At 36.1% G+C, this 72089-nt stretch overlaps 1 protein-coding gene across 1 annotated transcript; it reads right to left on the bottom strand.

Annotated features, from left to right (window-relative positions):
* Positions 1 to 32638: 32638 nt before the first annotated feature.
* LOC131164105 (sugar carrier protein C-like) lies at positions 32639 to 35237 on the bottom strand. The gene is made up of 4 exons (XM_058121072.1): positions 34784 to 35237; positions 34360 to 34685; positions 33653 to 34282; positions 32639 to 33568 (listed from the first exon to the last, which is right to left on the bottom strand). Exons 1-4 carry the CDS (start codon positions 34920 to 34922, stop codon positions 33083 to 33085), a joined length of 1581 nt encoding a protein of 526 aa, XP_057977055.1. The 5' UTR covers positions 34923 to 35237; the 3' UTR covers positions 32639 to 33082.
* Positions 35238 to 72089: the final 36852 nt, after the last annotated feature.

Below are 72089 nucleotides of genomic sequence, written 5' to 3'. Positions count from 1 at the left end.
GTAAACTACTTCAGGATGGAAGTTAGGGGTTTGTGGCTTTTGTAAAGGAAGCATCAGAGAATGAAGTGAAGCTTGATAGTACCCCAGTCATACGAGAATTTCCAGATGTTTTTCCAGAGGAGCTACCAGGGTTGCCTCCCGAACGCGAGGTGGATTTTCCCATAGATTTACCTCCAAGGATGGCACCGATTTCTAAGGTTGCTTACCATATGGCTCCAGCTGAGTTGGGATAATTGACGAATCAGTTGCAAGACTTACTAAATAAGGGATTTATATGACCTAGTGTATCGTCATGGGGGGCTCCAGTATTGTTTGTAAAGAAAAAAGATGGGTCTATAAGGATATGTATTGATTATAGAGAAATAAACAAGGTTACTATTAAGAATAAATATCCTCTACCTCGTATTGATGATTTTTTTTATCAGCTCCAAGGTACACGGGTATATTCCAAGATTGACCTCAGATCAGGTTATCATCATGTGAGCGTAAAAGCAGAGGATGTTGCAAAGACAGCTTTCAGGACTAGGTATGGGCATTACAAATTCCTTATTATGCCGTTTGGTTTGACGAATGCTCCAGTTGTGTTTATGGATTTGATGAATAGAGTCTTTCACCAATATCTGGACCAATTATGGTGGTTTTTATTGATGATATACTGGTCTACTCAAGGAGTTTTGAGGATAATGAGATGCATTTGAGATGGGTACTGCAGACTCTCAAGGAAGAGAAGCTGGGAAGTTTAGCAAGTATGTGTTCTGGCTTGAGAAGGTTGCATTTTTAGGCCACATGATCTCAGGAGACAGTATATCAGTGGATCTTAGCAAGATCGACGCGGTAGTGAATTGGGTTAGGCTAAAGAACGTGCAGAAAGTTAGAAGTTTCTTGGCACTGGTAGGTTATCACCATCGATTTGTTGAGGGATTTTCAGCTTTGTCAGGACCACTCACGCGGTTGACTAGGAAAATTTTCAAATTTTTGTGGGATGAAGAATGCGAGCAAAGTTTTTAGGAACTAAAGCAGCTGCTCGTCAATGCACCAGTACTGAAGATTCCATCATGAGGTGATGGGTATGTGATTTACAATTACGCATCTTTGAAAGGGCTTGGTTGTGTACTGATGCAACATGGTAGGGTGGTGGCATATGCATCTAGGCAGTTGAAAGAATATGAAAAGAACTACCCTACTCACGATCTGGAATTTGCTGCGTTGTACATGTACCAAAGATCTAGAGACATTACTTATATGGTGAGAGATGTGAAATATTCTCTAACCATAAGAGCCTAAAGTATTTCTTTACACAGAAAGAGTTGAATATGCGGCAAAGGAGATGGTTAGAACTCATCAAGGATTACGACTGTACCATTAGTTACCACGCAGGTAAAGCAAAAGTGGTGGCTGATGCTTTGAGTCATAAATTAGAAAATACGGCACAGCTAGCCGCAGTAGTTCAGCACCCAATTCAGATGGACTTGGAAAGACTCGATGTGGAGTTAGTGGAAGATGATCCTCAGATGCTTATTGCTAGTTTGGTTGTATAGCCTACACTTCATGAGAGAATTAAAGCTGCTCAGAGGGATGATCCGAAATTAACAGAAGTGATAGCCAGAATACAGGATGGTCAGGGGGAAGAATTCAGCATTTTTGATGATGAGACTTTGAGATTTCGCACCAGATTGTGTGTGCCTACAAATGACAGTATCAAGAGGACAATTCTAGAAGAGGCACACAGATCTCTATACACAGTCCATCCTAACAGTACGAAAAATGTATAGGGATCTGTGGGAGTATTTCTGGTGGAGTGGCATGAAAAGGGAAATAGTAGAGTTTGTGCAGCATTGTTTGACGTGCCAGCAGGTTAAGGCTAAGCACCAGAGGCCGGCGGGTCAGTTGCAACCACTTTTCATTCCTGAATGGAAGTGGGACCACGTATCCATGGATTTTGTTAGTGGGTTACCACTAGCGCCACATGGTCAGAATGTCATTTGGATAATTGTTGATACGTTGACGAAGACAACGCACTTTCTTCCCATTAAGGTTAGCTACCCTATGAACAGGTTAGTATAGATTTACATAAAAGAAATTGTTCGACCCCATGGAGTGCCGGTATGCATAGTATAGGACCGTGTTCCACTTTTTACATTGCAGCTCTAGTGGAGTTTGTAGGAGGCATTGGGGACTCAACTAGCATTTAGCACCGCTTTCCATCCTCAGGCAGACGGTCAGATAGAAAGAACGATTCAGGTACTTGAGAATATGTTGCGAGTGTGTGTATTGGATTTTGGGGGTAGCTGGACTTAGTATATTCCATTGGTGGAATTTGCTTACAATAATAGTTACCAGGCCAGCATTGGTATGGCTCCTTATGAGGCACTTTGTGGTAGGAAGTGTCGTTCCCCTTTATACTGGAGTGAGCTAGGTAAGAGGCGAGTTTTGGGGTTAGAGATGGTTCATTAGGTGTACAATAAAGTCTAACTCATTTGAGATCAAATCAGTGCAGTACAAAGTCGGCAGAAAAGCTACGCAAATACTCGCCACCGGGAACTAAAATTTGGAGTAGGTGATCATGTATTTCTGAAAATAGCACCGCTATAAGGAATCATGAGGTTTGGGAAGAAGGGTAAGTTGAGCTTTAGGTTCATTGGCCCATTTGAGATACTCGAGAAGATTGGGTCAGTTTCCTATCGGCTGGCTTTACCACCATCTCTATTTAGGATTCACGACGTGTTTCATGTTTCTATGTTAAGGAAATACGTCCCAGATCCTTCCCATATCATCAGTTATGCAGAATTGGAACTCAAGGGTGATCTACCATATGAGGAAGCTCTAGTACAGATCTTAGATAGAAAGGAACAAGAATTACATAATAAGAAGATACCGCTGGTAAAAGTCCTGTGGAGGAATCACGCGATAAAAAAAAAAGCTTCGTGGGATAATTTAAGTAGTGATAATTTTGTTTTGTACAATGTAATTATAATGTAGAATATAGGATAGGTAGTATTTGGTTTTGGGAGAATTTTCTTTTATACTTGTAATCTCCCAAAACTACCCATGTAACCACGGTATTCCTCCACCATAAGTGAGAGCGAGTAATAAAATAAGTAGACCACTTTGCCTTTAAGGGATGATGAGCTATATGAATATAGTAAATTTCGAGGATAAAATTTTATAAGGGGAGAATGTAACGACTTGAACAATAATGATATTTAAATAATAAAGAGGAAGGAAAATGGAAACAACAACAGAAGGAAGCAGCTGACTTCGTCAATGACATTGCATTTTGGAGGTGATAATTCCAAGAAATTTCCCAAGCCTCGTCGACAAACATATGGGTTTCGTCGATAAGGGTTCTTTAGGATCTCATTGACGAGGTCTCGTCTCGTCGATGAGAAGATACCAAGAAAGGATTTTTGGGATGTCTAAAATTCATCGACGAGGGTGCAGATTCATCAATGAACTTTCTATAGGACTCGTCGACGAGGTTGTCGCGGCGTCCCGGTAGTGCGTGTGCCCCGGACGGCGAAATCAAAAATCATTTTAATATTTTCATGGAAAAACATGGATATCGGAGTCGCCACTAGCCTTTAGTGTGGTTAGAACACATGATTACTACCCCGTTAGGGGTAGAATCGGTCTACATTACCAGAGTTAGGGCCGGGAGTTCGGTTACGGGAGGGGAAGGTACGAGCACCCCCTACGCGCCCGTTCTTACGAACAGTACCTAATTAATTTAAAATTATCCCTAAGTTAATCTAATAATTCTTTAAATTACTCCTTTTTATGAATTTATAAATACATGTAAAAAATAAATAAATAAATAAATACATATATATATATTCCCTTAGAGCTTAGGGTACGTGTTGCCCAAAAGCTCATACCCCCGCAATAAAATCATAGGGATTAAAAATCAAAAATATTTAATAACAAAAATATAATAAAAATAATAATAATAATAATAATAATAGTAAAAATAATAATAATAGTACCAATAATAATAATAATACTAATATTAATATTAATAGTAGTAATTCCATAATGATAATAATAAATAATATTAATAGTAACAATATGCACACAATTACAATAACTACATCTTCTGAATATCATAATCGTAACGTAATAATTTCACACATGATAATAAAAATAATAATACCCAACATACACTATAATAGTAATAAAAGGTAATAATAATAATCTTCCTAATGATACACTCCCCTACTATCCTATAAATACCTTTACACCCATATGGAAATAATTAATAAAGGAAATAAACCAAATTTAGAATTAAAACATAGAAACCAATGCAAAGGTAAAGAAATAATAAAATTATGGAAACAAGTTATTGCTAAAAATAATATATACCGATGCAGCATGGTCGCCAAAATTAATATACACCCCTAACTATACAAATATTAAACATAAAATGAGTGCGATGATAACCGAAAATCCTACATACACACAATAATGAATATGACCTATTTAAATAAACGCAACTAAAATCCTAAATATTAACCCCATCATATGAACCTTACATATTCAAACGCAATCAACCAAACCCTGCATATTAAACATATCACATGAGCACTACACATTTAATAATAGGAATAATTGTAATATACCAATATAATAATAATAATAATAATAATAATAATAATAATAATAATAATAACATGCTAATAACGGCAACAATATTACTAATAATGTACAAATAGTATACTTGTGCTTATAATAATAATACACAAACAATGTACTAATACTACCAATAATAATGTACAAGTAATATAATAGTAATATTAACACAATTCATATAATAGTAATACTAATAAATTAATTATAATATAACCAATAATAGTATACGAACAATATAATAATATTATTAATAATAATATACCAATAATAATAGTAGTATGATCAATATATAAATGAAAATAATAAAACCAACAATAAGATACATATAAGTTTACATAATATTAAGCATTCAATCATACAGAAGTGAACTTTAAACAAAAAAAATAAATAAATAAATCTATATAAAATATTCAGCAAATACAGTGCATGTACTGGGGGGTGTGTGTGCGCAAGTGAATGTGTGTATGTTTACTGGGTGTGTGAGTGTGTACAGGGGAGCTTACAGAAGGTTCACCGCCGAGGACGAAGGTGGCTTCGGGTGGTTGGGTCAGAGGAGGATGCCGGAGACAACAACAACGGCGGCGACGGAGGCGGGAGCGAGTGACGAGAGGCGAAGATGACGGAGTCTGAGGAGCGACAGCCTCGGGGGATGACGACGGTGGTGGCACAACGGGTTGGCAGCAGGTTGCTGGAGAACCTCCGGCGATTGCAGAAGAGTTGCAGAGTGGAATGGTGAGTCTCGGGTGTTCTGGTCCTCCACGGCGGCTACAGGAAACGACAATGATGCAAAGTTGCAGTAGAGGTTAGGAGATGGAATCTGCTGGTCTGTCGTGAAAGAATGGTCGCTCGGTGGTGACGCCGGAGCTGTGCGACTAGTGGATGGTTTCCCAATTGCCGGAACTGGGCGAGGTCAGAAGCGGGAGAGGTATTGGAGGAAGGCGGTGTTCAGGGTTTTTTTCTGAATGGCTGTGCGCAGCGCCTTGGCCTCTCCGGCTATTTTTCTTTTTGTGCAACGCCCCTCTTTGGCTGTGTGAATAAAGCCTTTATATAGGCATTCCCCAAAACCCTAGACCCACTAATAAAATAATAATAATAATAATATATGAAAATAACAATAATAATAATAATAACAGAGTAATAATAAAAATATATGAAAATAATTTGTAATAATAAAAAATTAATAAAAATAGTAATAAAGTAATTACAATAATATATGAAAATAATAATAATAATAGAAATAATAATGATAACAAAATAATAATAATAATAATAATAATAATAATAATAAAATAAATATTAATGACAATAATAATAATAATAATAATAATAATAATAGTGGTAATAACAATAATAATAATAATAGCAAAATAATAATAATAATAATAATAAAGATAATAAAAATACTAATAATAATAAATAATAATAATAATAATAATAATAATAATGATAATAATGAATAATAATAATAATAGCAAAATAATAATAATAATAATAAAGATAATAAAAATACTAATAATAATAATAATAATAATAATAATAATAATAATAGTAAAAAAGTAATAAATAGTGATAATAATAATAAAAATAATGGTAATATTAATAATAATAAAAAGTTTATTATATTGGGTCTGGGAAAAAATGGGGTGTCTACAGCTGCCCCTCTTTGTAGGCTTAGTTGCTTCAATGTAACGGTAGGAACTCTCGTACGTTTTTTGTAGCAACAAACCTGCAAAGATAAAAGACGCTGATTTTGGACCGGGCCCAATTCAAAAGTGACCAAAGTGTGGCTTCTCAAAACTGACCAGTGAAGGATCAACATGAGTGAGACCGCAAAAGGGTTAATAAGAGTGGACCGTGATGGGTCAATAAGAGTGGGACCGTGAAGGGCCAATAAGAGTGGACCGCGATAGGTCAATAAAAATAGACCGCGATGGCTCAATAAAAGTGGACCGCGATGGGTCAATAAGAAAGAGCCGCAAAGGGTCAATAAAAGTGGATCGCGATGGGTCAATAAAAGTGGACCGCGATGGGTCAATAAGGTGGGACCGCGAATGGTCAAGAAGAGTAAGACCGTGAAGGGGCAATAAGATGAGACCGTGATGGGTCAATGAGATGGGACCATGACGGGTCAATAAAAGTGAGACCATAAAGGGTCAATAAGGTGGGACCGCGATGAGTCAATAAGGTGCGACCGCGATGGATCAATAAGAGTGGGACCGTGAAAGGTCAATACGAATGGAACCACGATGGATCAATAAGGTGGGACCGCGAAGGGTCAATAAGAGTGGACCGCAAAGAGTCAATAAGAATGGGACCGCGATGGGTCAATAAGAATGGACCGCAATGGGTCAATAAGAGTGGGACCGTGAAGAGCCAATAAGAGTGGGCCGCGATGGGTCAATAAGAATGGACCACGATTGGTCAATAAGAGTGGGACCCTGAAAGGTCAATACGAATGGGACCGCGATGGGTCAATAAAAGTGGGACCGTGAAAGGTCAATACGAATGGGACCACGATGGATCAATAAGGTGGGACTGCGAAGGGTCAATAAGAGTGGACCGCAATGGGTCAATAAGAGTGGACCGCGATGGGTCAATAAGAGTGGACCGCGATGGGTCAATAAGAATGGGACTGCGATGAGTCAATAAGAATGGACCGCAATGGGTTAATAAAAGTGGAACCGCGAAGGGTCAATAAGGTGGGACCGCAAAGGGTCAATAAGGTGGGACCGCGATGGGTCAAGATGGGACCGCGATGGGTCAATAAGAGTGAATAAGATGATCAAAACAATTTGGATGAAACTACTCACATGAACGAGATAATCAAGAAAGCTTTGAGGTGATCCAACACCTCGATTTTGTCGTGAACAACATTTTTGGATGTGAGGGCTGATGCCCTAATTTCAAGGCAGATGACTCAATTTGGACTAAGGAGATGGTTACTCTATATGGGGGATGATGAATCGGGTACGAAACCTTGAGATCTTTTTGGAATATGTCCTCAGGTGTAGGGTCCAGAATTATTCCACTGGGGATTATCAATCGGGAATGAAAACCCGAGTTTCTTTGGAGAATAAGCTCATATGGGTTTTAAGTCCTAAAAAATTGCTTCACTAGGGATGACCAATCAGGTGCCAGGTCCCGAAATCTTTTGGACGGTCAGTATTTTGGAAAATGGTTACCCTAGTGAGGGTGATCAATCGGGTGCGAGACCACAAGATTCTTCTAAAAAATGTCCTCAAGTGTAGGGTTCAGAATTATTCTACCCGGGATTATCGATCGGGAACAAAAACCCGAGCTTCTTTGGCTATCCATAGATCACCCTCTTTGAGACTCAACAACCAATGCATCAATTGCCTCCTGGGGTCACCTGCCACAGTTTCAAAGTATGTCAATCTGTGCATGGGGGCCAGCTGCCCCGGTTTCAAAATATGTCTAGATAAGAATGGCTCAGTCAATGATGCAAAAGAATTATTCAGAAGTTTATTCAACCAAGCAAGTATGAGCGAATGGTGCTTTATTGCTATATATATGCATGTTGCTACCTAAGATGCAAAAATGTAGTGATATGTTGTTATGTGTGCATAATGATGCATAAATGCAAAGATGTATGCATGTTGCATGAGATGCCCTTCATATTTCCTTTATTATGCAATGCATGAGATGTATGGTAATACATGAATCTTTTCTCCTTCCAACGTGCTTGTAATGAACAACCCAATCTCTGATCTCGAGTGTGCTTCAAATTCCAAATTGCCGCTGATTCTGGCCATGTTTCAAATTCCAAAAGGCGCTCAAAATCTGTCTTAGTGTTTACATGCCACTGGTCATGACCCTGCTTTTGACATTGATTCTGTCTTGAAAGCTCTTGAATTTGCTCTAAAGAACTCAAAAACTGCCCCAGTTTCGATCCTCGTCCACTGATCTTGGTTATGTTTTCATCGTGCACTCTAATATGACGGCATCGGAATTAGTCCAAACAAAACTCAACCCAGAATCTGCCCCAGTTACCATCGTTTGTTATTGATATTGGCTTCAAATTTGGCTTCGACACTAAGGCACCCAAATCAGCGTCACTGGAACTCAACATGGAGTTTGCATCATTTTGGTACATCTGTAACTATTCTTGACCATTTTACCTGTCTTTCACAAGGATCATCTTTTGGCGAATGTGACCGTGATTAAGCCCTTTTGACCATTCGTCCTCCTTTTGGAGCTTTTGAAGAATGGAATTTTTTCTTTTTCTTTTTTTTTTTTTCTTTTTTTTTTTTTTTTTTTTTTTTTTTTTTATAGAGGAATGAATGATGAATGATCATGCATTTAGGACATCAACTTGCTAAATCAAAAAGGCCATATGCACAAAATAGATGTTTTACTGTGTTTACATGCTATTTCAACGGAAAATTTCATACCAGTATTCGAGAACCCTACGATGATGGTGCTACCTTTTCGAACTGAATAGCTGATTTTCTTCCTTCACCGATTGCCCCTGTTTTATTGGGGAACTATTCTTCTACCTTGTTCTGCCGTGAAACCATTAGGAACCTCTTGTTTAATGGTTACCCCTAGTTCTGCCAAGTCCAACCCATGTTTTGATCTCAAGATGGTCTTTAAGACTCAGGACGAAACGTAGGCTTAGGAATATGGGTTTTCAAAATAAAGGGGAAACCAAGGCTCAAAAATCCCATCCCCTCATAACGTTTGCCCCAGTTTGGGGTTTCTGCAAGGTATTGACCGAACTCGTCATTTGGACAAGTTGCCTACGTACTCTTTTAGGATCAGGTCATTACGTAGTTCGGACACAATATTGTGTCTGACAAATCATTTGATACAACAATGTATACCAATCTGGTCAGGACTTTCATTTGGACTGTAATGCAGGCTAGGGTTAGGGTTAAAGAAGAAAAGAGTTAAATAAGGCTCAAAATCGTCGAGTTTATTAAGGGTAATTTGGTCAAAGATCACATGTGTAAAAAATACTAATAATAATAATAATAATAATAATAATAATAATAATAATAATAATAATAATAATAATAATAATAGTAAAAAAGTAATAAATAGTGATGATAATAATAAAAATAATGGTAATATTAATAATAATAAAAAGTTTATTATATTAGGTCTAGGAAAAAATGGGGTGTCTATAGAGGTGACGTGGCTCTTTGACGAATCCCACAGTATAAATAGTGCTAAACTTAGTTTTCTTACGCAGAAAACTCACCGAACCCTCTCTTCTCTCTCCTCTACAGCCCTTCCTCCTTCTCTCTTTGATTTCAGCCCCGTCAGTAACCGGATCGACGATCTAAGGCCACCACGACGCCCTTGGCAAAGTTCTTTTCAAGTCTTCTAGGGCGGATCGTCGGTGGGATCAAGTCGAATTTTTCCCCAGAATCAAGGTAAGGCATTTTAGCCAATTTTTGGCCTTCCGGTAGTTGTAGAAAATGATGTAGGTAAAGAAATATTGATATTCTGTTCTGACAAATGTTGTTTTCAAGGTGTCGTGTACGAAGCCCTGTGGGGGTAGGACCGATAGACGATAAGCGCTTTTTAATAGTCAAGTAAGGGAAATATGCTATGTTAGGAAAATTTAGTATGATTTTCAGTATAGTATATATAGTTACCTATACCAGATTATTATTCACAGCAGGAATTAATAAAGTTTATCCATTATGTATAGTATGTTTTAAATTAATGTGTGGCTTGAGAATATAGATATAGTACAGAGACATGTTTTACAGTATTTTTCAGAGTTATGTTTTACAGATTGTATAGACAGTGAATATGTTTTATAGTAATTACAGAATACCATGATTATATAGTTGATACAGATACAGTTTACAGTATCATGACATACAGTATTATAGTTTATTTTAGAAAATACAATTGATACAGATACAATTTATCACAACATTATTGTTTATACAGTTATTACAGAATCATGGTAAAACAGATAGTTGTATATAGAAATTTATTATATAGTATCAGACCCTGTTGGACCATTATAGATTATAGAGCATGATACCATAGCTACATACAGTACAGAATGCAACCACCTATTCAGATAATATATGGTATAACAGTCGATCGTATAGAGGCCATGAGTGGACAGACTCTCCATCAGATATGGGTTGAAGAAGGCTGATCAGACTGATGGAGTATAATGGTTCATCCTGGTCGGCCAGCCAGGGTAGATCCCACCTACGGGCCGCACAACCCTGTCATGAGAGGTTAAATCATGACACACAGTTATCTACAGGGAAGTTTTCAATTATTCCTATGTTTATACAGATTTACAGAGACAATATATATATATATATATATATATATATATATATATTAGATGTATTTTTAATAGAAACCTAAAGTACAGAAATGTTAAGCAACAGGAAAAAAGTGATGGTTTATATTATTGGTATTGTATTTACAGATTTAATGATACATGATTATATAGTAATAGATTTTCATAGTATTGTAACTCATCTGCCACACACTAGCAATAGCATATTTCGTCTTACTGAGCGTTGGCTCATCTCATTACTTTAACATTTTTCAGGTGATCTAGCTAGGCGAGCAGATCAAGCTCGCAGATAAAAAGGCCTCAGTATTGCCCTGACAATAGAGTGAGTATTTTTGGGAGTATTTTTGTATAGCCTTAGCCAGTTGAGGGTATTTTGGGAAATAGTCATATATGTATATTTTGGGAAATATTTTAGCACTCTGGTATTGTATATAATTATATATGGTTATGTTTATTTGATTTTCACTTCTCGCTGCTTAGGTTGATGGTTGGATTTAATCCAGTTTGATATCAGAGCATTATAAATGTTATATTATATATATATATATATATATATATAATAAAAGAAAAAAAAAACTCAGTTGAATAGCAGGTCGTTACACGTAGAGTCTAAGTCTGACATTGGAGAGCTTGGGATGCAAAAACTTCACCAGAGAGATCTTCTGAATGGGGTAAAATCATGCAAGCTGGAATTTTGTAAGTACTGTGTACTTAGGAAGCATAATGTTAGAAAAGGTGTATTCCCAATAAAGGGGCTGAATTGGAATTTTAAACTTTCTTCATAGGTTCAACTAATCCTTTAATCAGTATTACACAAGCCTAGGGTCTTTCTATGCAATTCCAAATGCGTAGATAAAAATGATGTGGAAATTAAGTCAAACGCATCATTCACATCATAACATACATGTGCATTAAATATAAAGTATAGAAATATAAACAAGGCACACGATATGTTATCAGGGTTCGGCCAACTGTGCCTACGTCCCCGCCTCTAGCTCGCAAATCAGAGGATTCCACTAATAGCTCACTTAAGGGTGGAGCAGCATCGATTACAACCAGGTCAAATTAACACAGGGCTAACCTCAACCTACACGCCTTAACAGGACGACGCACCTAGCTTTCCTAATCGGGTCTAAGCCAATCCAGGACTATTCTAAGGCTAGTCTCCCTCTTCAGGCCCGTGCCTGGAAATACAACAAATGTGTATATACTCAAATGGTATAGTGATTGTGCTTTCGTGTAAAGCAGATATGTACCCAAATGCGCGCAATAACATACACCACAATATGATTCAATATGCAAGCTCAATGTGGTCTAGATGGTTCAACTCTCAAAGTATTTTCTATCAGTGTAATGCGTACGTGAGAGTGTCAAACAAACAATCTTTGTATCACAAGATATGTTCAATATAATAGTTCACACAAAGATACTAGCCAGACAATATGTATATTTCAATGAGCAGGTTTCCTCAATCATATGATGCTCTAGTAATATATATATTCAGTTTGCAAAAGATATTCAATCTTTGTATTCAACAAAGGATATGTGAGTTGATGAATATTGCAACAAAGATCACTATCACAAACACAAATATCTTTTCACAAATATATCAATATAAATCACACAAGATATTTGAGTATGTTTTGAAAATGATTTTGCAACCCAAAGACAAATACAAGCTTCCTAAGAAATTGCAACACAAATGCAATACTTAGAAGCTTAAGCAAGTCTTCTTAGGATAGGCTTATTAGCAAAAGCCCCCTAAGAATCCTTAGGTTTGGCTCTCAACAAAATCGTGTCAAACAAATACAACCAAGAGAGCAAACCTTCCCAAACACACACTCAATCCACTTACAAGTGATGTACGCACTATTAAACGATAAGCATGAGTGAATGGGGCTAAAAAATGAGTAGTATAGGCTTTGGAAATTTCAAAGAATTTGTCCTAATCAAAGTGGTTAATCCATTACTAATTTTCTCAAATGATCTCATATATATAGACATGAGAGAAAATATGATCGTTGGGGACCTATTAGGAATTATTGGAAAAGTTTAATGACATTTAAACCATTTTAACCTTGTTTAAAAAATGTTTAACTATGGTAAAAATTAGGGCAACCCGAGAGATTCGGTTGACCAGATCAGTTTTGGTTGACCAGATCAGTTTCGGTCAACCAGGACTTATATGGTTCGGTTGACCAGGGGACTTTTGAACCAAGGTCTTGGTCGACCAGGAGAAGGAGATTTTCTAATTTTTCGAGGTTCGGTCGACTAGGCCATTTTGAACTGGCTGGTTCGGTCGACCAAACCACTGGGAATTCTCCCGAGGACCCTCCGGTCGACCAGGTAGTTAGAGAACAAAAGTTCTCGGTCGACTAGATGGTCAAATGTTGACCAAGGAGGGTTTCGCTCGACCAGGTCTCTTTGAACAACCTAGTTCGGTCGACCAGGTGGTCAAACTTTTGACCTAGGGAGGTTTCGGTCGACCAGGGCTTTTTGAACTACTTGGTTCTGTCGACCAGATGGTCAAACTTTTGACCCAGGAAGGTTTCGGTCGACTAGGGCTTTTTGAACTACCTGGTTCGGTCGACCAGATGGTCAAACTTTTGACCCAGGAAGGTTTCGGTCGACCAGGCCACAATGAACTACCTTGGCTGGTCAACCGAAAGTGCATCATGTGTGCATTTCGGTCCCGTTTAGAAACATACAAGCCCTATTCAAGTGCCTTACAAACATATGTGTAAATGTGCGTGTCCTAGGGTCACTTGGGGTCCAATTTGTAGATACCAAAAAAGTCCGATGTCAGTCGACCAAAGGAATACCCTAAGGTCTTTCTGTGGTCTTTGTATCTGGTTTGAGCTTACATAATAAATCAAGCATGTGATGTGTGTGCTTATTACAAACCGAATACCCTAATTACTATTACAGAAAAATTTCATTACAAAAATATTACAATCAAGAGCATGAATTTGTCTTCAAGCTTTGAGCTTTCACATGCCATTAATGATCTGCTAAAATGGACCTGCACATGAACTAGATATTTATTAAATACAAGAGTATTTGTCATTATCAAAACCGGGCGTGACCTATAAGGTCAACACATAACCGGATTCAGTTCATGACGACCACGCACAAGACTGAGGGAGTTCTGGACTACATTCATTCTGATGTTTGGGGACTGTTGAGAGTGCATCACGATGGGGGCATGTGTGTTTCATGAGTTTTATCAATGACTATTCACGAAAAGTCAGGATTTACTTCATGCGTTACAAGTCAGAAATGTTTGTTAGGTTCAAAGTGTGGAAAGCTTAAGTGGAGAACCAGATCGAAAGAAAGATCAAATTCCTTAGGACAAACAATGCGATTGAGTACAAAATTTTGAAATTCAGAGAGTTCTGCGAGCAAAAATACATAAGGAGGCATTTTACTGTGCGCCGAACACCGCAACGAAATGGTGTGCCATAAAGGATGAACCAAACACTTGCTAAAAAAGCTCAGTGCCTTAAGTTGAAGGTTGGGATCGCCATAAATTTTTGGGCCAAGGCGATTAATATGGCATATTTCTTGGTTAATCAATCGCCAAAGGAATCACTATATGGGAGAGTTATAGGAAAGGATTGAGTTGGTTATACGGTAGACTTTGGAGGTCCAAACATGCTTGTTTCTAGTGAGGTGGGATCACGGCTTGGTGTGATGTCTAGATGGTGCATCTTTCTGGTATATAAGAAAGATGAGTTCAAGATGGGTGATCCAACGAAAATCAGGGTGGCGATTGGTGGAGCATGGTTTTAGGTGTTAGAACCATGGGCCAACATACTCCGGAAGAAACAGAGAAATAGATGCTAGAAAAATTACAGCAACAGTGAGCATGCAATTCATGTGGAGTTAGAGACTCAGAGCAGACATGTAGGGAGTCCTAGTCTAAGAGATCAGATAGTGAAACAGATGGCAGAAACTCGGGGTGGAGATAACACAGGGAGTTCTAGCTTGGATGACTAGCATTAGCATCAGAGCATAATTGTAAACAGACCCACATATGTCGTCAGGCGACCCCCAAGATACGATTTTGACGATATAGTGTCTTATGTGTTTATCACTAGCAGTGAGGATCCTACTACTTCTCAAAAGGCGATGCATAGCCAAGAGAAAGGTAGCTGGATAGGCGCTATGGTGGAAGAGATAGAGTCATTGCAAAAGAACCAGACATGGGACTTGGTAAAGCTTCCATCTAGGAAGTGAGCAATTGGATGCAAGTGGGTATATAAGAAAAAGGAAGAAGTTTTAGAAAAGGAAAGAGAGAAGTACAAGACTCGCTTGGTAGTAAAGATTTACCTATGAAGGAAAGGAGTAGATTATGAAGAAATCTTCTCCCTTGTGGTCAGGCACACTTCCATCAGAGTAGTGTTGGGGCTGGTGGCACAACATGATTTGCATCTAGAGTAGATGGATATAAAGATGGCGCTTCTCCATGGTGACCTGGAGGAGCTGATTTACATGACACATTCGGAAGGGTTCAGCCAACCTGGATAGGAGCATTTAGTCTACAAAATAAATAAGTAACTGTACGAGCTAAAGTAGTCTCCGAGGCAATGGTACAAGAGGTTCGATTCCAATATGACCCAAATTGGCTACAAGAGGTGTGGGTACGATTGTTGTGTCTGTGTGAGGGAACTTGTGGACGGGTCTCTTATTTTTGTGCTACTATATGTAGATGATATGTTGATTGCTGCTAAATACATGACGGAGGTAAATCGGTTGAAGACTCTGTTGAGGAAAGAGTTCGATATAAAATACATTGGTGCAGCCAATAGAATACTTGGCATGGAGATTCGTAGTGGCTGAGCTACCGGGAGACTATGGTTTTCTTAGGGCAGCTATGTGGAGAAGGTGTCGGAGAGGATTAGCATGGCCAATGTTAAACCGGTAAGTATGCCTTTGGCGAGTCATTTTAGGTTGTCTATTGCCGAATGCCCAAATACAAATTGTGAGGTTCAGGATATGTCGAGGGTCCCCTATGCTAGCATAGTGGGGTGTCCGATGTATGCCATGGTGTGTACGAGGCTGGACCTGCCATATGTTGTCAGTGTGGTGAGCAAGTTCTTCCCGAATCCGGGTCGATAGCGCTGGGATGCTATGAAGTGGATTCTCAGGTACTTGAGGGGTATAACGGAGTATGGCATAAAGTTAAGAGCACAATAGAGTGATCCGAAAATGGTGGGTACGTGGATGCTAACTATGCAGGAGACTTAGATGACAAGAGGTCAACCACGGGGTACATATTTACCCTTGTGGGGGGGCCATTTTTTGGAGGTCTATGGTATAGTCATTCATGGTGTTATTTACTATCGAGTCAGAGTATATGGCAGTGGCTGAGGCTACCAAGGAAGTGTTGTGGCTTACGGGGCTAGTCAGAGAGTTGGGTGTCTAGCAAGGTTGAGTTTGGCTATAGTGTGATAGTCAGAGTACCATTTATTTGGCGAAGAATTAGGTGTACCATGCGAGGAAGAAGCACATTGATGAGTGGTATCACAGGGTCAGGAAACTGATTTCTTCAAGGGAACTTCTCCTTGATAAGGTCTATACATTTGATAATGCAATGGATCTGTTGATGAAGCTGGTCACGACATACAAGTTCAAGCATTGCTTGGACTTGATCAACGTTTCCAAGTGCTATAGGGGATACAAACCAAATCTATAGGCCTGGGAGGAGCAGCAGTTTTGCTTTCAGATTTCCAAGGTGGTGCATATTTTCCAAAGAGGATATTGTTGGAGATGTTGCTCATATTTTAAGCACATCACAAGTACAAGAGAAAGCGATGTGAAGCGAGGGACAATTGTATGAGAGGATTATGCACCACTGGGGCTAACCATCGACTGATTGTGCCAAATTGTCGATCGTTTCAAGCAGCACGTAGGGGTATTTTCTCAACACCAATTATTCTACTGTTTGGCCTAAATAGTCAAATGATTCAGTCAGCGCAGATCATGTATTTTAAATTCGAGGGCTTGTAAATTAGGCTTATTTGGAGAATTTTCCTCTAGGAGAACACTATAAATGTAGTTTAGATTTACTAGAACTTTCTATCGGCATTGGGTTCGTACTTAAACACTATTGTAATCCAAAGATGTAAGCTTTGACATTGTTCATAGTGAAAACTGAAGTGTTGCTCATGTGGACGTAGGCTACTGCCGAACCATGTATGTCTTTTGTGTTCTAGTTTTCTTTTTCTTTTTTTGGAATACGCACCAGGTATCCACGCGTCCATTTTACGGTTCACGTGACTAATCCTGCGCCCCTTGAAGTTGACCCCACAACTCCAAAGGGAGGGTAAATTCAGGAGTCCAGGGGCGGAAACAAGCCCAGGAGGGTTTGAATACCTAACCTCGTGAAAGGTACTCCTGCAACCCGCACCACCACCTGAACCACACCCTAGGGGTCTAGTTTTCTTTTTCTTGTTTTTATTATTGTTTGATTGCTTCTTTAGTATATTTCATCATTGAGTGTTTGGATTAGTGAGTGTTAAGTGATTCGTGATTAGTTGTATGCTTTCGCTGTGCGTGTTCTGATTGGACAAAATACACGAACATCATTTCTACTCTAGTTTTCTAGCACCTATTTCTCTTCTTCTTCCTCCTAAGTATGCTGCAAGTTGACTTTCTTATACAAAATCACGTCAGTAAGGCCCTAAACCCGCAACGTGGGGCCCAGAGTGTTATGAAACCAACCATAAGTCTCTGATACCATTCTCGCAGCAGAATTAATTATATAACCTCAAACAAAATACCAGAGTTCTATATTTACATATGCAGATGCATAAAATACAATCTTATACTTCATATTACAAAACCAGAATAAAATATATAAAACATAAAACTAAATACATATCCATTCTGATATCCAACTCACAAAAACTAACCTCGCCCTGGAGCTATCTAAGCTCGATCACCTAGAAGACCTGAAAAGATTGATAAATCGAAGGGGTGAGACACCTCTCAGTGAGGAAGAAATAAGTTACAGCAGTGTGTGGCTGAAGTGTTTAATATAATTACAAAATACACATACAATCGTATTTCACCATCAAAAGCAGTTGAGAGAAAATGCACCCTTAAATCACATCATTGTCGATTTCTCTATCACCCAATCACATACACACATACATCATTATTTTTACTAATAATTCCCAAGAATAGGGAAGTCTACCCGCCCATACAAGTAGATTCCCTCTGCTCTAGTGCTAACACCAGAGCACTCACCTTTCTCAGTGAACCCTTGGGTTATGTCTCCAAGTAAAGTTTCTGAGAATAGGGAAGGTCACCCACTCATACAAGTGGCTTCCCTTTACTACGATATCCACAAATAATTACCAGAGTACTCGCCTTCCTTTGCAAGCCCTCGGGTGGAGTATTCTAGGTTACCATAAATACTTAAGTAATTAAAGTCACACATAACCAATAATAACCTTTTCACAAAGTTCCACATGTAAACACATATCACAATCAATCCACACAGGATTTACACATTCCACTTTCTCACCCACACAGGATCCATATTCACACATAATACAATGCCCACATAGGACTCTAATCCATAACAAGTACACTTCCACACAGGACTAGTCCACATAGGACTATCATACATACAACATACATGTCCACACAGGATTGGTCCACATAAGACTATCAACCACACAGGTTACACGGTCCATACAGGACTAATCCTCACATAGATTACAACACAAACCACTCTGTTCATGGTAAATAGGTAAAACAAACTCCTCATACCACTCCCAATGTTTACCCCCCTCCCCAATACAAACGTTCATATAATGACCTTCTCATACCACTGCCAACGTTATATGATGGTTATATCAGGTACGATATAATAACCTCCTCATACCACTACCAACGCTATATCACAATTTACATGAACCACAGCACAAACCAATATCAAACAAACCACTCAAACACATCCACACATCTACCACAATATACACAATCAAAAAGTATCCACAGCCAACCAATATTTTCAACCAAACAGAATTCACAGCCTGAACAGTATTCACAATCACACAATAAAGCATAATTTCGTAGTATTCACAACCATTTGATTGTCAAAGTTGTTTTCATGCTACATGATTTTTCCTAATATAATTTATATCAAAAAAAGTATTTTCAATACTTGCATTGTTCATAAAATTTATACCTGAATATATAGAATTTTATACCCAAAAATTAACCAGTTCAAAATTAATAAAAAAATCTGTTATAAAGTATTTCCCCTTACTTGCTCCTCGGGATTCCTACCGAAACCAAACAAAACAAGGCCCTGTATTCCAAAAATCCCAACTTACTTAAATCTAAAAAAAAACAAACGCTCATTTAATACTTCCTAGGTTCAATATATCTCAAAATAATAATAAAATCTTAAAATACCTCACTTACCTTGGTTTTGGGATGTTTCTCAAACTTCTCAAATCGAAATTCTACTCCGCTTTTGTTGTAGAGAATCTTCCTAGGAGTCTCGTAGTAGCTTCTAATCGTCGAATCAGGCTAAAATCGGGCCATATATGAAGAGAGAAGGCAGAGGGGCCGTTTTTAGAGAGAGAAACTGAAGGAAAAATCAAATCCTCCGCTGAAATTTTGATTTTTGCCTATTTATAAGCAACTTGTCACATGGCCTCGTCGACGAGACATCTGGACTCGTCGACGAGCCCAAGAACGCTGTTCGTGGACAAAATCAGGAGCTTGTCAATGAGACTTGGATAAATGAGAACCTCCCTCGCTAAACTCTCATCGACGAGACATGCATACTCAGTGACGAGGCTCAAAAGATTGCTCGTCGATGAGAAAATCTAGTTCGTTGACGAGTGCTAGCTTGTTACCCTTTTAAAATTTCTTTGCCTTTTCTTCTTTTCCCCCTTTTCCTTTTTATTATCTTTCTTATTATTTTAAATAGTTAAAATTTTCCTGGTCGTTACATTCTCCCCTCCTTAAAAGAATTTCGTCCTCAAAATTTGTTACCCATTTTCATAACCAATACCTGAACATATTCATACATTTCAACCAAATCAAACATTTATAGCACCAAAAACATGCAAAATCAAACAGAATCAATACTCATGCTAACGTAAACATATTACCTGGGCCTTTAGTGTTGTCCTCCTCAAGTGTACCCAACATATAGACACGTGTCGGGCCATCGCCGCCGCGAGGCACCAAGTTGTTCCTCTGATTCTAATTCAAAGTAGGTGCATTATTTAGCGGTTCTCGACATTCCCGAACTATATGACCATATTTACTGCATTTATAGCACACAACACCCCTACATCGGCATTCTCTCCAATGCCTCTGGTTACATCTAGGGCAGTGGGGGTGTGACGAATCGCCCTGTCTGACATTGGCTTGGGAATGAGGAGACGCAGCCCTTTTCCTTCGTTCTGATGCCTCTGCACCTCTTTACAGACTTGACTCTACAATAGTAGCTTTCTCCACCAATTCTGCGAAATCCTGATTCTACTAACACGTCATATGCTCATGAATCCTCTTATTCAGGACCCTTTCAAACCACCTCACCTTTTGGTATTCATCTGGAACCATAGAAGGTGCAAAGCGAGATAGTTTGAGGAACCTAGCAGTATACTGCTGAACAGTGAGGCACCCTTGAGTTAGGTTGAAAAATTCTTCCACCTTTGCATTCCTGGTGGTGGAGGGAAAATATCAAACATAGAAGACCTACTTGAAATGACCACAGGTCATCGCTATAGGTACCGCTCGATGTTCTTCCAACAGCTTCACTGCGTGCCACCACAGTCCAGCTTCTCCAGCCAGCTTAAAGGTGGTGAAAAGAACCTTCTACTCCTTGGTGCATTTCAACACTGTGAGTATCTTTTCCATCTCTTCCATCCACATCTCAACCTTAATCAGGTCAATGCCACCCTCAAAAGATGAGGGTTTTAGGTGGGTGAATTGATCAATCGTGCAACCTTGGTGCACTGGTGGGTAGCTTGATGCCTTGAAATCTCATCTCATCTCTTCCTTAACCTGACGAGCTACTCCTCGCAATGGTCAAGAGGTGTCAATATCATCCCCACTGGAAGCTCCCAACTTACTTCCTCCTCCTCCATCCATGCTTTTGCCTCTAGGATCCATCCCTAAATATAAATATACAACAGAGGTAATTTAGAATCTCCACATCTTAATATATTTGACATAATCATAAAACATGAAACCAATTTACTATCCAAATCCTCAATTAAATATCCATCATCCATTTATCCGCAATCATATTAACCTTCAAATTCAAATTCCACATTTCAGTTTCTCCGCTCAAAAACATCACCATTGATGAATTTATCGTGGTTTTCTGAAACCGTCGACTGATTCAAAAAATCACAGAAGTCTGTCAAGGGATTTCTGCCTCTAAGCTACGAAACAAACTCAAACTCCAATCAGTATCTTAATCTACCCATTCCTACCCTTATCCAACTCAAACCTATACTCAAGTATTAATCCTCCTTAAGTGTGCAAGACCGTTATGCTTTGATACAAACTGTAACACCACGGACCTGCCACGTGGGGCCCGCAGTGTTACGAGACCAACCATACATCTCTGATACCATTCACGCAGTAGAATTAATTATATAACCTCAAACAAAATACCATAGTTCTGTATTTACATATGCAGACACATAAAATACAATCTCATTCTTCATATTACAAAACAAGAATAAAATATATAAAACATAAAACTAATTGCATATCCGTTCTGATATCCAACTGACAAAAAACTAACCCCTGCCCAGGAGCTATCTAAGTTTGATCACCTAGAAGACCTAAAAAGATTGATAAATCGAAAGGGTGAGACACCTCTCAGTAAAAAAGAAATAAGTTACAACAGTGTGTGGCTGAAGTGTTTAATATAATTAAAAAAATACACATACAATCATATTTCACCATCAAAAGCAACTGAGAGAAAATGCACCCTTAAATCACATCATTGTCGATTTCTCTGTCACCCAATCATATATACACATACATCATTATTTTTACTGATAATTCTCGATAATAGAGAAGTCTACCCACCCATACAAGAATATTCCCTCTGCTCTAGTGCTAACACCAAGGCACTCACCTTTCTCAGTGAACCCTCGGGTTATGTCTCCAAGTAAAGTCTCTGAGAATAGGGAAGGTCACCCCCCCATACAAGTGGCTTCCCTCTACTCTAGTAGCCACAAATAATTACCAGAGTACTCGCCTTCCTCTGCAAGCCCTCGGGTGGAGTATTCCACTTTACCATAAGTACTTAAGTAATTAAATTCACATGCAACCAATAATAACCATCTCACAAAGTTCCACATGTACACACATATCACAATCAATCCACACAAGATTTACACATTCCACTTTCTCACCCACATAGGGTCCATTTTCACATAAAATACAACGTCCACACAGGACTCTAATCCATATAAAGTACACGTCAACACAGGACTATCATACACACAACATACATGTCCACATAGGACTGGTCCATACAGGACTATCAACCACACAGGTTACACGGTCCACACAGGACTAATCATCACACATATTACAACACAGACCACCATGTTCATGGTAAATAGGTAAAACAAACTCCTCATACCATTGTCAATGTTTTACCCCCAAATATAAACGCCCATATAATGACCTCCTCATACCACTGCCAATGCTATATCGCAATTTACATGAACCATAGCACAAATCAATATCAAACCAACCACTCAAACACATCCACACATCTACTACAGTATACACAATCAAACAATATCCACAATCAACCAATATTTTCAACCAAACAGAAGTCGCAACCCAAACAGTATTCACAATTACACAATAAAGCATAATTCCCAATATTTGCAACCACTTGATTGTCAAAGTTGATTTCAAGCCACATGATTTTTCCCAATATAATATATATCAAAAATAGTATTTTCAATACCTGCATTGTTTAGAAAATTTATACCTGAATATATAGAATTTTATACCCAAAAATTAACCAGTTTAAAATTAATAAAAAATATGTTATAAAGTATTTCCCCTTACCTGCTCCTCGGGATTCCTGCCTAAATCGAGTAAAATGAGACCCTATATTTGAAAAATCCCAACTTACTCAAATCTTAGAAAAATGCTCATTTAACACTTCCTAGGTTCCATATATCTCAAAATAATAATAAAACCTTAAAATACTTCACTTACCCTGGTTTTGAGATGTTTCCCAAACTTTTCAAATTGAAATTCTACTCCACCTATGTTGTAGAAAATTTTTTCACGAGTCTCGTGGTAGCTTCTGATTGTCGAATCGAACTAAAACCGGGCCAGATTCGAAGAAAGAAGGCAGAGGGGCTGTTTTTAGAGAGAGAAACTGAAGCTAAAATGAAATCCTCTACTGAAATTTTGATTTTTGCCTATTTATAAGCAACTTGCCATGTGGCCTCATCGACAAGACATCTGGACTCATAGACGAGCCCAAGAACACCACTCGTGGATGAAACCGGGAGTTCGTCGATAAGAAAATCTAGTTCGTTGATGAGTGCTTGCTTGTTACCCTTTTAAAATTTCTTTTCCCTTTCTTCTTTTTCCCCTTTTCCTTTTTATTATATTTCTTATTATTTTAAATAGTAAAATTTTTCTAGGTCATTACAACATCTCTAATAATGATCACTACCTTGTTTGTCATTGGATACCATAGTTTGAACCCTTTCACTAGAAAAATGCAATGTCTAGACTTAGCATCAAGCTTTGATCTCTCCTCACTAGAAATGTGCACATAGGTTGGACAACCAATTACTCTCAAACTGGAGTAGTCTACTGCATTACCTGTCAATACCTCCTCTACAATTTCCCTTTAATGAAGCCCTTAGAGATCGGTTAACCAAGAAATGTGTCATACACACTGCCTAGGCCCAAAAGTTCTTTGCAAGCCCTGCATTCAACCTGAGACACCAACCTATTTCAGCTAGAGTTCGATTCATCCTTTCTGCCACACCATTTTTTTATGGTGTCTAGCGTACTGTGAAATATCTCCTCCTTATGCCATGTTGCTCGCAAAACTTCATGAACCTCAAATCAGCGTACTTGGTTCCATTGTCCAACTTGAGGCATTTAATTTACCTCCCAATCTGGTTTTCCACCTCAGCTTTCAACAATTTAAACATGCCAAATATCTCTAACTTGTGCCACATGAAGTACATCCAGACTTTTTATGAAAAATCATCAATAAAACTCACGAAGTACATATGTCCACCCCATGATGCTACCCTCAACAGCCCTCAAACATTCGAATGAATGTAGTTAAGAATCCCCTTTTTCTTATCAATGGCTGTTTTAAACTGCACCCTATCTGTTTCCCAAGAACATAATATTTGCATAAATTTGGCCTGTATTGGAATTGGTGTATTCTCATGAGGGGGGTGAATTGGAAATTTAAACTTTCTCCTAAGTCAATTCAGATTCCTCAAACAATATTGCACAAACCTAGGGTCTTTCTATACAATCATAAACCCAATCAAATATTTAAACAATTAAACGCAAACATTCAAGTGTTGAAATTTAAAGTGCAGAAATTAAGAGTAGCACAAGAAATGCTATCGGGGTTCGGCCAATACTGCCTACATCCCCGCCTCAAGCTCATGAGCAAGAGGATTCCACTATGACTCACTTAATAAGTGGATTGGCACCTAATACAACACCTTACAAGATGGTGCACCTAGTTCTCCTAATTGGGTCTAAACTAGTCCAGGACTATTTACAGGGCTAGGCTCCCTATTTCGACAACCCGTCTGTTGACCTTATAGGTCACGTCCGGTTTTAATAATGACAAATATTCATGTATTTAATGAATATCTAGTTCATGTGCAGGTCTATATTAGCAGATACATTGACGACATGTGAAAGCTTGAAGTGGTTCATGTTTTCAATTGTAATATTCCGTAGTGAAATTTTTCTGTAATAGTAAATAGGTCTTTGGTTTGTAATAAGCTCACACACATCACATGCATGGTTTATTATGTAAGCTCAAACCAAATACGAACTAAAAGTTGTAGAAAGACCTTATGATTTACCCTTCGGTCGACCTTTGGTCAACCGACACCGAACTTTCTCGGTATCTTCAAAATTGGACCCTAGGTGACCTTAGGACACTCACATTTGCACTTGCATGTTTTAGACACTTGAATAGAGTTTGTATGTTTCGAGACTAGACTGAAATGCACACTTTGTGCACTTTCGATCGACCGGCCAAGGCAATTCATTTTGCCCTGGTCGACCGAAACAGGCCTAGGTCAACAGTTGACCAAGGCCCTGGTCAACCGAACCAATGTAGTTCAAAACCTCCCAATCTATCGAAACCCCCAAAGGTCAACAATTCGACCATCTGGTTGATCGAACCATTTTTGTTCTCCAACTACCTAGTTGACGGAGGGTCCTCGGGAAAAATCCCAACGGTCTGGTTGACCAAACTAGCCAGTTCAAAATGACCTGGTCGACCGAACCTTAGAGAAATGGGAAATCGCCCACTTTTGGTCGACCAAGCCCTCAGTTCAAAAACCTCTTGGTCGACCAAACCATATGAGATCTGGTCGACCGAAATTCTTCCGGTCGATTGGACCTCTCGGGTTGCCCTAATTTTTTTACCGCAGTTAATATTTTTAAACATGGTTAAAATGTTTAAATATCATTAAACTTTTCTAACAATTCCTAATAGGTCCCCAACGGTCAAAAATCATGGAATGTCTATATTCACCCCTTCATTTGGGAAAATTAGGAAGTTGATTAGAAAAACAAAAATCAAAATTTCTCTCTCAAGCAAAATATTTCCTACTGCTCATACCCTTTCCAAATCCACTCAAACTTACCTTCTTCACTTCTTTGAATCATTTGTCAGTGTATTGAATGTTTTTATTTAGAGGTTCGCTCTCTTATTTAATGAGTATTTGAATCGATTTTTACGAGAGCATAACCTAAGTATTCTTAGGAGGCTTTTCTGATAAGCCTATCCTAAGAAGACTTGTGTTGAACTTCCAAGTATTGCATTCTCATTGCAATATCTTAAGAAGTTTGTATTTATTTTTGGCTTACAAAAATATTTTCAAATCTGCTCAAATATCTTGTAGAATCTTTATTGAACTATTTGTGAAAAGATATTTGTGTTCGTTACATTAATCTTTGTGGCAATATTTATTCAAGTATATATCATTTGCTGAATACAAAGATTATCAATTTTGCAATCCAAGCATATACGCATTCACATGATTGAGATATTCTATTGATTGATATTCTTGAGGCTTGCTTGATATTTTGTGTGAACATGTTTGATTGAATAGTTTGAAATACACAGATTGCTTGTTGACACTCTCACATACGCATTACACTGATAGAAAATACCTTTGAAAGTTGAACTATCTAAACCACATTGAACTTACATTTTTAAATCATCTGTGGTGTTTGTGATTGTGCACATTTGGGCACAAATCTGCTATACGTGAAAGCACTTTTATATTGTACCATTTGATTGTATATTTGAGTGATTCCAGGCGTGGCCTGAGAGGGCAGTAATCCATTCTGGTAAAGATTGGTGTAAAGGTTGAGGTCAGCCCTGTGCTAATTGACCTAGTTTGTATGGGTGCCGCTCTACCCGTTTAAGTGAGCAAGTTATTGTGATAATCCTTGTGCTAGTTAGCCAAGGTGGGGACGTAGGCAGTTGGCCGAACCTTGATAATATATCTGCATGTCACCCTCTCTTTACTGCTTTCTGGTGCATGTGTGAATTGATTAAACTGCTTTATTTAATTTCTTATATATTTATATCGCTTGCACTAGATTGACCATAGGGTTGTGAATGTTAGGAGGAATACCTAGGGGTTAAATTTTAAAAATACCAATTCACCTCCCCCCCCCCCCTCTTGGGATCACAGTAAAGCTAACACCGGCAGGAATACAAAAGATGATCAATAATTTTTGTAAAAACAAATGCTTCTAATACAAGCTTATGTGTACAATATAAAGTTCAATTACACTCACACAAGATATGAAATACAAGCTCGAGTGTGTATGTGATTTTCTCAAAATACCTTATACAATCTTTGAGTTAGATGTATATAATACAACACTTCAAAGATTCAAACCCTAATAAAAATGATTTTCTCCCAAAAATAGTTTTCAAATAAAGTACAGGAGAATCTAGGGTTTTGGCTCAAAAATATTTTTACAAGCACAAGCATGTGAGCCTTTGAATCTTGCAATGGATGTGCAATATTCATAAGCAATGAAAATATTTCTCCACCAAAAATATTTATCAAAGAATAATGTGGGAGGAATTTGAATAACACTCTTAAAATATGATATGAAAATAAATAAGATATGAAAATTAAAAGATATTTGATTTGTAAAATAAATGCCCAAAAGAATGCTTAAAATAAATCTCTCTTGAAAGATTCCCAATGGAATAAGTATAGGAGAGTATAAAGGAATGAAAAAATTAAAAATATTTTCAGAAGATTTCAATCTAATGTCATGTTTAAATTTGAGTAATGAGGGGTAACATATAGAGTTGGGAGGATTTTTTACTGTTAGGGACATATTAGGGATTTTAGAAAATGTTTAATTAAATTTTAACCCTAATTACCATTAATTATCTGTGGTAAAAATGTGGCAACTTGAGAGTTTCGGTCGCCAAAACCATAGGGTCGATCGCCCGAACAATCACAGAAAGAAAAGTGCATTTTACGCATTCAGGTACTCGGTGAAGAGTTCGAGTGGCTGAACCAAGATGATTTTCAAAGTGTTCGAGGTTCGATCACCTAGTTCTAAGTTCAGTCTACCAATCTTGCCATTTCGATCCCCCGAGGTAAAAATGAACGTGAAGTTCAGGCGTCCAGGAAGGTGAAACATTAAACATTCGGTCGATCAAGAACGTTTAGTTCATTTTGGTTTGGTCTCCTGAGCTCGGTCAACAATTTTGACTTTTCGCAAATTTAGTCAACTGAGGCATTTTTAATGCACAAGTTCGGTTGCCTAAAGCCCATTAAATTTTAACACTTGAGTCCTGTTTTTACGCTTGATTGCATAGATGATAGTGGGGATTTTTCTAAGTGTCTGTGCAAGGACCTATGGTCTATCTAAAGTCTTTGAGTTTTATAATTAGTTCCAAAAATCTGGTGTCGGTCGACCGAAGGGTGATCCCTAAGGTCCTGTGGTTCCCTATGGTCAAACTATGGTAATTTGCGCTCACTCATATCATACACGCAAATGCAAATATTATAGACCATAATATTACAGACCCAAATATAAAAAATACATTTACAAATGAAGCACAAACAAGTCTTTTTATTTTTCTTTTCATTTTCCCATTGAATATGCTAGGAGTATGATCTTTAAGTTCTTTAGGCTTCCATAAATCCACTCTCATGTGTGTGCTATATTGTAAACCTACTCACAAACTAGATGCACACATAAGATCCTTATGTTTTGTCAGCATCAAAATCTGAGATCGGACTCAAAAAGTCAACATCCTGCATGTTTTTGATACCTTTCAAAAGATTCCTCTTATATATAAATTTCTTTCATTCCATGCTCACCCATATGCCCTAACCACATATGCCACAAAATAGTATTATTTAACTCAAAATATGCAACTGTAGCTCCACCTACAACATTAGTACCTAGCAATGCATAGATATTTCCTGCTAACTTATGTCATTTCATTACCGTTAGAACGCCTTTACGAACCTTTATTGCCCCACTTTCACACTTGTAACTAAATTCGCTATAATCTAAAGTGCCCAATGAAATTGAAATCATCTGTAGATCTGGTATGTGTCTTGCATCACATAATGTTCTTACAACGTCGTCATACGTTTTAATTCTTAGGTTTCCTATTCCAACAATTTTGTATGAAACATCATTTCCCATTAGAACAAAACTAGAATTGACTAACCTGTAGGTGCTAAACCAATTTTATTTGGTGTCATGTGATAAAAGCATGCCAGATCTAGGATCCAAGAATCCGTAAGGTAATCTAAACCCGATGAAACAAAAAGCATATGATCATCATCACCACTTTCTGAATCTTCTTTTTTCAACTACATTCGCCGATTTTGAAGAACCCTTTTGATTTTGTGCATTCTCTTTCTTCCTTTTCAAACACTCCAATTTTATTTGCCCCTTTTTCCCATACTTAAAACACTGTATGTCCTTCTTTTTCTTAGACTACGATTGAGACTTATTACTGCTTGATGCGTTCCAAAACTTGGTTCTCCCACGTTCCTGGTTACCCTTCACCTTTTGAAATCTCATCGCTGGCCTTCTTTCTTTGATGAAAACCCAGCAGAGCCCTCGTTATCTCTTCCAAATTCAAGGTTTCTTTTTCCCATTTTAGAGTTGTAACTATATTTTCGTACGTATGAGACCTAGGTGGGGAATTAAATAGAATCAACACTTTGTCTTCTTCCTCGAACTTCACATCAACCTGTATCAAATCACTTATAATATGATTGAATACATTGATGTGTTGGTTCAAATTCGAACGCTCTACCATATTAAGCCAATACAACTTTTGCTTAATATATAACTTGTTCATTAAAGACTTAAACATATGCCGATTTTCAAGTTTCTGCCAAACATCCGCAGGAGATTCCTCATCCATGACGTGATACAACACGTCATCATCTAGACAAAGCCTGATCGTTGCCCCAACCTTCCCTTCAAACTCCTTCCAACTTGTTTCATCCATGCCTTCTTGTTGACTTCCGTATAATGCCTTCACCATACCCCGCTACACTAACAGATCATTAACCCTTCTCTGCCATAGTCCAAAATTATTCATTGCATCGAACTTGACAACATCAAACTTTGCAGAAGAAATTCCATAAGTCATTGTAACCAATTGTTCTAATGCCAATTTGGTGTGCAAATGAATGCATAGTAGAAACCTAAATCACACAATGCAACAACCAACGGTAACATATACAGAAAAGCACAATCACGTAGATTATATGAAAGTAATAAAACAATGACACAAAAAATTACATGGTTCGGCAATGCCTACATCCACGGGAGCAAACAACTGTAAATTTTTCACTCTCTTGTGTCCAAAAGACAGAGTTACAACATATAACATGTGTGTGTGTATATATATATATATCTAGATATATCCCTTCCGAAGGCTCCCCCCTCCCCCCCCCCCCCCACCCCTGTGAAACCCAACCTATACAACTTCCTAATTGAAAATTCGAAAACTAGTTCTAAGTAACTGAGCAAAACCATTGACGGTTTAGACATACTATCTACGGTTTAATGCGAGACCAAATAGTCTATGTGACACTAGAAATCCGTCAACTGATTCTTCTACACCTCGACAAAACCGTCAACGGTTTCAGGCAAACCGTCGCCGATTTCTTCTTGCAAGTTAGCATCTCTGTTTTCTACCATGTTTTCTCTTTGTACATGCATTCCACTCAACATATGAGCCACATATTACAATACCATGCATGCAATTAATTCCCCCCACCCCCCAATAAATTCATGTAAAAAAATATTACTTTGATCCTTACGGGAGACTATCCATGACGTTGACACATACTAATTAGTCATGATAAATATTGTAGGGTTATTGCTAACAAAGCGTTTTAATATCAAAGAGCAAGCATAATTCTCAAACTTGAACCATGTGTCTGTTGTGAACAAAACCCAATCAAACACAGTTATAAAGAAAATTAACAAAGCAAAATGAATATTGAGCACAAAATAGTACTAACATTTATGTTTGTTTATTTAGAAGCCTACTATACGCATAGTAGTGTTGCAGCTGGACCAACCATTTCACTCCTTGTGACTCATGCAATACTAATTACAACACACTAGCTTAACTAATTACCCAAAAGCATACCGCAATTTCAAATATAAAAAAAAAAAAAAAAAATCACAACCAACAAATTAAAATGAAGTGAGAGCATTAAGCAAACATAAAGCAATTAAATTAAACAAAAGTCATGCGATAAACAGTAGAGCAATACAACTCATTATTCGCATCTTCATAGACAATATGCATTTAGTCAAAGAAACAAGTAGGCTAAACACATTTGCAAAAGAGTTTTACAATATTTGAGGAACAATAATCCTCCCCTAAGGATCTTTTTGTGTTATTTTCATTTTATCATTAGGAAATATCAAAGTGATCGAGTAATTATACTCACTATTTTCAGTAAAAAAAAATTATATCCTAATAAAATAAGGCCTACACATACTAACATTTACATGATGGTTACCCATTCCATGAATAGCAATGACAAGAAAGCATGAATAAGCTTGACTCATGACAACTAACAAGGAAAGAATGCTTAAATTACTAACCCCACACCCAACACGTGCAAATAGAGAGAGAGAGAGAGAGAGAGAGAGAGAGAGAGAGAGAGAGAGAGAGAGAGAGAGAGAAATCCTACCAACGGAATCATATTAATGTGGAACTCATGGATACAAAATGAATCATCAAATTGCTAGCTCTTTGATTGGGTCATACATTTCAAAAGTCTTCAATTAAAAAATTAAAATTAGTAGAAAATCCTGCTGGCGGAATCATGTTTATATGATAAAATGAATCATCAAATTGCTAGTTATTTGATTGGGTCATACATTTCAAAGTCTTCAATTGAAAAATTAAAATAGTAGTGTAACTTTACCTCTTTTGCTTTGAAGAAAGTGACAATACGATGAAGTTGTACTTCAACGGTGTAGCCTATCAAAAAAAGAAAGACTGTATCGAAGACGTGCATGTCTTATGCTGCAACATAAATCTTGAGCAATGTCCGAACCTTTTGTGCTACCAGACGAATTCTCTATGCCTCTTTCTTTTGTTTTAGGACTTGGATTGAAGAAATTAGTGGGGTCTTCATATATATGGTTTCTAATCACAGTGCAAATAATTATAAGCTATATGGCTAGGCTGGTTTGGCGCCACCCAGTGTAGGGTCTAGACAGCCTTCTACCTGGTGCTAGCTTGGCCACTATGGGTTTTAGTTGGTGGTTGTTTCTTATTTTATCCCAGTTCTTGACAATTTTTCATTAGTGGTCAAATTAATCAATTCAAGAGTGTTCGACCAGTGATCGTAGATTTAAAATTTTACATTTATGTTCTTAAATTTAAGTTCTGTAGGAATGGAAAAGAATATGAAGTGAAGGTAACTTACCCTCTGATATTTAGTGTAGACTTAAATTAGTCAACCAATAGGTCAATTATAAGAGAACTTATAGAGGCTATCTTTAAGAAGGATGAAGAAAGAACGACAGGGAGTACCCTGGAGGATTGGGCTGCTTAATCTGGGCCAGCATGACTCACCCTTACGGCCCAAATTTAAAGCTGAATATGGGCCAGGGGCCTCTTCCCATATTTGGACTAGACCCAGATTGGTTGAGTTATTAAACACTACTGTTTCAACATAGGGTGCCTTTGTCTCACAATATACTGTGTGGCCCAAGCTTTGCAGAAATTTTACTCAAATAAAGACTAAAAAAAATAAAATTTAGGATATAGTTGGTACCATGGAGGAGAAGTCCCTCGCATTATTTTGAGGGAGCGGAGAAAAGAGTAGAGCAAAGCAACCTCTGTGTATTATCATAAATATCCATCCCAAGTATCCACATATAGGTGCATAAATTTTCAATGGGAGTACAAGCTGGTTGTAAAATAAAAATGAACAGATGCTTTTTACTTGGATCCAGTTTCTACGGGATAATAACAGTAACACGCCAATGATAAATAAAATTTGAAACAAAAGAACTTTGAAATCCAACCAGTTTGCTGCACCGTAGACTCACTGCTCAAAAACAGTCCTACCAATTCCACCGAATAAAAAAACTGAAAAAACCTAGATGATCTATGACTGCCATAAAAGAATTATGGCATAACTAAGAAAACAGACAGGAAAAACTAGAATAACACATAATATTCAGCTTGAGCCAAAATCACTATAGGCTCATCAGCACTCGGAAATTTGAAATCCAGACCTTAGAATTGAGTTCTTTGAATTCAAACAAAACCCAATACGCAATTGTATCAAGTTTTATTTACAAACGAAAAAATTCATACCAAGGTCTAAAATATCTTTTCTTGAGCACAATCTCTCAAGGCTTCGAAGCCTCCATATCAACCTTGCCCATCTCGAGGCCGCCTTTGGGGGGAGGGAGGGCGTCATCAGGAATATACTTGCCCCAGTACCAATGGTTCTTCCAAACAAGGGACATCTCTTCAATGGGCACGTTCTTGGTCTCGGGGAGGAAGTAGTAGATGAAGATGCTCATGAGCACCACGAAGAAAGCGAAGAAGATGAACAGCCCGAACTTGAAGTGGCAGAGCATGGTGAGGAAGATTTGCGCGATGAAGAATGTGAAGATCATGTTCACGGAGACATTGATGCTCTGTGCGGCCGACCGTATCTCCAGAGGGAAGATTTCACTGGGCACCAGCCAGCCCAAAGGTCCCCACGACCACGCGAACCCCGCGACGTAGATGCAGATGAGGAGCACCACCAAAACAGCGTACCACTTTGGCAGGACTCCTGGGTTACCGTCCACTCCGAACTTGGCTGCCACCGCGATTGTAATCACGATCTGCATGTCCAAATTAACAAATTTCAAAATACAAGATTAATAAATTATGAAATACATTAGGTGTGTATAGTTTCTCGTTTATACCTGACAAATGAGCATTTGGGCGCCACCTTCGAGGAACAATTGCCGTCTGCCCCACTTGTCGACGCCATAGATGGAGACCACCGTGGCAAGGGCATTAACGAGGCCGGTGATGACGGCGGACATAAGGGAGGCGTTGCTGCCGAACCCTATGGTCTTGAACAATACCGGGGCGTAGAACATGAAAACGTTCATGCCAGAAAGCTGCTGGAAGAAGGGAATGAGGACGGCCATGGTCAGGTGTGGCCTGTACCGGCGCTTCAAGAGGTTTCCCCAGGGGTGCTCCACCTTCTTGGAGGCGTCGCTAGCGGCCACAATGTCGGCCAGCTCGGTTTCGACGTCGTTAACGCCTCGGATCTTGATGAGCTTCTTCCGGGCCTCTTCAACGTTACCGCGTTCCACGAGGGAGTTTGGAGTGTCGGTGAGGACGAGGGAGCCCACGGTGACGATAAGGGCGGGGACAACGGCGCCGCCCAGGCTCAGCCGCCAACCCCAGCCACCCTTTAGCTGGGCGAAGAAGTAGTTGAGGACGTTGGCCACGAGGATGCCGATGGTGATACAGAGTTGGAAGCAGACGTTGAGGGAGCCCCTGTACTTGTAGGGCGCCATCTCCGCCAAGTAAAGCGGTGCAGACTGCATATCCAAAAAAATAAATTAAAAAACTAAGATTCCGTTTAGTTTCAGGAAACAATTTTCATTAATCTTTTTACCTGATTGGTGAAACCGATGCCGAAGCCCAGCAACATCCGGCCGGCGATGAGCATGCCCACGTTGTGAGCGAAGCCGTTGATGATGGCGCCGGTGCAGAAGAGGATACCGCCTGAAACCATGGACAAACGGCGGCCGAACTTTCTGGTGACGGTCGAGGCGACGAGGGAGGCGACGAGAGCAGCCAAGTACAAGGACGAAGTAAACATCGTCAGAAGCTGGCTGTTGAACTTGCAGTACTGATTGGTGGACGACACCTCAGCCGCCTCCTTCCTGTAAACAGACGGGAAAAACTCCTTCAAGAATGTATCCATGGATGTGACTCCACCTGCACGACCATACCAAAACACCCAAACGAAACGTTAATTATTACCAAAACATTATACGATACAGAAAAATGCATGAACCCAAAACGCATAGAATTACCCGAAATTCCGAGATCATAACCGAAGATCAAACCGCCGAAGGCGGCGACAATGCACGTGACTAGGACGTAGAAGGTAAGGTTGCCGGGGTACTCCTTGTCATCCCGGTCGCGGCCGACGGGGATTCCCCCACCAGCCATTGTGTGTGTGTGTGTGTGTGTGTGTTTTTTTTCTTTTTTGCGGATCAGTTGCAGAGCAGAAGGATTAGGGGAAGTGATGGGGACATTGAAGAAGGAGACATAGAAGATAAATAGGAGAGAATCCTTTACAGCTAGCTGGGAAATATATAGAGGGGAAAATCCTCTCTCCGTACCGTGAATTTTGGTGATGATAGTTTTTGTAATCTCCAACTAACTTATCTTCTTCTGTTTAAGCATATCTCGTAAAACCTCTTCATGAGATCTTCTTTTGATTTTCAAATGCAACCTCTCGAGATTCTTTTTTAAAAAATGAACAAACATTTTGGTTTTGAACTGCAACTTCTTGAGATTTTTTAGCTCTTGGAGATGTAACAACTTGGATTTTATCTTTTCGTCAATATAATCTTCAAAACAAAACAAAAAAATGTATTCCGCTTTTTGACATGTTATCACTCGAGATTTTAGTTTTTATCTTGATGTCATCTATCAGAAAAATATAATTCAAAAAAATTTTGTATGTTGAGGAATCTTCGCAGGCTAGGGATTCTTGAGATAATTTGCTTTTTGAAATGTAACTACTTGGAATTTTGTATTGTCGTCATTTACGCAAGCAGAATTCAAAATCTGTATATGCTGGGGTCCTGGCAAGCTAGGGTTTTGATCAATATTCACCAAGGAATTGAATGCAAATTAAGGGTTTTTTTCTTTTTAGAAAACCCATTTTGCATAGGAAACCAACCTTGATCCAAACATGAAACAAACTTCTAAAAAACTAAATATAAACATTGGTTAGTTCGGGACAGCCACATTGTGCATGTGATAAGAGTACTTTATTATGTGCCGGTAACTAATTAAGCATAATTTCTTCATGTGTTAGGATTAGAAGGAAAGACGTCTAATAAACCTAGGAGAAGAAGACATTGATTCAACTACCATTTATATATAGGGGAGACGTGCTTTTTTCTTTTTTCTATTTTTTTGTTTTTCATTGGAATGGATAATATGATAGCCCTCTCATCCTCAACCTACATATATATATTTATATGAGAAAAAAATTTCTCTCTATATACCATCCTCATGTAGCAAAGGGGAGACTAAGTCAAAAAGTTAACCCAATTGATGAAAGTGGTTTAGATTGTATTGGTTCGGTTTCAAGAGTTAGTAAACATTTACCTTTTTATAGAGTAGTGCAATCTTCATAGCTAGCTAGGTTATTAAACATTAATTTTGGGGCTTGTAACTCTAATACTCGAACATGCATTTTCTTTTTCTTTTTCTTTTCCTCATTCTAAATGTTATTCTTCGTTTTACAATGTTTATTTTGCATGTGAGAATTGATTTGGGTTTGAACTTAGCTTGTGCATGTAGGCGTTAAGTTAAGAGATTGAAATTTTGCATGTAGCATGAATTAAATGCATTTTTTTTTTTTTTATTTACAACAATGGTATTGGAAGTCTAATGTGGAGTTGGGTTTCAATGCTGCATGTTAGCTTTGATTTTGAGAGTGAATGTGTACTTCAGAATAAAAATGGATATGCGACTCTCGGACTGCTCACCGCAAAGAAGAGTTTTTGTACTACCTATTTATGCATAAAGGCTTGAGCGCATCGCTTTTCAATTGTGCCTATTTATTGCTTGAAAGCCACCCTCGACTTCCAGCTTTCCCGCTAACCAAAACTTACTTTCACTAGCGCTTGAGGGTTTTAATTTGAATTATTAGGGTTCAAATTAGGGTTTACTTGTGTTTAGGTTTTCCAGAAGGATCAATATGATCCTCTCATCAAGCCCTTTTAACCAATGAAAGCACATCAAACAATGCATCCCATCAAATTATAATGGGACTTATCATGTGATTTTCATTGTTTGATGTGATTTCATTGAATAGAATGGCTTAATGGGAGGGCTATGTTAGCCTTCTCAGAGGACCTAAATTTTTTTTTTAATGTCAACTAAGGTGAGATTGGGGCTCATGAGTGTTGTAATTACAGTTTATGCATCAACCACGTGAGGGGTTCAATTGGGCCTATTGAGCTAGGGTTTGAAAATAAAGGAGAAACCGGACTTGAATTGGGGCATTAGGAAATATTTGGGCCTTCATTTACCAAGTGGGATGAAATAGGCTTTGGGTTGGAGTGAAATTGGGCCTTGTCTCACGCATGGATGAAGTTGGGCTTCAATTTTAATATTTAGGGAAAATTGGGCTTCGGTTTGGGCATGAGGGAAATTTGGGCCTTGTTAATGAATTTAGGGTCACTTGGTCTCATTATAAAAAATTATAAAAATAAAAACTAGAAACATAATTAAAAATCAAAAACCAACCACTTATTTTTTTAATATTTGTAAAATTTAAACAAATTAAAAATTTATTTTAAAAAAAATACTCATTTCGTTCTTTAAATCAAACAATATTTAGAAAAATATATATAATTAAAATAGTAAAAGTGTAAAATAATACAAACTAAAACAATTATAATAAAAATGAAGATTAGTATAATTATTTCTATTCAATTTTATTACAATTATATTTAAATAAAAATATTACCATTTTATTTTTATTTTTATTAAAATGTTTCTAAAAAATGTACGACTCAATTCAAAAGTTCGTTTTAGGCATTAAATGTTTTTTGACAATAGATTGTCAAAAAAAGTTGAAAACTAAGGGGTTGTTTGGTATCAATGCCGAATTACAAAAATGAATACTAGAAATGAAAAATAAGAGCGAAAAAAGGAAGCTAAAAACTAGAAATCAGTAACCTATTTAGTTAATATTTTTCAAGTCAAAATAAATTAAATAATTAATTTTAAAAAGCTCATTTTTATCCCTTTAAATAAAATTTTAAAATTATTATTGAAATAATAAAACTACGAAATTTAATTAAAAATATTAAAATAAAAATAAAAATTATTATAATTATTTTATTTAATTATTATATTTTTAAATTTTACTTGCAATAATAATTTTATTGTATGTAAAAATTGAAAAATAGTAAAAGTATTTTGTTGTTGATTTTATTCTTATAATTTTTTAAAAAATTTTGTGTATTTTTATTTTAATTAAATTTAAATTTATATGATAATTTTATTTTAATGTTAATTAAAATGTGTGTATAAAATGAATGATCCGAAACCCTTCTAGCCAAGTGGTCGAGTTTATGGTCTGAATTTTCTGATTTAATAAAAAAAAAACTATTTCTCAATATTAAATTTTTTTACAAATTGATTGTCAAAACAACTTAAAACTATCAAAATTAAGTTTTGAGTTTTTTTCGCAAACAACTAGAAATTGACAATAGAATTAGAAAACCAGCAACTTAAACAAACGCATATATATTATATATTTTTTCACTATGCAAAAATTGAAATAAAAAATAGAAAATAGTAATGATACAAACCTTTAAAAAAATATTGATTTTTCAGTTCTTTTGTAAACAACTGGAAACCAACAATAGAAATAAAAACTTGGCAATGTAAATAAACTCATTTTTGTTATATGTTTTATAAATATAAGAAATGAAAATAAAAAATAATAATGATACCAAATAAGTCCTTGAGTTTTGATTTGGTACTAAGGAAAATAAACTAGTGAAAAAATATTTTAAAAAAAAACATCAATAATAAATATGTTGATAGGCATAAGCATGAACAATAAATCTAATATTATAGCTTTTTACGTATCTTTTAATCATGCATTTCTATTGCCATCCAAAAAAGTAAAAATAAATAAATAAAACATAAATAGATTAGAAATTTTGTTGTATTTGGAAAATTTATATTTTGCACATACTCCTAGTCAAAATCTAAACATACTCTATGCAAAGACATACACGTCGACTTATGTGTATGTGCATGTGTATTTGATATTTGATCTATTTAAGTTGATTCTTTTTTATGTCCAAATCCAACTTTTATTTTTAATTACGAATAAAATAAATTTTCAAAAGCTTTAATTGTAGGTATCAATGTTGGGAATATCTCTAATCCATAAATCTAATAACTCAAGATCTTTATATTATTCAATTAAGAAAACTAAACGCGGAATAAATACCTAAATCCATACTAAACGTAAAATAAATACCTAGATCCATAGATGTGTCTGATTTGATTGTCTAATAGCCTTTAGCAGAGAGTTTTGTTCTTCCACAATCAAATCCCTAGGTTCCTCACTTGTATTCTTCTCTTTGGAAGTTCATTAGTACTAAATTAACTTAGTATTCGACTTCTACACATTACAAAACTCATACCCAATAGATGTTAAAATAATCCAATAAAATAATTGTTCTTAAATATGTGAGCCCACAATAGAAAATTAAAAAATTTTCTAACAATCTCCCACTTGGGCGACACATAAATATTGAAAACAATTATATTACCTAAACATTAAGTGTGCACAATATGACTATTATCCTTATAACATCTTCTTAATTCAATCTTGTTTATCTCGTATACTAGCATGGGATCAAAGTGGCATTCGTTACACTCATATTCGTAGCTAAACCCATGAATGGTCACCACACTAATATACTCAATGGCATAAATCAAGTATGGATGTGTAGCATGGTAATATGCATGCTCCTTAACCTTAGCATGCATATCCCAACTGGTCCTGTCTTATTCTTTATGAGATCAACCTTAGTTCCCTAATCCTTAACACTTCCAAAAGGAAGATAACATTCAAAGTCACAAATACATAAAAAAATGCATTCCTTTATTAATTTAAATTTGCAGAAAATAATCTGAAACAAGTGTCTACAAGAAGGAACATAAAAACAAATGCAAACTCCCACTAAACCACAACATCGTCAAACAAAATGACACCCATATGAGTAGTGTGCTCATGAAACACCTTGGGCAGTAAACCCTTAGTGAGTGGATCTACAACCATGGAGTTTGTCTCAATATGTTTTATCGACACTTCACAACTTTGGACCCTTTTTTTAACCACCAGAAACTTGATGTCAATATGCTTTGACTTGGTGGAGCTTTTGTTGTTGTTTGAATACAACACCACAAACTTATTGTCACAATAGATATTGAGTGATTTTTTAATCCTGTCCAAGATATGCAGCCCCGTGACAAAATTCCACAACCAAATTCCTTGATTAGATGTCTCGTAGCATGCTATAAATTCTGCTACCATAGTCGAAGGAGCTATTAGAGTTTGCTTAACACTCTTCCAGGAAATAGAACCTCCAGCTAGCAGATAGATGTAGTCTGAAGTGGATCTCTTGTTGTCTTAACATCCAGTGAAATCAAAATTAGAATACCCAATGATCTCAAGTTGATCTGGTTTCCTGTAGGTGAGCATGTAGTCTTTTGTTCTCTGAAGATACCTCATAACCCTCTTGTCTGCCTTCGAATGATCCAATCCTAGGTTACTCAAATATCTACCTAAAATTTCAACTATGTATGCCATCCAAATTTGGAAGGGTACATACCTGAGCATTCATAAGACTCCTTACAGCTAATGCATGCATAAGGAATCTTCTGCATTTCCTTCTTTTCAATCTCAGTCTTCGGGCATTGACTGAGACTATACCTTTCTCCCTTAGCTGTGGGTGTATCTCTTGGGTGACAATCTTTCATGCCAAATCTAGCAAGTACCCTTTAGATTGAGATAACCCAAGCATACCTTGAGAGCGATCTCAATGTATCTAAATTCCTAAATCAAAAGAGGCGTCCCCAAAGTCCACTACAAAAAATAAGGTTATTAGTGAAGGATCAAAACCGTCACTAATAGTATTAGTAATGAATTTATAAGTATTAGTGACGATTTTAAATTAGTTGTTATATCTACCGTTACTACTAATTATTAATCACAAATTTTTAATCCATCACTAATAATGTAGTATTAGTGAAGGATTATAATCGTCACTAAAACTCCAATACCGTCACTATAAATTATATATTGGTTCGGCACAAAATCGTCACTGATAGTAAGGTATTAATGACGAATTTCAAAATCGTCACTAATTGTGCAGTATTAGTGAAGGATCAAAACCGTCACTAATACTGTACTAGTAGTGACGAATTCTGAAACTGTCACTAATAATAGAGTATTAGTGAAGGATCAAAACCATCACTAATACTTAGCCTTTAGTGAAGGATCAAAATTTGTCACTTATAGTATAGTATTAGTGACAATTTTAAATTCATTACTAATAGTTGGACTTTAGTGAATGATCAAAATCGTCACTAATACTTGGCCTTTAGTGAATGATCAAAATTCGTTACTAATAATATAGTATTAGTGATGGTTACTATTAGTGACGGTTTTGATTCTTCACTAATATCTATAGACAATTATTAGTGATGGTTTTCAAATCATTACTAATAATTTAAAATTAATATTTTTTTAATCATTAATTTCTGTGAAAATCTATAATTACATTTTCGCATAGATAACATTAAACCATAATTATTAAAAAGATTCCTAAATTATTAAAAATTCAAATTCAAAATCAAATACAAATACATTATACAAATTCCGAATGTTTTATACATGAATCTCATATGTTCAGATAATTAAAAAATACAAAAAAAATCAAAAGTTACATCCAACTGTAGTGCATGGCATCGTGTTGATGTTATGATAGCTGCAAATGTTAAAAATTAAGAATTATAAAAAAAAAAAAAAATTAGTATATGATTTTTTACCATATACGTACTATAAGTATCAATGATTTGATAGAAAAATAATCGGACATTCGGACAAAGTTAAAAAAAAAATGATATTATTTTAAATAGTTAAGTTTTATTAGTTTTGAGACATTTTGGTAGCATTTCCCCTGTAAATATGATATTTTCCATAGAGTTATGTTCGAAACATATGTGTTTACACTAAATAGTTTACAATAATTCAGCCAGTAATTAATGAATTTTATGAGTGCACAAATCTTCATATAATCAGCATCAAACAATGAGAAAAGGGTAGTGGCAAAAGGGTATTCACAGAAAAATGGAATAGACTATAATGAAATTTCTTCACCTATGGTCCGACACACTTCTATTAGGATAGTGTTGGGGTTGGTAGCTCATCATGATCTGCATTTGGAACAAATGGATGTGAAGACGATATTTCTTCATGGTGACTTTGAGGAATAGATTTACATGGTACGACCAGAAGGATTCAGTGAACCAGGGAAAGAAAATTTAGTTTGCAAGTTGAAGAAATCTCTTTACGGGTTGAAACAATCTTCAAGGCAATGGTACAAAAAATTTGATTCCTATATGATCAAGATTGGTTACAAAAGATGTGAGTATGACTGCTACATGTACGTGAACAAACTTCACTACAAAAAATAAGATTATTAGTGACGGTTTTGACAGTTTTAAACTATCACTAATACTCACAAAATCGTCACTACTAGTATTAGTGACGGTTTTATAAGTATTAGTGAGAGTTTTCAATTAGTCGCTATACCTACCGTTACTAATACTTATTAGTGACGGATTAAAATCGTCACTAAAAACCTAAGCTCGTCACTATAGATTCTACACCGGATCGACCAAACATCGTCACTAAAGCCATAGTATTAGTGACGGTTTTAAAATCATCACTATTGCTTTATTATTAGTGATGGTTGTAAAATCGTCACTATTGCTCTATTATTAGTGACGGTTTTAAAACCATCAGTAATGCTCTATTATTAGTGACGATTTTAAAACCGTAACTATTGATGTATTATTGGTGACGTTTTTTGAATCATCACTATTACTCTGCAGAACTAGTATTAGTGACGGTTTGAGTTCCTTCACTAAAACTTTTTAAAAGGGTATTAGTGACGATTTTAAAACCATCACTAATACTTAAATTGGACAATTAATAGTGAAATAAATTTTTTTTCCAATTATTAATTCCTATAAAAATCTATAATTAAATTACATTTTCTCATACATAACATTAAACCATAATTGCAATAAAATTCATAAATTATTCAAAATTCTAATTCAAATTTAAATAAAAATATATTATACAAATTCAAATTCAAATTCAAATTCAAATACAAATATATTATACAAATTCAAATTTAAATACAAATACATTATATAAATTCAAATTCAAATACATTTCATCTGTTCAAATAACAAAAAAAGTAAAAAGTTGCATTCATAGTGCATGATATTGTCCATGTAGACACCCCATTTTTACCCAGACCCAATATATTTATTACTATTATTATTTTATTATTATTAGTAGTATTTTTATTATCCTTATTATTATTATTATTATTTTTTTTTTTCATTAGTATTATTATTATTACTTTTATTTTTATTTTTACTTCTATTTATATTGTCTATTATTATTATTATTATTATTATTATTATTATTATTATTATTATTATTATTATTTTCATTATTATTTATATTATTTTTAATTTTTATTATTATTATTAGTATTTTTATCTTTAGGATTACTATTATTACTATTATTTTATTTATTATTATTATTATTATTATTTTTCATTAGTATTATTATTATTACTTTTATTTTTATTTCTATTTATATTGTTTATTATTATTATTATTATTATTATTATTATTATTTATTATTTTCATTATTATTGACATTATTTTTAATTTTTATTATTATTATTAGTATTTTTATCTTTAGGATTACTATTATTACTATTATTTTATTTATTATTATTATTATTATTATTTTTCATTAGTATTATTATTATTACTTTTATTTTTATTTCTATTTATATTGTTTATTATTATTATTATTATTATTATTATTATTTATTATTTTCATTATTATTGACATTATTTTTAATTTTTATTATTATTATTAGTATTTTTATCTTTAGGATTACTATTATTATTATTATTATTATTATTATTATTATTATTATTATTATTATTATTATTATTATTATTATTATTTTTCATTAGTATTATTATTTCCTTATCACCATAATAGTAGTATATATTATTTCCAAAAAAAGAAAAATACCATAAACCAAAAAAGGAAATGTTTTTAGGGTTTTTTTTCAAAATTATTTTTATAAGAAGGGAGGCCAAGCGCACACAGAGGAGCACGGCCAAAGAAACCAAAGAAAAGAAAAAAAAAAAAAAAAAAAAAAACCTAAGACGGGGCTTCTTCTCCATCTTCTTCCTCCCTCAATCTCACCCTCTGTCTCTCCCATTCTCCCCGACACCATCTCTCCCTCTGTGACCCCCCTTCTCCCTCACGACTGCCAAAATCCACAGCAGCAAACCAACCACTCCCCATAACCTCCATCACCATCTCCAACCTCCTCCACACCAGCAGGTCACACCCGGCCACCCTCCGGTCTACACCTGTAGAAGACCATCCCGAGGCCTCCCTCTGCAACACATCCCAGAGCAGCCAAACATAGCCTCTGCACCCACCCCGGCGTCGTCAAACCAGTTCTCTCCATTCTCTCCGGCGACTCAGCGACGGCCACGCTCACCTCACGCACAGGGAACTGCTGGCAACAGCCACCACATCTTCATTCACCCCGGCCACCACGCCGGTAAGCAACTGGCCACACCCATCTCCGACGATCCTGCAAGCGCCCCGTCACACCAGCCTCCGGCGACGCACAGCAACCCAGCAGCCGCCGTCGTCACTGTCAGTCCCACCACTCGCCGTTTCCGCCGTCACCGCCTCATCGCCCATCCTCCGGCCACTAGCCTCCTCTCCGTCAGCCCACGGTAAGCCTGCGGTGAGTCTCCCTGCCTCCTGCCATCACACAGAGCACACACACACACACACACACATGCATAGCACACACACACGTATTGATTTTTTTTTAGGGGCGTTTAAATCTTTGTCCTATTTATTATGTATATTGAATAGTTGATATTATTATTGCAGGATTTTTTTTAATGTTGTAATATTAGTATTTAATATTCATGTTTAGATTTTTGTCATATTTATTATAAATACTAATTGGCTTATTTTGTTTTTGTAGGATTCATTTTTTGTTTGATCGGGTCTCAAGTGACAAATTTTGAATTTTCTAGTCATCTTTTTTTTTTTTTATTATTATTATTTTCATTATTAAAGTTTCTTATTATTGTTATGTATTTGTTATATTTATTATGTAGATTGCTTCATTATTATTATATGCTATTATTGTATTTATTATGTAGATTGTTTCATTATTATGTTTATGTTTATATAGTTGATTTGCATATATTATATATTGGTTACGGTTAGCATGTTGATATATCTAGTAATATTGTGTTTAGTATTTTAGTGTATTTGGCATGTTAGTTTTAAGGTATGTTCAATATTATAATGGATATTACATATTATATATTTATTACTATCATATTTGTAGTATTTTAATGTACACAATATCATTCATCTTGGTAACCTTAGTATTTTGAGATTATGTTATATATTGTATATTAGGGTATATTTAAAATTGCTGCATTACTACTATATATTTTTAACATTATATATCATGTTTTGATTTATTGTATTCTCATATTTTGATTTATTGTATCTTGATGTACTTTTAGGGTTGAAATTGCTTCCATATAAATTATGTATTTAGGGTTTTTGGTCATTATTGTACTCACTTTGTATTTAATATTTGTATAGTTAGGGTTGTGTATTAATTTTGGCAACCATTTTGTATTTATTATTTTCAGCAATACCTTGTTTCCATAATTACATTATTTCTTTACTTGTGCATAGGTTTCCATGTTTTAATTTGAATCTTGGTTTATCTTTTTTATCAATTATTTCCATATGGGTGTAAATGTATTTATAGGATATTAGGGGTGTATACCATTAGGAAGATTATTATTATTACCTTTTATTTATAGTGTATTATTATTATTATCATGTGTGAAATTATTATGTTACCATTATGATATTTAGAATATGTATTTATTGTTAATATGTGCGTATTAATATTATTTATTATTGTCATTATGGGATTACTAATATTAATATTAATATTATTATTATTATTATCATTAGTACCATTATTATTATTTTTACTATTGTTATTTTTTATTATTATTATTATTATTATTATTATTATTATTATTATTATTATTATTATTGTTATTATTATGTTCATTATTATAATGATTATTATTATTTTATTTTCTTATATACATACATTTTATTATTAAATATTTTTGATTTTTATAATCCCTATGATTTAATTGCGGGGGGTATTAGCCTTTGGGCTTCACGTACCCTAAGCTCTGAGGGAATATATATATATATATATATATATATATATGTATATATTTATTTATTTATTTATATTTTACATGTATTTATAAATTCATAAAAAGGAATAATTTAAAGAATTATTAGATTAACTTAGGGATAATTTTAAATTAATTAGGTACCGTTCGTAAGGACGGGCGCGTAGGGGGTGCTCGTACCTTCCCCTCGCGTAACCGAACTCCCGGCCCCAACTCTGGTAATGTAGACCGATTCTACCCCTAACGGGGTAGTAATCATGTGTTCTAACCACACTAAAAGGTTAGTGGCGACTCCAATATTCCATATTTTTCCTTTAAAATATTAATTAATTTTTTATTTCGCCGCCCGGGGTACACGCGCTCCCGGGACGTCGCGACAGTTTGGCGACTCCGCTGGGGACTTAGAGAGTCGAGCCATTAATTAATTAGAAATTATCCCATGTTCTAATTTAATAAATCTTTTAATTACTCCTTATTTTGTGAATATTGTAATTTGTAAGTAACTTTGATGAATTGTAGATATTTTACTTCCATAATTTGTAAATAACCTTAATTAATTGAAAATATCTTGTTTCCTAATCTTTTTTGAATACTAATTGTAGATATTTTATTTCCAAATATTTTGAATAAGCATATTAATTGTAGATCTTTTGAAGAAGCATATTAATTACCGATATTTTGTATACTAATCGTAAATATTTTGTTTCCTTATTCTTTTGTTTCCAAATTTTTTGTGAATAAACATATTAATTGCATATATTGTGTTTCCTTATCTTTTGAATATATATATATATATATTAATGGTAGATATCTTGTTTCTATATTGCTTATAGTATGTGAATAAATGTGAGGATAGCGGGATTAGGTTAAATTTAAATTCACACACTTTCACGCTCTATACCCGGGCTTTACCTGCTAAGATTAGATAGGAGTGTAATAGCGTTTGTCCCCACGTGGCAGGGCTTGTGGGGACCCGCAAACCACTCCGCTCAATTTAAACTTTGTCTAAACCCCTTTTGGGTGAGGATGGAGGTTAGATTGGGAACCTTTGTATATAGGATTTAGAGCCTACCCACACATACTTGTCTATAGTCTTCCTTAACTAGGATAGAGCCATGAAGAACCATGTATATATATACCTACCCTGGGTTGGGACAGGAGCCACATCCTACTCCACGTATAGTATATTGTATATATGTTGTGAGATACCTTGTATTATACCATGCATTCTGCATCCATTTTAGACTTACATACTACTTAGTCGGTATTCTGAAAAAGCCCAATAATGAGACCATGACCCATCCTTTCAAAAAATGAAGCACTTGGCTCAAGCATTTTAAAATATGGGTCGGCCCAACCCTTTTCAAATAACTCAGGTCCAATTCTTTAAAAGCAAACTTGGGCCCGACCTTTTTCTAAGCAAAAACTTGGCCCATGCCTTATTTCCAAAGAGGGTCAAACCCAGATTTCCAAAAATAGGCTTCAACCCTATCACCTAAAAATTCGGGCCAACATTTTTTCAAGTAATCCAAGCCTAATTCCTTTTCAACTAGGCCTTAGCCCATCATGAAATACGTCAAAGCCCATATTTTAGAATACTTGAGGCCTAAGTGCACACTAAAGTCCACAAGTCCACATTGAATGAATCCAACGGGTTGACTAGCCTGGGTCAACCCCAACCTCAGAACATAATCTGACCCTTCATAGAACCTGAGGTTCATGGACCGTTAATTAGGAAAGGAATGGTTAAGGGAAGATTTGAATTGAAATTGTGGCCTATCAGTGGTCATGTTAATCTTGAAATATCTCATTAGTGAAATTTTTCTAGAATATTGGCGAAGTAGTCATTTAGGTTACATTGTATTCATGCATTTCATTTCATACATAGTTATGCATGATGGGTCTCACGCACACCCATATCTTTGTTTGTATATATAAAGTGCACTAGTTGCATCCATGCATAAACACCTATTGCATACCCTAATCATGCATCAAAACACATTCACTCATGCATAATTGTGCATTCATGATTCTAAGAAGAAATTTTTTGGTTTTCAGTTCCTAATCAAAGAGGTGGTTTGAGTAACATAAAGCAATAATTGAGACTACCACGCATCAGTACAATACCAGGCGAAGAGCGAGAGAAATGAGTGAACAATTGGAAAATAGAGTCCTGGGTCTAGAACAAGGACAAGAAGAAATAAATGACAAGATAAGTAAGGTTTTGGAGTTACTGATGAACAAGGGAAAGGCAGTGCATGTTGATCCCAAAGTAGATGTGAACCCCGCTCATCCCCCAGGTTTCACCCCAGATCATGGACAAACATCAATTCCACCGCCTGGTGTCATGGGGGGTCCACCGCCAAATATGCCTCCTTTCATCCCTGCTATGCCAGCACAGGAGTTCCCAGTAGTAGGAACTCCTCCATTAGTACCTTCTAATATGGGGATCAGAAAATCTGAGGCTGAGCGTCGCTGTGACGTATTAGAAGAGCGCTTAAAAGCAGTGGAAGGTTCTAATACTTTCGATTCAGTTAATCCAAATGACCTTTGCTTGGTGCCTAAAGTCACCCTGCCGCCAAAGTTTAAAATGCCAGACTTTGAAAAGTTTGACGGGACCCGGTGCCCTCGAACACATTTAGTGATCTACTACCTTGCCCATCAATGGCGCTTACTCGATGATGGAAAAACTAATGATGCATTGCTTTCAAAGCAATTTGACCGGGTCCGCTATCCGTTGTTACAGTTAACAGATAAGGCTCGGGTCCGCACTTGGAAGGACTTGGCTATGCCTTTATCACTCCTATCGCCATGTACGAAATGACACCTAATCGATGACTCTACAGAAATGGAAAGAAATCCCCCGCAACATGTTCAGAGAATTCGCTTACCATGTGGAAGATATGTCCAATCCAGTGAACCCCCCCCCACCGTGAGTTACCGGAGGCCATCTTCCTTGTTCGTGAGCACCATTAAAGACCCCTAACCGTCATGCACCTAGGGGAGGCAACTCCCACGATTTTAGGGATATTGTGGCCGCGGGAGGAAGAATTGAAAGTGATATCAAGGCAGGCCTAGTCAAGATTAGTGGCTCAAAATCAGTTGAGGCAAAGGTGGACCATAGAAGAAGGAGAAGATCAACAATGATACAGGGGCATTTAATTGAAGAATCAGTCATCCCAGAGGTGGGAACCAATGGCCCAAGAGAAACTTTGATTTTTGAGGCCCAGGGTAAATCAACGGCGCATACAGGCACCGGCCCAGATTGTTCACGCGGTTCACCGACATCAGCCAACACAAGACAGGTTTTGTGACCAGAAACTTCCGAAGGGTGACCCATTCCCATGACTATGCCGAATTTACTTTTCCTCAGCTAACGGGAAAAGGGGATGGTATCTACAATCCTGGATGGCCCTTTGCGAACCCTTCCTCCCCAATGGTATGCATCCCCTGCTGTCGTTTGTGATTACAACATGCTAACTCTCCTGGCCATACTATTGACCGCTGTGGGCTTTCAAGCATAAGGTTGGGCAATCGTTAAGAGACGCAGGATTGGTAGCTTTGATGACAGGGCAGCGGGAAAATCAAACCAAGGGGAGGCTCAGGGGAATCCTTTGCCTCAAACACGCGAAAGGAGTAGTTGACAGAATCCAGGGAGCTTCCTGCAAAATTCCAGCTGTTTCAGTCATTATCCGCCGGACTAAAGTGATGGAGTACCGAACTTTTGACTATTCCTAATCATTTTCAATTAAGTTCTTTGTTGTCCATTGTCATTTGCTTTTTTAGTCCGTGGACGCTTGTGTCTTGGAATAGTTTTCTATATTCAATAATAGGCATTTCGTTATCTCAACTTTTTTCAAAGGTGAATTGCAAATTCTGTTTGCTTATGTTTTCAGCCGGAATAGTGAAAGTAATATTCCAATGTTCATGAGTCTAGAAAAGATGTTAGCTGAAACAACCATTGAATTCCAGACGGTTATGAGAATTTTTTTAACTTTCCAAGGAAGTCAAGGAAGTGCTGCGCTGTTTTAATAATTCCTATCAATTAATCACTCATTTTGATTAAATTATGGATGACCCCTCTTTGGCCGACCATGTATCCCTCAAAGAACCTAAGCAATGATTTCCCATTTTGTTAACCAGTTTAGCTGAATGTGAAAAAACCACAGCTTTTCCTTACAAATTCAGACACAAAATCCAACCTGGGTTTGGGTCCCTTAGCGTTTTGGCAAATTCTTTGAGACATAGTCTTACCAAAATGATGGCAGGCCATTTTTCTGCTATCCAAAAGCAAGTAAAAGAAAAATCCCTTGACAAAAAACCCTTTTGAGCCATGTAAAAATTCATTCCTTGATTAACCTGTTGAAGGATCACAACATACCCCACAACTAGGGGCAGTTTTTTAAAAGATTGTCCCAATTGAGTTCAAAGAAAATGAAGACAGATTCCTTTATAAAATACACAGTGAAAGTTGCAAAGAAAATAAGGAAAATCGATTACAAGAAAAAAAAAAAAAAAGCACGAGGAAGAAGAACGAAACTAAAGACTACTACCTATATGATGCTTTGACTACATTACCCTTTATGAAATTGGTGATTTTGAGCCTTATGTAATTTCCTTTTTCTTTAACCCATATCCTTAGCCTACATTACGGTCCCAATGAAGTCCTGACCAGATTGGTATCATTGTTGTCTCTAATGTTTGTTAACTCAATACTGAGTCTGAACTACGTAATGACCTGATCCTGAAAAAGTACGTAGGCAGCTTGTTTACATACAAGTTTTGGTCAACAATCTTGCAAAGCGCCTCAACTCGAACTGAGGAGATGGGCAAAAACATTATTTGGGTGTGGTATCTAATTGAGGCCTAGTTTCCTTTTATTTTGAAATCCTACCTCCCCTAAGCCCTACGTTTCGTCCCGAGTCTTAAAAGACCCTCTTGAGATCAAAGCATGGGTTTGATGAAACTGGGGCAGTTGATGAGAGGACAAGGCATTTTGGTGGGAAATTACGTTACAATTACTTTTTGATCGTGTATAATTTTTTTCCTTATGATGCAATTGAAACATGGTAAAACATTTATTTTGTGCAATTTTGCCTTTTGATTTAGTAAGTTGATGTCATAGTTTCATAATCATGGTCTCGTCCTTAAATTTTTAAAAAAAAAGGAACCCTTCCTTATTCTTTAGAGCATTTAAAAGGATGGATAGTCAAAGAGTTTCAGAATCACTAAATTTCTATAAAGAAGATCCTTGTGGAGAAAGAGCAGTCAAACTGGGGCAAATGTTATGGCAATTTCAAAAGGAATCCAACATATATTCAGATCGTGCAATAAATTTAACTGGGACAATTCCGAGGTAAGTCTCAGTAGGTCCATCAAGTACTTTCGTATTGGATTGGAATAGGGATCAGAGTCAAGATTCATCTGTTGGGCCAATTCACTGGGCAGATTTATGAGTTTTCATTGAGCTAAGTCAATCCTGTTCCACTGACTGGATTTAAAAAAGATTAACTAATATCGCTACAGAATCATTCAAATGTGTCGAATCTCATGTAGAGCCAAAAGATGATGTCATTGGGAGAAAATATCATGCATAGTCCATGCTTAACCACCCCACCCCCCAAATTTCACGCATTGTCATGCATTTCATGCATAGCCAGGATTGTCATGCAGTTTCATGAATTGCCCTAGTTTCATATATTTCCATGCATTCCAGGCATTACCATTCATCTCATGCATTGTCATGCACTTCTGCATTAATCTACATTTCATGCATTGTCATCCATTGCATGCATTACCTACACTTCATGATTACACATACATCTTATGCTTGCCTTGCATTTCCCACATTACCATACATCTTATGCATCTCATACTCATTTCATATATTAAACCGATTATCTTATTCATTGCCATGCCATTTCACGCATTACCATACGTCCGTATGCATCGCCTGCATTTCATGCATTACCCTATATTTCACACATTACCCCACGCATCTTATTCATTTCATGTATTATCATGCATTTCAACGTATCTCATGCATCTCATGCATTGGTCATTGCATTTCATGTATTATTACCCTGCATCTTATGCATTGTCTGCATTCCACAGCCCATTACCATACATCTCATGCATGCCATTGTGCAGTTTCATACCATTACACAAAATAAAAATGCATACATATAATCACAATGTTAGTAACATGCATATTAATAGCACCATTAATCAGCTTTGCATTATAAGTTAGCAACATGCATACATATAGCAGCATATCGTTGCATTCTAGCATCACAAGCAGCAATAGAGCACCCTTCACACTTGTCTTGAGCTTTCAAATGATTATTTGACATCCTGGATGGAGATATTTCAGTTGTGTTTAATTCTGAGCTGGGGTAACTGACCCCAAGCGCACATTGATTTACTTGGAAAACTGGGACAAGTTGACCCCAAGCACACATTGATTTACTTGAAAAACTGAGGCAAGTTGACCCTAGACACACATTGATTTATTTTAAAACTGGGGCAACAGATCCCAAAGACAAGGGGATTCATTCAATGACATTCAGACTTTACCCCAAGAGCATTTTCCAAATAGAGTAACAACTTTCCAAACTTTGCTTTCACACCTTGTTACTGGTTGAGGTGGCTTGGATCATCGTGTCCATACGGCTCAGATTCTTACATTCGAAGCAAGCCATCATTGTGTCCCATGGCTGGATCATCGTATCCCTACGGCTCGGATTCTTACATTCGAAGCAAGCCATCATTGTGTCCCATGGCTAGATCATCGTGTCCCTACGGCTCGGATTCTTACATTCGAAGCAAGCCATCATTGTGTCCCATGGCTGGATCATCGTGTCCCTACGGCTCGGATTCTTACATTCGAAGCAAGCCATCATTGTGTCCCATGGCCGGATCATCGTTTCCCTACGGCTTGGATTCTTACATTCGAAGCAAACCATCATTGTGTCCCATGGCTGGATCATCGTGTCTTTACGGCTTCGATTTTTACATTCGAAGCAAGCCATCATTGTGTCCCATGGCTAGATCATCGTGTCCCTACGGCTCGGATTCTTACATTCGAAGCAAGCCATCATTGTGTCCCATGGCTGGATCATCGTGTCCCTACGGCTCGGATTCTTACATTCGAAGCAAGCCATCATTGTGTCCCATGGTTGGATCATCATGTCCTTACGGCTCGGATTCTCACATTCGAAGCAAGCCATCATTGTGTCCCATGGCTGGATCATCGTGTCCCTACGGCTCGGATTCTTACATTCGAAGCAAGCCATCGTTGTATCCCATGGCTGGATTATCGTGTCCATACGGCTCGGATTCTTACATTCGAAGCAAGCCATCATTGTGTCCCATGGCTGGATCATCGTGTCCCTACGGCTCGGATTCTTACATTCGAAGCAAGCCATTATTATGTCCCATGGCTGGATCATCGTATCCCTACGGCTCGGATTCTTACATTCGAAGCAAGCCATCATTGTGTCCCATGGCTGAATCATCGTGTCCCTACGGCTCGGATTCTTACATTCGAAGCAAGCCATCATTGTGTCCCATGGCTGGATCATCGTGTCCCTACGGCTCGGATTCTTACATTCGAAGCAAGCCATCATTGTGTCCTATGGCTGGATCATCGTGTCCCTACGGCTCAGATTCTTACATTCGAAGCAAGCCATCATTGTGTCCCATGGTTGGATCATCGTGTCCCTACGGCTTGGATTCTTACATTCGAAGCAAGTCATCATTGTGTCCCATGGTTGGATCATCGTGTCCCTACGGCTCGGATTCTTACATTCGAAGCAAGCCATCATTATGTCCCATGGCTGGATCATCGTGTCCCTACGGCTCGGATTCTTACATTCGAAGCAAGCCATCATTGTGTCCCATGGCTGGATCATCGTGTCCCTACGGCTCGGATTCTTACATTCGAAGCAAGCCATCATTGTGTCCCATGGCTGGATCATCGTGTCCCTACGGCTCGGATTCTTACATTCGAAGCAAGCCATCATTATACTTTGGCGCTCGGGTTCTCAAACCCAGTGCAAGTCATTCTCATATACTTTAGCATTTGGGTTCTCAAACCTGATGCGAGTCCTCCTCTTCATTTTCTATTGACTCGTTCAAAAATATCAGTTGGATTACATTGTTCATTCACGAAGTTATCTTCTAGAGAAATTGAGCTAAGCATTTCAAGATTACCCTAATCACTCTTTGTTATCCCTGATTGGCAAAAGCAAACAATCCCTGATTGAAAAGCCCAGACAGTTACGTGGCCTGGCTAAAATAGGTGTCTTTTATCTTTGCAGGCTTGTTACTACAAAAAACGTAGGAGAGTTCCTACCGTTACATTGAAGCAACTAAGCCTACAAAGAGGGGCAGCTGTAGATACCTCATTTTTACCCAGGCCCAATATATTTATTACTATTATTATTTTATTATTATTAGTAGTATTTTTATTATCCTTATTATTATTATTATTATTATTATTATTATTATTATTATTATTATTATTATTATTATTATTATTATTATTAGTTAGTCTTATTATTATTATTATTATTATTATTATTATTATTATTATTATTATTATTATTCATTAGTATTATTATTATTACTTTTATTTTTATTTTTACTTCTATTTATATTGTCTATTATTATTATTATTATTATTATTATTATTTATTATTTTAATTATTATTTATATTATTTTTAATTATTATTATTATTATTAGTATTTTTATCTTTAGGATTACTATTATTACTATTATTTTATTATTATTATTATTATTATTATTATTATTATTATTATTATTATTTTTCATTAGTATTATTATTATTACTTTTATTTTTATTTCTATTTATATTGTTTATTATTATTATTATTTATTATTTTCATTATTATTGACATTATTTTTAATTTTTATTATTATTATTAGTATTTTTATCTTTAGAATTACTATTATTACTATTATTTTATTTATTATTATTATTATTATTATTATTATTATTATTATTATTATTATTTTTCATTAGTATTATTATTTCCTTATCACCATAATAGTACTATATATTATTTCCAAAAAAAGAAAAATACCATAAACCAAAAAAGGAAATGTTTTTAGGGTTTTTTTTTAAAATTATTTTTATAAGAAGGGAGGCCAAGCGCACACATAGGGGCACGGCCAAAGAAACCAAAGAAAAAAAAAAAAAAAAACCTAAGACGGGGCTTCTTCTCCATCTTCTTCCTCCCTCAATCTCACCCTCTATCTCTCCCATTCTCCTCGACACCATCTCTCCCTCTGCAACCCCCCTTCTCCCTCACGACTGCCAAAATCCACAGCAGCAAACCAACCACTCCCCATAACCTCCATCACCATCTCCAACCTCCTCCACACCAGCAGGTCACACCCGGTCACCCTCCGGTCTACACCTGCAGAAGACCATCCCGAGGCCTCCCTTTGCAACACATCTCAGAGCAGCCAAACATAGCCTCTGCACCCACCCCGGCGTCGTCAAACCAGTTCTCTCCATTCTCTCCGGCGACTCAGCGACGGCCACGCTCACCTCACGCACAGGGAACTGCTGGCAACAGCCACCACATCTTCATTCACCCCGGCCACCACGCCGGTAAGCAACTGGCCACACCCATCTCCGACGATCCTGCAAGCGCCCCGTCACACCAGCCTCCGGCGACGCACAGCAACCCAGCAGCCGCCGTCGTCACTGTCAGTCCCACCACTCGCCGTTTCCGCCGTCACCGCCTCATCGCCCATCCTCCGGCCACTAGCCTCCTCTCCGTCAGCCCACGGTAAACCTGCGGTGAGTCTCCTTACCTCCTGCCATCACACAGAGCACACACACACACACACACATGCACAGCACACACACACGTATTGATTTTTTTTTAGGGGCGTTTAAATCTTTGTCCTATTTATTATGTATATTGAATAGTTGATATTATTATTGCAGGATTTTTTTTAATGTTGTAATATTAGTATTTAATATTCATGTTTAGATTTTTGTCATATTTATTATAAATACTAATTGGCTTATTTTGTTTTTGTAGGATTCATTTTTTGTTTGATCGGGTCTCAAGTGACAAATTTTGAATTTTCTAGTCATCTTTTTTTTTTTTTTTTTTTTTTTTAATTATTAAAGTTTATTATTATTGTTATGTATTTGTTATATTTATTATGTAGATTGCTTCATTATTATTATATGCTATTATTGTGTTTATTATGTAGATTGTTTCATTATTATGTTTATGTTTATATAGTTGATTTGCATATATTATATATTGGTTACGGTTAGCATGTTGATATATCTAGTAATATTGTGTTTAGTATTTTAGTGTATTTGGCATGTTAGTTTTAAGGTATGTTCAATATTATAATGGATATTACATATTATATATTTATTACTATCATATTTGTAGTATTTTAATGTACACAATATCATTCATCTTGGTAACCTTAGTATTTTGAGATTATGTTATATATTGTATATTAGGGTATATTTAAAATTGCTGCATTACTACTATATATTTTTAACATTATATATCATGTTTTGATTTATTGTATTCTCATATTTTGATTTATTGTATCTTGATGTACTTTTAGGGTTGAAATTGCTTCCATATAAATTATGTATTTGGGGTTTTTGGTCATTATTGTACTCACTTTGTATTTAATATTTGTATAGTTAGGGTTGTGTATTAATTTTGGCAACCATTTTGTAATTATTATTTTCAGCAATACCTTGTTTCCATAATTACATTATTTCTTTACTTGTGTATAGGTTTCCATGTTTTAATTTGAATCTTGGTTTATCTTTTTTATCAATTATTTCCATATGGGTGTAAATGTATTTATAGGATATTAGGGGTGTATACCATTAGGAAGATTATTATTATTACCTTTTATTTATAGTGTATTATTATTATTATCATGTGTGAAATTATTATGTTACCATTATGATATTTAGAATATGTATTTATTGTTAATATGTGCGTATTAATATTATTTATTATTGTCATTATGGGATTACTAATATTAATATTAATATTATTATTATTATTATTATCATTAGTACCATTATTATTATTTTTACTATTGTTATTTATTATTATTATTATTATTATTATTATTATTATTGTTATTATTATGTTCATTATTATAATGATTATTATTATTTTATTTTCTTATATACATACATTTTATTATTAAATATTTTTTATTTTTATAATCCCTATGATTTAATTGCGGGGGGTATTAGCCTTTGGGCTTCACGTACCCTAAGCTCTGAGGTAATATATATATATATATATATATATATATATATATATATATATATGTATGTATATATATATTTATTTATTTATATTTTACATGTATTTATAAATTCATAAAAAGGAATAATTTAAAGAATTATTAGATTAACTTAGGGATAATTTTAAATTAATTAGGTACCGTTCGTAAGGACGGGCGCGTAGGGGGTGCTTGTATCTTCCCCTCGCGTAACCGAACTCCCAGCCCAAACTTTGGTAATGTAGACCGATTCTACCCCTAATGGGGTAGTAATCATGTGTTCTAACCACACTAAAAGGTTAGTGGCGATTCCGATATTCCATGTTTTTCCTTGAAAATATTAATTGATTTTTTATTTCGCCGCCCGGGGCACACGCTCTCCCGGGACGTCGCGACAGTCCTAACGTTGTCACAGTTGCAAACCCTACAAATTAAGAAAGTTAAAAAAATTAGTATAAGTTTTTTGAAAAATTTTGGCAGCATTTCGCTTGTAAATATGACATTTTCCATAGAGATATGCTCCAAACCTAGGTGTTTACAATAAACAATTCACAATAATCCAACTAGTAATAAATTTTGCGAGTACACAGGAGCTTCATATAATAAGCATTAAATAATGTAACGTGTTCATGCATCCCATAAAACATATATATCAGAATATAGTGGATTATTCCCATAAACAACATATTTCATAGAGTAGACACAGTTGGTATGAGATTCACTATAAAATGAAAATCCCAAGAAAGAGAGCTCCTATCCAAAGAAAAGAAAGAGATGATACGTGCATTGTGAAGAGTGGAAATCTTAAGAAGATGAAGCATCATCTACTCCAATGACTGTAACCAAGCCAAGCATCCTCCTAAAATCAAACCCTATTGCCATTAGCTACTCTAAAATGAGTGGGAGGAAGGAACAAACAAGCAAAATGGGAAACAAATTTCTACAGACTTGCATGAGAAACAATGTCACTTCCTTTAGTGTTCCATCCATTCTGATGGACCCTATATTACTTTTAATCTCCTTTTTTGGCAATTAACAATTAATTTTTGGTTGCACATAAATTAAACTTAAACCTTGAAACATAAATAACAGACTCCAACCAAAATTGACATAACCACCAAGCAAGCAAGAAATCAAAGAAAAATTATATCACATAGTCCAAAATTGGTCTCTTGAATTTTTCTTTCCTTTCCCTAAAATTTTCAACAAATTTTCGAAAGCATGCCATCTATAAATAGAACATTTCCCAAACCTGTAAGTCACAAAAGCATGCAATTCACAATATTTTTGCATCATACAGATGTCATTTAGATTAAGACATGCAACAACCTAAAAGTATCTACCAGCAGGCAATACACATCACTGCATCAGCCATGCAGGTAGCATTTCAATCAAGCATGCAGTCCTAATGTCCACTACCAGCATGCAGTTCACAAGATATATCAATCCAAGCATGCAGTCCAGAAGTTAAATCATCTATTAAACTGAAGTTAGATATATACCCATCTCTAGCTGCAATAAGGTTATGGATGACAGAGAAGGACGACGAGGTCGTGGATGGTGGTGGCTGCATCAACGATTCTTTATTTAGTTTACCCAGAATTTCTTTTCACAGTTGATTTGAAATGCGATAAGCCTGCCCATATGGACAAAATGAATTTTAGCATTTCATCTGATAGGTTGTCTCTTATAGTTAAGGTATGATTTAAATATTAATTTTATTTCTCTTGAATCTTGATGCCTTTCTTGTGGATGCAATGACTATAAGAAGGGCATCAAGATTCAAGAGAAATAAAATTAATATTTAAATCATACCTTAACTATAAGAGACAACCTATCAGATGAAAGGCTAAAATTCATTTTGTCTACATGGACAGGTTTATCGCATTTCAAATCAATTTTGAAAAAAAACTCCGGTTAAACTAGAAAAAGCCCCTCCATTCATTGTATATACATTGCAAATGATATGTCCACTATCAAAAATAGAAGTTATCAAAAGTAAACCTAAAATCATATAACAAACCCTTCTCAATGACGGCAAAATCTAAGGAAAAAACTACATAATTATAAATCCAATGTAAAAAATAAATATACTTTTTAAACTATTTTTAAGTCATTCAAAATACTAACTTAAATTCATAAAGTAAATCAAGCCAAGAGAAAGTTATAAAATTGCAAAGTTCATATTACTTTCAAGATTTATGATACAACTCCCAATTATTCCTATATTGTTTCAAAATCTCATCCAAATCCCAATTTCCTATATTGTTCATATTACTTTGAAGTTTGGAGTACTGGACTCTGAACGTGAAGTCTAACCTCCTCCTTAGTAATACTATTTCTTTTGCACAAAATGTTTTTTGTGGGAGAGAGGCAGATTGTGTATGTTATTTTTAGTAGACATTGAAGTGGTAGGATGTTCATCGTACAAAGAAAAAGGACATTGTGCTCAAATTAGATTTTCTGATTTTGAGAAGGCGTGTGATTGAGTTAGTTGGGAGTTGTTGGATAGAGTGCCTTTGAGGAAGGGGTCACGTGTTACGTGGAGGAATTGGATAGGGGTTGTTTATCTAATGCCTTTGTGAACCACCAATATGGATTGGAATCTCTAAAATCAAGCAAAACTAATATAGAAAACAACCCACCCTAAACATATGTGAACCACCAATATTGATAATCTTTAAAATCAAGCAAAACTAGTATAGAAAACAACTCAACTAGTCAATCCTTAAAAGAAGGTTCGCTTGTGTCCCAAATCATAATTTGGCTGTTTGACGCACTCGAAAAGGGTTCCTAGATTCCCATCTGCTTCTAATAACAAACTAAATTTAATTAATAAATTTTATTTTTAAAATTATTTTCTAATTTTTTAACATTTATATGAAAATATTGAAAATTAAACAAAAGTGGCTTTTTCAATTTTTGATCAAAGTGTTATAAGAACTAGAAAACACTACAATTTTACTTGCTCGGACATGGAAAATGTTTTTACTCATCATTTCAAAAATATTTTAACATTAAATGACTAAGCCTATCTTTTCTTTTTGTTTGAGAAAATTTTAACACAATTTCGGCAGCATGTCATCTGTAAATTGGACGTTTCCCCATAAAACCTACACCTGATAGGTTCAAAGCATTTATAAGAAGTTGAAGACACACGAGAACCTATATCCACTACCAACATGCAATACACATCATCTGCATCCGCCATGCAGGAGGCATTCTAGATTAGCATGAAATCATGTAGCATATTCACGACAGTAATACATGTAATCATATCTTAAATTCAGAATATAAATAGCAGAGAAGATGCTTAAGTTTCCATTTGTTGGATGAGGAGAAGATAAGGCAGTGTAATCAATGGGGAAGGAGAGAATGAAGTGGAATTGGACTTGTGGGTTAATGGGTATGTTTGAAAATATGACATGTTTGAACTCAGCTCCTGTAAAAACGTTTGTTTTTGTCAACTCATGATATGCTATGCTCATTTGGCAGCCACTCAGGTGGGACAATTCATGAAGTTTGAAGAAGCATCCAAAAAATCTTCGAGCTATGGTGGGATGACAATTGCAGGGGCAGTTCCTGTCCCACAGTTGCCAAAATTACAAGAAAATGTGTGCAACTGCATGTTCTTTTGTTGAATGGATTGGATAAACTAATTTTTTTTGGAGGGAGGGGGGGGTTAAAATGACTGAGCACAACATGCATGGCTTTTGTATAGTTTTTGTATTTTGTTCCGTGTGTTGGACAACTTGAATCTTTAGAAGTAATAGTAGAGGTAGTAGTGGTGATAAGTAGTAAAAAAAACTTAATGCAAAGTTGTCTTGGAAAAACTGAACATAATTAATATTTTACTGCTTATCACCACTACTACCTCAAATATTACTTCTAAAGATTCAAGTTGTCCAACACACGGAATAAAATCCAAAAACTATACAGAAGTCATACATGCTATGCTCAGTTATTTTAACCCCCTACCACCCCAAAAAAAAAAAAAAGTTTATCCAAACCATTCAACAGAAAAACATGGAGTTACACATTTTCTTGTAATTTTGGCAACTGAGGGACAGGAACTGCCCCTAGAGTTGTCATCCCACCATGGCTCGAAGATGTTTCGGATGCTTCTTCAAACTTTATGCCACTTGAGTGGCTGCCAAATGAGCATAGCATATCATGAGTTGACAAAAACAGACATTTTTACAGGAGTTGAGTTCAAACATGTCACATTTTCAGACATACCCATTAACCAACAAGTCCAATTCCACTTCATTCTCTCCTTCCCCATTGATTACACTGCCTTATCTTCTCCTCGTCCAACAAATGAAAACTTAAGCATCTTTAAACTTCATGAATTGTCCCACTTGAGTGGCTGCCAAATGAGCATAGAATATCATGAGTTAATAGGTTCAAATAGAGCATTTATAAGAAATTGAAGGCACATGAGAACCTATATCCACTACCAACGCATGCAAATCTTTACTTGTTTTTGTTTCCTTATTGTAAAACATGACTTTCATCTATTAAATAAATAGGAGTTTAGAAGAATACCGTCAATAGTGAAAACATACATTGCTTCTAACTAAAACAGTTTTTGTTACTTACACGACTCCCAAACCAATTGATAAATTCCTTCTTATGTCTTTTGTCAACATTTCGTTCATTTTGGGTTAAGAGTTCAGCTTTATGTTTGCTATATGCAACAGTAGTACATGTTAATGTCAAGTAAGTATATAATTATGCATATGTAAATACAATGTAAAGTAAGGAGTTTGGAACCACGTACTCGATATATGGAACAGTTTCATCATAATTGTTGAGGACGTAAAAATGAGCTTTTTCTAGGTCGTCCATATCAATGAAATCATAAACTCGTGCACCGAGAGGTTGAACATTTTCTTGAAATATAGAGCTCCTAGGTTCTTCATCTTCGGCATTAATAGCATGAACGTCTAGATTTTTCTCAGCACGAGGGAACGTTGTGTCAATATCATGTAGATACATTGAGCAAAATGCAAGACATTCACTATCAATGTACGCCTCAATGATTGAACCTTCCGGTCGTGCCTTATTGCGCATGTATCCCTTCAAAGTGGACAAAAACCTGTGCATTTTACGTAGCATTGTAGACTTGTAAACACAATAAAGAAAAAAAAAATTTAAACAGGAAAATCACGTGACCATTATACAAGGACTTAATGCTTTACCTCTCAATAGGATACATTCAATTATTGAACCGGTCCTCCAATTATGGCCTCCTTTGGTAAATGGACAGTTAGGTGGACCATCACATCGAAGAATGCTGGCGGAAAAATTTTCTCCAGCTTGCATAGTATGATCACGATGTCATCCTCTAACCGTTCAAGTATGTTTACGCTCAATTTTTTTGAGCACAACTGCCGAAAAAAGAATCCCAACTCAATCAGTACCGAGCGAACATCTTCAGTCAAGTGTTCACGAAGGGAAACGAGTAGAACCCATTGTAGAAGGACGTGACAGTCATGACTTTTCATTCCTAGCATCTTCTGGTCCTTCGTGTTTATGCATCGAGCTATGTTCGATGCATATCCATCAGGGAAAACTTCATTGATTTCAACCATTCGAAGAATTTATTCTTCTCATCCTTCGAAAATGTGTAACAAACTGATGGCATGAGAATTTTGTCCCCATCACAAAACAGGTGCAGTTCAGGTCGTATTCCCATGTCTTCCATATCTCGGCGAGCATTTGTGGTGTCCTTTGTCTTCCCATTTATATCAAGCAATGTACTAATGACATTCTGACAAATGTTCTTTTCGATGTGCATGACATCCAAGTTGTGGCGTAGTAGAAGATTGTTAGGATTGGTGTACTCCCAAGAGGGGGGGTGAATTGGAATTTAAAACTTTTCCTCTTAAGTTAATCTATCCTACAACAGTATATGCACAACCTAGGGCTTGTCTATGCAATTTCCAAATGCGTAGATAAATATTATGTGGCAATTAAGTCATACGCATCATTCACCCATAACATACATGTGCTGTAAATATAAAGTGCGGAAATGTAAGTGAACACAAGATATGTTATCGGGGTTCGGCCAACTATGCCTACGTCCCTGCCTCAAGCTCGCAAGCTTGAGGATTCCACTAATAGCTCACTTAAGGGTGGAGCGACACCGTATACAACCAGGTCAAATTAACACAGGGCTGACCTCAACCTTAACTAGGTCAATTAGCGGGGCTGACCTCAACCTACACGCCTTAACAGGACGACGCACCTAGCTTTCCTAACCGGGTCTAAGCCAATCCGGGACTATTCTAGGGCTAGTCTCCCTCTTCAGGCCCGTGCCTGGAAATTCAACCAAAGTGTAGTACAATGAAATGGTACAGTGATTGTGCTTTCAAGTAAAGAAGATATGTATCCAAATTCGCGTAATAATATACACCACAAATATGATTCAATAAGCTCAATGTGGTCTAGATGATTCAACTCTCAAAGGTATTTTCTATCGGTGTAAAGCGTACGTGAGAGTGTCAAACAAACAATCTTTGTATCACAAGATATTCAACAAATAGTTTCACACAAAGATGTCAAGTCTTATGTATTTCAATCATTAAGATATCTCAAGCATGTATGTATTAAACGATGTATATGCTTGGTTTGCAAAAGACGTGTAATCTTTGTATTCAACAAATAATATATGAGTGAAAGAATATTGCAACAAAGATCACAATCACACAAGCAAATATCTCTTCAAAGTATTTTGCAATATAAAAGTATAATAGATATTTGGAAGTGTTTGAAAAGTTTTTGCAAACAAAAACAAATACACTCTTCTCAAGATCTTGCAATAAAGGTGCAAGCTTAGAAGATCTAACAAGATTTTCTTAGGAAATGCTTATTAGCAAAAGCCTCCTAAGAATCCTTAGGTTTGGCTCTCAAGAAAATCATGTCAAACAAGTAGCATAAGGAGAGCAAACCTATTAAACAAAACACTCAAACAACTTACAAAATATGTAGGCAATGATAGAAAGCAAGTATGAGTGGTTTTGAGTAATCAAATGAGTATTATAGGGTTTCGGTTTTTCAAAGAATTTTCCCTAATCAAAGTAGCTAATCCCTCCACTAATTTTCTCAAATGAACTTGTATATATAGGCATACTTAAAAATTTTGACTGTTGGGGACTTATTAGGGATTTTTAGAAAAGAGAAATGACACTTAAGATAATTTAACCCCGTTAAAAAATTATTAACTGCGGTAAAAAATGGGAGCAACCCTAGAGGTCCGGTCGACCAGAAATGGTATGGTCGACCAGGACTCAAGTGGCTCAGTCGACCAGGGGCATTTTGAACTGAGTGGTCGGTCGACCGGGCAAAGGCGATTTTCCAAAACTCCGAGGTTCGGTCGATCAGCCCCTTTTTCAACTACATGGCTCGGTCGACCAGACCATTGGGAATCCTCCCAAGACCCCTCGGTCGACCAGGTAGTTGGAGTACAAATCTAGTCGGTCGACCGGGAGGTCAAATTGTTGACTCCCAAGTGGTTCAGTCAACCGAGGTCAAATGACCTATAAGGGCTCGGTCGACCAGGAGATCAAAAAGTTGACTTCCAAATGGTTCGGTCGACTGGGGTCAAATAAACTACATGGTCTCGGTCGACCGGGACTTGGTCAAATTGTTGACCCAAGACTAGTTCGGTCGACCGGGCCAAATTGAACTGAATTGAAAGTGCACCAAGTGTGCATTTCGGTCCCGTATCGATCCAAATAAGTCTTACTCAAGTGCCTAATAAACATATGTGAAATATGTGCGTGTCCTAAGGTCACTTGGGGTCCAATTTGAAATCACCGAAAAAGTCCGGTGTCGGTCGACCGAAGGGTACACCCTAAGGTCATTCTAAGGTCCATTGTCATTCATGGTTTGTTTGAGCTTACGTATTATCATGCAAGTGATATGCGTAAGCTTATTACAAACCAAAGACCTATTTACTATTACAGACCTTTCCTACTTAAATATTACAGACCCGAATATAAATTACAACAAATCAATTATATCAAGGGTCTTCAGAGTCTTCGTTTTCCTCCGGGTCACCGAGTGCCATCATAGGATACTGTCAAGATAAACCTGCACATCAACTTGGCAATCATTAACTACCTGAGTATTTGTCATAATAAAAATAGGGTATGACCCATAGGGGGTCAACAAAGATCTTTCCAGTATGGCAACTCGAAGAAGATGCTTCTCTTTGTCCAATTCAACTCCCACTTAGCACATTTTTTTTTTCTACTGGTTAGTGGTTTCCTAAATTTTACATCTCCGATCAACCTTAGCTTGTTTAATATCTCTTCCCTACTTAGTCACTTTGGCGGTGACCTTCGTTCAGGTTTTCCATTGAAACGTCTGACACCACGAGTCCTCTAAGGATTTCCAGTTCGTAGAAAACGGCGATGACACATAAAACATAACTTAAGGCCATGCTTCAAGGATAAGGACCCAACATCCTTATTACATATTGGGCATGCTAACTAACCTTCTGTGCTCCAACCTGACAGGTTGCCGTATGCGGGGAAATCATTAATTGCCCACAAGACTGCAGCATGCATCCGAAATGTTGTCCTGGTTTCCACATCGAATGTCTCTACTCCTTTTTCCTATAATTCTTTCAACTCATCAATTAACGGACATAGGTAAACATCAATATCCTTACGAGGTGCTCTCAGTCCGGGAATCAACAGAGACATATAAATGAAAGGTTCTTTCATACATCGCCATGGCGGCGTATTGTATGGCATCATCATAACTGGTCACATGCTATATGAGTTGGTTATGTAACCAAAAGGATTGAACCCATCTAAAGCAAGGCCAAGTTTGATGTTGCGAGGATCACTAGCAAACCACGGATGCATTTTATCAAATTCGGCCCAAGCTTTGGAGTCCGCTGGATGGCAATGGGTGTTTCCATCTTGAAAATGTTTCTCTTGATGCCATCTCATATCTGTAGTAGTCTTTTTGCACATATACTATTGTTGTAGCCGAGGGATTAATGGACAATATCGCAAAACTTTTTTGGGGATCTTTTTACCCTTCTTCTGATTATCTTTTTACCCTTCTTCTGATTAGTTGTATACCTCGGTTCACAACATTTTGGGCACTCGTTCGCATTTTTATGTTCACTATAAAAGAGTGCACAATCATACCTACACGCATGTATTAGAGTGTAACTGAGATCCAATTCAAGCATGTATGTCTTCGCCTCATAAAAAGACTTGGGAAGTGTTTCACCCTCCAGTAGTGCTATCTTAATGAGGCTTAAATGCATGTTAAATGCGCTCTAAGATAACCCATGCATTGTCCTTACATGAAGCAACTTTATCAAAAACTCTAATTTTGAGAAATTTTTACAGTTTGGATATAGGGGCACCCGTGCATCCCTCATGAGATTAGAAAATGGTTTATCGAGTCGATTCAACGTACTAGGATCGCAAGGTATGGTACCTACTGAAGTAGTTTCATCACCAGTATGCAACACACTGACATCACCCGTGTCCACTGCAATCCCCCTTTGCTATTCACTTAACATTTCGATTAACCCTTCCGAACGTGTATCACCACCTACTATATTTGTCACCTCATCTTCATTGTTATCATTATCACTTTGAACTGCGTAATCTTCACCGTGGAACACCCATCTTGTGCACCTTTTCTCCATTCCAAAGTCTAACAAATGTGAATTGACCACATCAATGTGTTTGAATGTTATGTTTTGGTATTTCTTGTAAGGACACCTTATTCTACTTGCTCTGTCTGCAGGAGGACGCGCGAACTCTATGAAATCATGTACCCCTTTCATGTATTCTGGAAAAAACCTATCCCGAGCGTTCATCTAACTCTTATCCATGTTCATTAATTACCCTACAATATGTTCAAGTAAATGGTGTTCATTATATTCTCATAATGTTTATCATGCATGTATCGTGAATCCTATAATCAACCATCATACTCTAAAGGGTACGGATCCTATCTCATTCAGGATTGTTACATTTACATTGCGATCAATCGATAAAATTCCTTCGTCGTAGTTGTTATAAATTTTGGCAATATCTCTCTCCCCCCCCCCTCCTCTGGCTCTCCAAGTACACGGGATGGGGGAAGTGAAAATTTGGCTAGTTTTCCGTTACTAATAAATTGTCACGACACCCCCACTATGCACCCAGAGAACACAAGCAGAGATGTGCTCGAAATATATAATGACAATTGAGAAAGCGTGAATGATGACAACAATGTAAATACAACTTCCTGCACTATCCACATTGGACAATCCAAGAATGGTTGAAATACAAACATTACTAATCGTCAGTGAAACAAATAATTAACATGTTCAAGTGATTATTAGTCAACATAGTATGACTAATAATCAATTGAAATATAACAATTGATTTGTCTCACATGTATGATTAGGAATGAATGTATAGTAACCATTCTTGGACGGGTCTAAGCTTCAGTAAATACATGAAGTTGAAAAAAAAAAAAAAAAAAACATGCAAGGGGCTACGATTTCAGGCTTTCATTTTGAGGAACATAAGACTTATCTGTGCATTGTATGTACGCATTTTTTTTTTTTTAATAATATGTGTAAGGACGATCAATTTTATCTAATGCAATGGATGACTTAAAATGACATTTTTTTCAAAGTGTAAACACAGTAAAATAGCATTATTCCATCACCTTGAAGCAAAATACTACAATTTCATCGAAAGTTTGTCTCTCATTTATTGTTTAATTTTATAGTTTTAATTTTACAAGCAATTACAAAAAAGACACATCTTGCTTTCCTTTTTTTTTTTTTTTTTTTCTGAATTTGTATAGGAGAGTTGAAAAGAAATCATTTTATTATTTTCTAAAATTTTAATTAATTATATAATTTCTTAAAAATTAAAAACAAGTCTTTTATTGTTATTTGAAAATCTAGAAGTGGAGCATGAAATATATTTTCAACAACTAAATAAGCTCTTCATCATTTTCTACCATTTTCATACAAATCTTGTAAAATTGAAAATTGGGTTGACATTTTTATAATTCTTTGAAAACTAAAAAAGAAAAAAAATTATTTTTTGCAACTAAATAGCCAGACCCTAAATAATTAAAATATACCACATTATTTTTTATTTTTTCAAGATATATTTATAAAATCAAGAAAAAAAGAAAATTTTTCTATACAAATTAAATTTGAAAAACTAGAAAATAAGGTGATGCTTTTGTTATTATTTGAAAATTTGAAACTGAAATTTTAAGAATATGTAAAACTATTTTTCATAAGTGAAAATGACATCATTATTATTTTTCAAATACCAAAAATTAAAAACAAGGTAATTTTTCCTAGTTCTTTGAAAAATGGAAACAAAATTGTTTTGCAAAGACATGCCCCTAATATTTCAAGACCAAAAAACGAAACCCTGGTTAATATTTAATAAAGACACTTAAAATTAGAAACTATATAATCATTCATCTACAAATTTTAAAATGCTTTTAAGTTAGATGAGATGATTCCTACTTTAAGCTGCATTACAAATGCACTACTACTACTACTACTAGTAAAGTTGTACATTGTGGATATATATATATATATGAATATTTGGTATTCAAATAAATAAGAGTTCCGATGTAAGATATAAATAAATCACTAGATGTATAATAGAGACAAAACAAAAAGTAAATTTGTTCTATTAAATACAATCATAACTAAGTTGGAAATGACGAGAAATTAAACACAAAATATAATAATCACTTCAAACACAAAAATGTGTCAATTTATATTATGAATTAGAAAATGTCAGCATCATGTCCATGAAACTAATACATAAGGTTATGAAAAATCTTGTACCTTGTAATTTGTTGTTAGCTCGAAAAGTTGTATATAACGGAGGGGCATATTGGGGGAATGCTTCTCCTATTCCAATCTGTGCAATATTGACACTTTGTATGGAACAGATTATTTACCATAAAACACATGAATTGGATTCACTTTGGTATGAGCTTCTTCTTTAGGAATGATTTGAGAAGAATATTCTTGAGGGTGAAGAAGTAGAACCTCATGTAGTCTTGCTCCATTTATTGTTACAAGTGTCAACCCTGGGTGCTCCACCCCCAACCCATTTCACATAAAGAACAAGAAATTGTGTTAAGACCGACCATATCATTGTCAGTGCCTTACAACATGTCGTGAAATTTCCAACTTGGAAAGATTTATGAGTTTTGAGACTGGAATACGTTAACACATGAACAATAAATTTCCAGCCATCTCCCTCTTCTTTGTATGTAGATTTATTTGTAACCATGTTTTCCCTTGAAGTCTTCTAAATGGTGCACAGAAAGCCATATGCATTTCCACATCATCGAAATTGCTCTTTCTTTCTTTTGTTTATAGGTAAAATTTTATACTTGAAGTAGCTTTAATCTCGTAAATTTGCTATATATATATGGAAATTTTAAGCTAGATTGTCAGAACCGTTGTAGGTGTCGCCTCCATAACTTTAACAGCATGTAACTGCTACTAGGCCAAAATTATATAAGAGAATTTTGAATGCTCCACATAAATCCTATGCAAATAGCTCTACAAATATTGTCCATTGAATAGCAATTTGTTTGTTGAGCATTTTCAACAGTGAGCATATCTTCCATAAGTCGTTGAAAGTGTGGTTATATGAAAATTTTAAAGAATTACATTTCATCTATTTCATTGGACAAGATATAGAGAAGAACAAAAATGCTACTTATGCTTCAGGAATTTCAGCAGTAATTAATTGTTTTTACGCTTCATGGACAAAGTAGAATATGATTCTTTGGTCCATTATTTCCAAGGATGAACTTGCAAAGACTCTACATTTGTAAAAGAAATAATTTTTTAACACGAAAATGATTTTTTTTGCCATTTTAGAAGCTAAGAAGCTCACTGGTCTTCTTTGAATGGGAAAATGATTTGGGTGTTAAATTAATGGTTTACAATTCAAGGATAAAGTAGAATATGTTTCTCTGAACTATTATTTTGAAGGAAGGATTCATAAGGACTCTTTCTTTGAAAAAGCTGGACATAATTTTTCTAACATGAAAACGAACTTTTTTGGCATTTTAGAAGCATAGAAGGTCATCGGTCTTCTTTGAAAGGGGAAAGGGTTTGGATGCAAATTTAAGCTGTGGCTGGATATGGCCACTTGAGGAAGGCTCCAGCTTTTTCTTCCATATATATACATACACACACGCGTGCGCGTGCACACACACACACACACATTCAAAAATTTTTCTTCCATATACGTGAGCATGTCATTGTGTTGGAATCAAACATTGAAAGAATAACAAAATACATTCAAATTTTTTTTAAATATTCAATATATTCTTACAACGTAAATATATGCTTGAAAGTAAAAAGATAAAGGGAAAGAAGAACCTGGGCTTCCGGCCGAGAGCAAGGGGAGACTAGGAGAGAGGATCGATCGTCGGAGCAGGATGAGGGGAAAAGGAGGAGCTGGAGCGGACTTGCGGCCGATCGAGAGCAGGGGGAGACTAGGAGAGACAACCACCGTAGCAGGAGAGGAAGAGGAGGAGCTGGTGCGGTGGCTGGCGGCGGAGAGCAGCAGGAGATCGACTAGAGCTGTTCGCGGGAGCAGGCAGCGGGGAAGGGGAAGAAGCCAGGAAATCGACTGGGAGCTGTTCGCAGGAGTAGGCGGCGAGGAGGGGGAAGAAGCAAAAGAAAGAGGGAAAATATCCCGCGGACAGCAATAATAGGATTTTTGGGCATTAGTGACGGTTTCAAAACCGTTACTACTACTCTCCATTTATTTTTTTTTATAAATAAAAAAACATTAGTGACGGTCTAAATCTGTCACTAATAATGGGTCAATAATGATGAATTTCAAAATTCGTCACTAATACTCTAAAGTAAACATTTTTTATTTTTTTTAAAAATGGAAGTATTAGTGATGGTTGTCAAATCCGTCACTAATATTGTAAAGCAAAATTTTTTTATTTATTTTTAAATAGAAGTATTAATGACGGTTCTCAAATTCATCACTAATAATAGGCCAATAGTGACGAATTTAGAAATTCATCACTAATACCGTGACATAAATTTTTTTTTATTTTTTTTTAAAAAATGGAAGTATTACTGACGCTTCTTAAATCCTTTACTAATAATGGGGCAATAGTAACGAATTTTTAAATTCGTCACTAATACTGCGAAATAAAATTTTTTTATTTTTTAAAAAAGTAGAAGTATTAGTGACGGTTTCAAAATTCGTCACTAATAATGGGTCAATAGTGACAAATTTAGAAATTCGTCACTAATACTCTGAAGTAAAATTTATTTTATTTTTTTAAAATAATAGTATTCACGGTTATTTAATCATCACTATTGTTTACCTTTTAGTAACGGACTTAATTCATCACTAATACCACAAAAATAGTTATTAATATTTTCTCGGAATAAATTCTGCGCCAAAAATATTTTCGCGCGATTTTTTCTAGTTTTTAGTGATGAAATATTAGTGACGGATTCAATTTCGTCACTAATAGTGTTGTATTAGTAACAGTTTCTAAAATAATCACTAATACTCTACTATTAGTGATGAATTTGAATCCGTCACTAATAGTTTCGTCATTAAAAACTAATTTTTT

Source organism: Malania oleifera, chromosome 9 (genome assembly GCF_029873635.1).
Source record: "Malania oleifera isolate guangnan ecotype guangnan chromosome 9, ASM2987363v1, whole genome shotgun sequence".
Classification (NCBI taxonomy): Eukaryota; Viridiplantae; Streptophyta; class Magnoliopsida; order Santalales; family Ximeniaceae; genus Malania; species Malania oleifera.
This window is presented reverse-complemented; position numbering and strand designations above follow the sequence as displayed.

What these genes read in the sequence shown, in the direction of transcription:
- LOC131164105 (XM_058121072.1), bottom strand. Translation starts at nt 34,922, where the DNA reads ATGGCTGGTGGGGGAATCCCCGTCGGCCGCGACCGGGATGACAAGGAG. An exon ending in GCATCGGTTTCACCAATCAG is followed by an intron (nt 34,283 to 34,359) that starts GTAAAAAGATTA and finishes TTGGATATGCAG; the next exon opens with TCTGCACCGCTTTACTTGGC. An exon ending in CCCAAATGCTCATTTGTCAG is followed by an intron (nt 33,569 to 33,652) that starts GTATAAACGAGA and finishes TTGGACATGCAG; the next exon opens with ATCGTGATTACAATCGCGGT.